Source organism: Mytilus edulis, chromosome 3 (assembly GCF_963676685.1).
Source record: "Mytilus edulis chromosome 3, xbMytEdul2.2, whole genome shotgun sequence".
Lineage (NCBI taxonomy): Eukaryota > Metazoa > Mollusca > Bivalvia > Mytilida > Mytilidae > Mytilus > Mytilus edulis.
Genome location: NC_092346.1, coordinates 8,915,672 through 8,987,760, shown reverse-complemented (window position 1 = coordinate 8,987,760; position 72,089 = coordinate 8,915,672). Strand labels below are relative to the sequence as shown.

The window sequence follows — 72,089 nt, the reverse complement described above, 5'->3', positions numbered from 1 at the left end:
CACCCACTGTATTAATGGTAATACTTCAAACGTCTGTAACTACACACACTTGAATGTACTTCGAACGATTTTTTTTCTAACATTAACAAAACCGTATCATTGATTCCTCTACTGTGAAACCTTTGATATTTCATAAACAATTCCATACTTGATTTTCCAGTAAATATATCTAATGGCTCCTAGACGTACTAATTGAGTTTATGTGAAAAATGTGTTCCCAAGTAGTTAGAACTTGTTGACATTACGTTGAAATAACATTGATTAACGTTGATTAAACATCATAACAATATATTGTGCTTATTATAATGTTTTCAACCTTTATGGGAAGTTTTTTTTCCAGATATACGGTTGGCAAGAACTTATGAAAATACCAGGCTTAAACTTTAGCACCAACATGACGGACGAGCGTTTGGTCTACATAGATATGTCAGTGGCGTTCGAAACAAAACTGAAAAAGAATGACTGTAATAAGTTATGGAATGTGTAAGAAGGGGTTTACTTGGATATATGAGGGCCAGGAAGAACAATTTATTAGAGTTGTCTGTCAAAAGATATATTTGACCTACATGGGTAAAGGAATAACGAAATCTTGAAACGGTCGAATCAAACCCATATCTGGATGAAACACTAAAGCAATACAATAACCAGAATCTATGACAAACGAGAAGATTTCAATTTCCCCAAACTTAGTAGTAATATTCCAACTTCACCTGCATATGCGATATACATTTTTCAACTCAATCGGTATACAAGAGCTTGTAGCTGGTACTTAGACTATATTTACTGTTTTCTAAACTTTGAATTATTGAAATACTTAGGCTTTTCAGGAATGGACAACTTTAGATATATTTGGCAAACTTTTATGAATTTTTAGTTCTAAATACTCTTCAACTTCGTATTCATTTGGCTTTTTAACATTTGTTGATTTGAGCGTCAATGATGAGTCCTGTTTAGACGAAACGCGCGTCTGGCGCAAGTACTAAATTTCAATCCTGGTATCTATGGTGAGTGTATTTGTAAAACTTTACCAGTGACTTCAGAAGAAATATGATCAACCAGGGTTATGTAAAAGAACGTTTCGCTTTTCTAAAATATTTCGGGAAAAACAATCATATTCTGCCTAAACAGTGGTACCTGTCTTATTATCCATTGAAAGAAAAATTCTGTGATAGGTTACAATATAGGAAAAGAGGAATAAAAAAATTGCAACATCATCTGTAACCATAACAATCCATAACGGTCAACCAAATCATGATGGTGTCCGTAAATGTTTTCGTCGACTTTTAAGGTTACCTATTTGTAAAGACACAGAATTACATGAGATACTTAAGACTTTTAATCGCGACATCATTACTAATACAGAATAATAGGAAATTCCAACGGTCTTAAATCTCACTGAATAATATCGATTGAGGCAGTCAAGATGTCATTTACTTCCTATGAATTTAAAATATTTAGGAAACTGCTTTCCATCATACGATTACTGTCAATTTCACCTTAATTTATAATGTTATATAATACATTGAATACTTTTAAATGAAAATGGGGCATTACATAACATGGAAAACTTCAAAACATTTTATTTAAATTCAAACAAAATACAAGCTGGTAAGTATTTTTCTGTAACAGAGAGAACTTTGCACCCCAAATCCTCTTTTCTATTTTCCTCTATGCCACTGTGGTGGTTTTTTTTGTGCGGGTCTTTTAGGAAGATTGTCATAGTTTTATCAGTTTGTCATAGACGTTTTTATTTTAAATTGCATTGTGGTTCTTCTTTTTTGTACAATAAAGGCACACACAAAAATTAATGCTAGGAGACGAATAGTTGTGTCAAAATTAAAAAAAAATCACATCTTTTAAGTAATCTTATCTTATCAAATCAAAATGAGTAGGTACATTCTAAAAGCAATAAGGTGTTAGTACCAAGTAACGATGTTGGTATTACTTCTTGGTTAACTCTGGCTTTATCTTTGAATAGTTACGTCCTGATTTGACACTTCCCTCAAGGGCTTCTTTCCATACCAGCATTATCAGATTAACAATAAACACACCAGTGTTTTTTTCAGAGTCTTATTTTAAATCTCAAGAGGCCTTATCTCATTACTTTATATGTATTGATGATGTATTTATCTTCTTTAAGCCTGTCGTGACTATAGTTTATGTATAATAACTCATTTTCTGCATGGCAATTATATGTCAATCGAGGCGGTTCAGATTTATCTCTTTTGCCGTTTGAACCACAGGTGCCAGACTGTACTTATAATTAGAAGTATAAGTTTTGGGATCTGGCTCAGTATCCTAGATAACACAATTGTAATTGACTCATATAACGGGAGGAGAATAGTGAGAGGCAAACAAAATGTTTCAGCAGCTATTTTATCATTGATTATGTTATTGTTATCTTATATAAAAAAAAAGTCGTAAATAGAACGTAGCGTGTGTATTCTATACATTTTCATAGATAACGAGCTATGTCTTGTTGGTTTTATCCGCTTTTCGTCGTTTTTATTATATTTTCGTATTTTCGTTTCGATATAAAATCTTTGGCGAGTCAGGAGAAGCAAAACAAACATCTACAATCCACACGTGTGAACTGCGGCTCAGACTACCTATTCTGAATTTTGATGATAATCAGAATTTTCAAATCCTTTCTTCTCAGGGTCACATGTATTTGTATAATTATATGAGGTCCGTATGTATCAGTATCTCTCATCCTAGATTCATACTGTTAACGTTATTGGACTACAGTATATCCCGTTATATTCATATTCAGTAAAGTTTCACCATATAAACAAATTGAAGATTGAGAAATACGCGAAACAGATATCTGAGAGTAATTGCATGTATTGTCTTTAACAGACAGAGAGCGTGCTTCACACAAACAGTTGGTTTACAATTCAACGTCTCCATTTAAACCGGACGTTACTGCGTATAAATACATTAAATGCAGCTTTAATTTACCGACTTCCAAATAACACCAGTCTTTCTTCTGAAATTATCCAATGAATCGGTCTATCGAGCATAGAAATTGGTAAATAACCGGAATATGTTACAATAGCACTAATTAAAAGCTTTCTCAGTAACAAATTATCTGTTCCATTAAAATCTTGTGTTAATAATTTGAAAGTGTTATTACCTTGTAATACTACACGGGATTGTTATCAATTTAAATGAGTTTAATGGGTTTTTTTAATGTTTCATTCAGAAAGAATTGATACAGCAAAATATTATTATAACTAAACCATTTCACAAATATAAAGCAATTGTTTCAAAAACAATTGTTAGGCAGTCTTTCCCCTATGATGAATGGATAATTGATTTTTTTTATTGATTGATTTGGAAAAAGGGGGGGGGGGTATTTGTTTATTTGTTTGTTTGTTTGCTTTGGTATGGGGTCTATATTATTATGTTACCGGAGAAGTTTCATGTTTAGTTTGGAAAGGTTTTCTTTTATTTTAGATACAGCGCGTGCGCAAGATTGAGGAGACATCACGTGACGCGGGTTTATATTAAGAAAAACTTAGTCTTTTTATTTCTTTTTAGGTCGGGACTTTGAACAGACAACATCTATAGAGATGGAATGTACACAATGTAATTTCATTTGTCATTGTAGGAAATTGACATTTTGATCACAGTTCATCAGCAGTGCATGTTTTGGATTTAATCGATCCGGTGTAACTTTAAAACACATTTAATGATTAGTTTTTGATAATGTCCATTTTTCAGCACCTGTTTGTAACACAGATTAGTATTTCAATCTCGGAGCGGACATTTTATTGTAGGTTTTTACTGAGATTGACGGACCTAGCAAGCGATTTTTACTGCATTGCCATTTCTTTTTTCTAGGAAAAGTCTTGAGAGATATCTGCAAAAAGTTTTTTTATGAACCTTCAGTACATGTATGCCCTGCTGACTGCAAATTTTCAGGTCGATTGGACTTGTAGTTTCAGAGAATATGTGGATTTTTTTTCAGAAGAGACGTAAGAACAATAATAAAATAAAAATTTTCTTGAATAATTGAGAGTTTGTTCCTTCAATAAACTGTCGTAAATAAACAGTCATACATATTGATTGATTGATTAGTTGGTTGATTGATTGGTTGGTTGGTTGGTTTGTTGGTTGGTTGATTAAACACGTTTGATAGGGTCACTTAGAACAAGGGGAAAAAGACCTCAAGAGACCTTGCATCCCGTATTAAACGCATGACACGGAAACATACATTAAGTGATTGATTGGTTGGTTGGTTGGTTAAACACATTGGTTAAACATGTTGGTTTAACACGTTGGTTAAACACGTTGGCTGGTTAAACACGTTTGATGGGCTCAATTTAAACAAGCGAAAAAAAAACATCTTGGATCCCGTATTTAACACATGAAACGGAAACATGCATTGATTTATTTATTGGTTGGTTGGTTGGTTGGTTGGTTGGTTGGTTAAACATGTCGGTTAAACACGTAGTTTAAACACGTTGGCTGGTTAAACACGTTTGATAGGCTCAATTTTAACAAACGAAAAAAAACCCATCTCGGATCCCGTATTTAACACATGAAACGGAAACATGCATTGATTGATTGATTGGTTGGTTGGTTGGTTAAACACGTTGGTTAAACACGTTGGTTAAACATATTGGTTTAACACCTTGGTTAAACACGTTGGCTGGTTAAACACGTTGGATAGGCTCAATTTAAACAAGCGGAAAAAAACATCTTGGATCCCGTATTTAACACATGAAACGGAAACATGCATTGATTGATTGATTGATTGATTGATTGGTTGGTTGGTTGGGTGGTTGGTTAAACATGTTGGTTAAACACGTTGGTTAAACACGTTGGCTGGTTAAACACGTTAGATAGGCTCAATTTAAACAAGCGAAAAAAACCATCTTGGATCCCGTATTTAACACATGAAACGCAAACATGCATTGATTGGTTGGTTGGTTGGTTGGTAGGTTGGTTAAACACGTTGGTTAAACACGTTGGTTAAACACGTTGGTTAAACACGTTGGCTGGTTAAACACGTTAGATAGGCTCAATTTAAACAAGCGAAAAAAACCATCTTGGATCCCGTATTTAACACATGAAACGCAAACATGCATTGATTGGTTGGTTGGTTGGTTGGTTGGTTGGTTGGTAGGTTGGTTAAACACGTTGGTTAAACATGTTGGTTAAACACGTTGGTTAAACACGTTGGCTGGTTAAACACGTTAGATAGGCTCAATTTAAACAAGCGAAAAAAACCATCTTGGATCCCGTATTTAACACATGAAACGCAAACATGCATTGATTGATTGATTGGTTAGTTGGTTGGTTGGTTGGTTGGTTGGTTGGTTGGTTGGTAAGTTGGTTAAACACGTTGGTTAAACACGTTGGTTAAACATGTTGGTTAAACACGTTGGCTGGTTAAACACGTTAGATAGGCTCAATTTAAACGAGCGAAAAAAAAACATCTTGGATCCCGTATTTAACACATGAAACGGAAACATGCATTGATTGATTGATTGGTTGGTTGGTTGGTTGGTTGGTTGGTTAAACACGTTAGTTAAACATATTTGTTAAACATGTTGGTTAAACACGTTTGATAGGCTCAATTAAAACAAGCGAAAAAAAAGAGACCTTGAATCCCGTATCAAACACATGAAACGGAAACATTGATTGATTGATTGATTGATTGATTGGTTGGTTGGTTGGTTGGTTGATTGATTGGTTGGTTGGTTGGTTGGTGGGTTGGTTGGTTGGTTGAAATTCAAACACACATAAAACTGTTTAAATAGTGCCAAAACCACATAATTTGATGACCTTGACCTTTGACCTTGTGACCTTCGTCAAGGTCATTGCTCCACAAGGTCATTGCAAAAGACCCTATGGGTCAAGGACCTTTGTTTAAGAGTTTTGCCTAAATATGGCTTTTTAAAAACCATCGATGGGAGTTATGTCCCTTACATGATGGTAAAATCAATATAGTCATAATGTAAAAAAGTTGCCCCTTGAAGTACTTAACATTTTTCACTGCTTAAATTTTCTGTATCTATAACCATTCAAGAATTATAGGGAAATCAAAGACATATGAAAATCTAAAATATGACCTTGACCTTTGACCTTGACCTAATTTTCTAAGTTAGGAATCAGGGGACTCAAATAAAAACATTCCAGGGTTATACGGTTAACGGTTTATGAGTTAAAAAAACATACCGACAAATTTATTCCGTAAAGATAGATAACTCCTATAAAATTTCATGGAATCGCTTCGATCCAAATTAGCCAAAATTTTCTGAGGATGTAACGAACAATTTGTAAAAAGAATTTTGTCGCTATCTTTTTTTGTTACGAAGGAGATGCACACACATGATAAACAGTGAATAGGGAGATAACTCTTACAGAGAAAATTGTTCGTCTTAGCAGGGTGAAATTTAAAAGCGCATAAACTATACGATACAATATGAGAAATATCTAAGCGACATATTGCGAAACAAACATTTATCGCAAGAACAAAATTTGGCGGAAAAAAAAAAAAAATAATAATAATAATAATAATAATTAAAAACCAATTGTTCAAAGAACAATTGAAGGTCTTTCAACCAATAAGGATGTATTTTGATATGAAAATATAAAGATTCAGTTGAAAATGTCAGTTCCTATGGCTTTATGATGTTTAAAAATGAATTTCGACCAAAGGTCAAAATCTAGAACGTCCAATTTACCTATGACCTTGACCTCAATTTCAAGGTCAAAAACATAGGATCCCAAATCAAAAGACCCTAGGTCTGTATTATGTATGGTTCATGAGTAATATCACTTTACGCATAATTCTAAATATAAGAGGGGCGAAAACTCCCATTGATTGTTTACGCACCCTTGTAACCAAAATTTATAAGTAACGACATGTCGCAACTAACAATTTAGTAAAAATAATTTGTCGAAATCTTATTAAGTAATTGAAAATAAGTGAAAATAAGCAAAAATCAAAATTTAAAATTTGACCTTGACCTTTGACCTTGACCTAATTTTCATTTTTTTGGACCAAGGATCTTAAATCAAAAGACCCTAGGTCTCTATCACTTATGGTTTACCAGTTAGAAATGCATATCACTTATATCATATATAAAAGGGGGGATAACTCTCATATGGAGTCTCCGGATAGCTTCGGTCAAAATGAAACAGAACATCCTGAGGATATAACGAGCAATTTGGAAAAATAAATTTGTCGGTTTCTTATACGGTTGCGAAGCCTTAGTGGCCACAAGAAAAACAGTGTTCGGGGAGATAACTCTTACAAGGTAAAGGTTTTTGTTACGCGGTGTCAGTTTCAGAAGCGCATTAACTGTTCGATATAATATACCAAATATCTAAGCGACATCTTGTGAAACAAAAAAACAGCGAAGGAAAAAAAAGTTGGCGGAAGAAAAAAAATAAAAATAATAATAATAATTAAAAACCAATTGTTCAAAGAACAATTGAAGGTCTTTCAACCAATAAGGATCTATTTAGATATGAAAATATTAAAATTCAGTTGAAAATGTCAGTTCCTATGGCTTAATGATGTATAAATATGAATTTTAAGCAAAGGTCAAAATCTAGAACGTCCAATTAACCTATGACCTTGACCTCAATTTCAAGGTCATAGACTAAACATCTCAAATAAAAAGACACTAGTTCCTTAATATGTATGGTTCATGAGTAAAATCACTTTACGCATAATTCTTAATATAAGAGGGGCGAAAACTCCCTTTTATTGTTTACGCACCCTCGCAACCAAAATTTAGAAGTTACGACATGTCGCAACTAACAATTTAGTAAAAAAAAATTGTCGATATCTTATAAGGTTAATGAAAAAAGGTGAAAATAAGCCAAAATCAAAATTTAAAATTTGACCTTGACCTTTGACCTTGACCTAATTTTCATTTTTTTGGACCAAGGATCTTAAATCAAAAGACCCTAGGTCTCTATCACTTATAGTTTACCAGTTATAAATGCATATCACTGATATCATATATAAAAGGGGGGATAACTCTCATATGGAGTCTCCGGATAGCTTCCGTTGAAATGAAACAGAACATCCTAAGGATATAACGAGCAATTTGGAAAAATAAATTTGTCGGTTTCTTATACAGTTGCGAAGTAGTAGTGGCCACAAGAAAAACAGTGTTTGGGGAGATAACTCTTACAAGGTAAAGGTTTTTGTTACGCAGTGTCAGTTTCAGAAGCGCATTAACTGTTCGATATCATATACCAAATATCTAAGCGACATCTTGTGAAACAAAAAAACAGCGAAGGAAAAAAAAGTTGGCGGAAGAAAAAAAAAAAAAAAAAAAATAATAATAATAATAATTATAATAATTAAAAACCAATTGTTCAAAGAACAATTGAAGGTCTTTCAACCAATAAGGATCTATTAAGATATGAAAATATTAAAATTCAGTTGAAAATGTCAGTTCCTATGGCTTAATGATGTATAACTATGAATTTTAAGCAAAGGTCAAAATCTAGAACGTCCAATTAACCTATGACCTTGACCTCAATTTCAAGGTCATAGACTAAACATCTCAAATAAAAAGACACTAGTTCCTTAATATGTATGGTTCATGAGTAAAATCACTTTACGCATAATTCTTAATATAAGAGGGGCGAAAACTCCCTTTTTTGGTTTACGCACCCTTGCAACCAAAATTTATAAGTTACGACATGTCGCAACTAACAATTAAGTAAAAAAAAAATGTCGATATCTTATAAGGTTAATGAAAAAAGGTGAAAATAAGCCAAAATCAAAATTTAGAATTTGACCTTGACCTTTGACCTTGACCTAATTTTCATTTTTTTGGACCAAGGATCTTAAATCAAAAGACCCTAGGTCTCTATCACTTATAGTTTACCAGTTAGAAATGCATATCACTGATATCATATATAAAAGGGGGGATTACTCTCATATGGAGTCTCCGGATAGCTTCGGTTGAAATGAAACAGAACATCCTAAGGATATAACGAGCAATTTGGAAAAATAAATTTGTCGGTTTCTTATACGGTTGCGAAGGAGTAGTGGCCACAAGAAAAACAGTGTTCGGGGAGATAACTCTTACAAGGTACAGTTTTTTGTTACGCGGTGTCAGTTTCAGAAGCGTATTAACTGGTCGATATCATTTACCTTATATCTAAGCGATATCTTGTGAAACAAAAAAACAGCGAAGGAAAAAAAAGTTGGCGGAAGAAAAAAAATAAAAATAATAATAATAATTAAAAACCAATTGTTCAAAGAACAATTGAAGGTCTTTCAACTAATAAAGATCTATTTTGATATGAAAATATTAAAATTCAGTTAAAAATGTCAGTTCCTATGGCTTAATGATGTATAAATATGAATTTCAAGCAAAGGTCAAAATCTAGAACGTCCAATTAACCTATGACCTTGACCTCAATTTCAAGGTCATAAACCAAGGATCCCAAATCAAAAAACCCTTGGTCTGTATTATGTATGGTTCATGAGTAATATCACTTTACACATAATTCTAAATATAAGAGGGGCGAAAACTCCCATTTATTGTCTACGCACCCTTGCAACCAAAATTTATAAGTTACTTCATGTCGCAACTAACAATTTAGTAAAAATAAATTGTCGATATCTTATAAGGTTAATGAAAATAAGTGAAAATAAGCCAAAATCAAAATTTAGAATTTGACCTTGACCTTTGACCTTGACCTAATTTTCATTTTTTTGGACCAAGGATCTTATATCAAAAGACCCTAGATCTCTATCACTTATAGTTTACCAGTTAGAAATGCATATCACTGATATCATATATAAAAGGGGGGATAACTCTCATATGGAGTCTCCGGATAGCTTCGGTTGAAATGAAACAGAACATCCTAAGGATATAACGAGCAATTTGGAAAAATAAATTTGTCGGTTTCTTATACGGTTGCGAAGGAGTAGTGGCCACAAGAAAAACAGTGTTCGGGGAGATAACTCTTACAAGTTACAGTTTTTTGTTACGCGGTGTCAGTTTCAGAAGCGTATTAACTGTTAGATATCATTTACCTTATATCTAAGCGATATCTTGTGAAACAAAAAAACAGCGAAGGAAAAAAAAGTTGGCGGAAGAAAAAAAAAAAAAAAAATAATTAAAAACCAATTGTTCAAAGAACAATTGAAGGTCTTTCAACCAATAAGGATCTATTTTGATATGAAAATATTAAGATTCAGTTGAAAATGTCAGTTGCTATGGCTTTATGATATGAAAATATGAATTTCGAGCAAAGGTCAAAATCTAGAACGTCCAATTAACCTATGACCTTGACCCCAATTTCAAGGTCATAAACCAAGGATCCCAAATCAAAAGACCCTAGGTCAGTAGTATGTATGGTTCATGAGTAATATCACTTTTTGCATAATTCTAAATATAAGAGGGGCAAAAACTCCCGTTTATTGTCTACGCACCCTTCCAATCAAAAATTTTAAGTTACGACATGTCGCAACTAACAATTTAGTAAAAAGAATTTGTCGAAATCTTATAAAGTTAACGAGAATAAGTGAAAATAAGCCAAAATCAAAATTTAGAATTTGACCTTGACCTTTGACCTTGACCTAATTTTCATTTTTTTGGACCAAGGATCTTAAATCAAAAGACCCTAGGTCTCTATCACTTATGGTTTACCAGTTAGAAATGCATATCACTGATATCATATATAAAAGGGGGGATAACTCTCATATGGAGTCTCCGGATAGATTCGGTCAAAATGAAACAGAACATCCTGAGGATATAACGAGCAATTTGGAAAAATAAATTTGTCGGTTTCTTATACGGTTGCGAAGCCTTAGTGGCCACAAGAAAATCAGTGTTCGGGAAGATAACTCTTACAAGGTAAAGGTTTTTGTTACGCGGTGTCAGTTTCAGAAGCGCATTAACTGTTCGATATCATATACCAAATATCTAAGCGACATCTTGTGAAACAAAAAAACAGCGAAGGAAAAAAAAGTTGGCGGAAGAAAAAAAATAAAAATAATAATAATAATAATAATAATAATAATCAGAACAAACCCTATAGGTCTTTCACCTGAAAGGTTGAAAGACCTAATAATAATAATAATCAGAACAAACCCTATAGGTCTTTCAACTGAAAGGTTGAAAGACCTAATAATAATTAAAAACCAATTGTTCAAAGAACAATTGAAGGTCTTTCAACCAATAAGGATCTATTTAGATATGAAAATATTAAAATTCAGTTGAAAATGTCAGTTCCTATGGCTTAATGATGTATAACTATGAATTTTAAGCAAAGGTCAAAATCTAGAACGTCCAATTAACCTATGACCTTGACCTCAATTTCAAGGTCATAGACTAAACATCATAAATAAAAAGACACTAGTTCCTTAATATGTATGGTTCATGAGTAAAATCACTTTACGCATAATTCTTAATATAAGAGGGGCGAAAACTCCCTTTTTTGGTTTACGCACCCTTGCAACCAAAATTTATAAGTTACGACATGTCGCAACTAACAATTAAGTAAAAAAAAAATGTCGATATCTTATAAGGTTAATGAAAAAAGGTGAAAATAAGCCAAAATCAAAATTTAGAATTTGACCTTTGACCTTTGACCTTGACCTAATTTTCATTTTTTTGGACCAAGGATCTTAAATCAAAAGACCCTAGGTCTGTATCACTTATAGTTTACCAGTTAGAAATGCATATCACTGATATCATATATAAAAGGGGGGATTACTCTCATATGGAGTCTCCGGATAGCTTCGGTTGAAATGAAACAGAACATCCTAAGGATATAACGAGCAATTTGGAAAAATAAATTTGTCGGTTTCTTATACGGTTGCGAAGGAGTAGTGGCCACAAGAAAAACAGTGTTCGGGGAGATAACTCTTACAAGGTACAGTTTTTTGTTACGCGGTGTCAGTTTCAGAAGCGTATTAACTGGTCGATATCATTTACCTTATATCTAAGCGATATCTTGTGAAACAAAAAAACAGCGAAGGAAAAAAAAGTTGGCGGAAGAAAAAAAAAAAAAAAAATAATAATAATAATAATCAGAACAAACCCTATAGGTCTTTCAACTGAAAGGTTGAAAGACCTAATAATAATAATAATCAGAACAAACCCTATAGGTCTTTCAACTGAAAGGTTGAAAGACCTAATAATAATAATAATAATCAGAACAAACCCTATAGGTCTTTCACCTGAAAGGTTGAAAGACCTAATAATAATAATAATCAGAACAAATACAATAGGTCTTTCAACAGAAAGGTTGAAAGACCTAATAATAATAATAATAATCAGAAGAAATACAATAAGTCTTTCCACAGAAAAGTGGAAAGACTTAATTATTGTTTTGCATTGTTTGACAGAGTGAGTAAACAGACGTCCTTTGATAAATGAATAATTTAAAAGCATTGTCGGAATAGATTAAGATTTATTAACGTAACAAACAAAAATATTAGCTGTATTCGATTTGCAGAGATTCTCACTTCAAAAAACGAAAAAGATATAGAAAGACACTTGAAAAAATTGGACAACACTATGATCAAAATAAAAATTGACGAAACGACTAAAAGGTCCACAAAACTAAAAATTGGGCATCATGAAAAAAAACCGGGGTGAAAACGCGGGTGAACTCATGTGTAAAGGAATGATCTTGTGCATTGTTTAAACCAATTATTTTCCGAAATTGTATTTGTCATTTCATATTCATATCAAAGGCGACATTAGAAGGCAATTTGGACGTCAAATTTAAAACATGTGATCATAACATGTGAGGAAATACATTCACCTCTCTGAACTTACATATAATAAACTGAAGGACGTTAAATAACGAAAGACATTTTAAACCTCGCACATTCAACCATTGTCATTTGAAAGTGCCCATACCAACGTTTTGGTTATTAATATATGACATCTCATCCAAAATATGCTAATACATGTATATGACCATTTCTTTAAAAAAAAAATATGGTCTTTTAAGTTATATTCTATGAACCATAAAATAATTTGATTCTAACTGTTTTCACTCAAAATGGAAACAGTAGACCAGGAAAAAGTATGTGTATTGCGTAGTACATTATTGAAAATTATCATTAAATGTTTATATATTCGTAATGTGTGATAAAAAATAAATATTTGCTCTAACGGTAAAAAGACCATTCAATATAGTGTTTAAAAGAATTCTTCGACTACTTTATAAATTGTTTATATATTCTGTCTGTGTCATTTGGTTTCTTGTGGAGGGTTGCTTCATTGGCAATCATACCACATCTTCTTTGTTATATATATATATATATATTATGCACTAAAACAATTTATTCATAAAAGCCTTCAAATCATGCCTTGTAAATATGAAAACTTGTTACTTATCTATTGTAAGACTTCAAATGTTTTTTTTTTTACTTTGACCTTTGCAAAAAAAAAACGACAACACAACAGAAAAAACACAACGTGGTCTGCTTGAGAAAATGGCACATTTTTTATACAGGGAAACAACTTTCGATGGTGTTTGCATGACAATCGGCATATAGATATAATTTGATTTTAATAATGATCTCTGCGCCTAATATAACCTAAGGAAATTGAAGGGTTGGTGACAATAGGAATGCTGCTTTCAAAAATAGAAATGTTATCACTTTATCATTCAAAAACTAAATTATTTTAAAAACAAAATAGGTGAATTCTGCTGATAATGCAAAATTCTGTTTGAATACAAAAAAATTATAGATAAATGCTTCCAGCTTAGCTGATATTACTGATCCTTCAAATCATTAACAAAAAGAAATAACTACAAACCGTTTGATTGAATTGAGTTTGTGGTATATACATTTTGTATATCAATTTAATGGATCATTTCTAGATGAATACTGCAGATCGTTTCCAAATACTGTCATTAAGTTTCGCTTTGAATAATGAGTGTTTTTGTAAATATCATATTATAGCGGTATATTGTCAGAATTTTTTCATTGTTTACTACTTTATAATTAAAATGGAATTGATTGATATGCAACAAAGATTAACATATTTAATAGTTCGTTTCTATGTATGTTGCATTGTCGTTTGTTTTGGTTGCACTTCCGTTTTTCTGTGTTTCTTTGTTTTCTTCGGTTTTATTTTGAAACCCGAATTTGTTATCTGTCAATCGATTTATGACTTTTTAACAGCAGTATACTACTGTTGCCTTTATTTGAAATCAAGTTTACAAGAAAATTCAAACCGACCTTATCCTGATTACATGAATTTTAACTTACTATATTCACAATATTTCTAATTGGAAATTTCACATGATAAGAACATGCCGGTTTACTCGCAAAAATTAAGAAGTGACGTGAAAATAGGTATATTTTTATAAACTGCAACATGCTAAGGACTATGTGAAAAACTCAGACATAAAAGATCTATAGATTTTGTATATTTATGATTGTTTTTATCAATATGAAGCAAAGATTAACTTTTTAAAAATTCAGTTTCATCAGCTTCCATTGCAGTTATCTCTGTATCAATATTAAGCGTGAAAACACATCGTGTTTTTGTGTGTATGTTTTAATGACATATTTTAACAAACAATTTCTATTACTGTTATTTAGAAAAAAAAAATTAATCAGTATCGTCACCGATATTGTTTCACTGTTGAATTTCTCGTTTTTACATGAAAAGATTGCATTTCTACTGTTCTCGTTCATCTGTTTATGATTATTTGAAATGAATCCAGTTTTAATACAAGGGAATGCAAGACGTGTTAAAACCTTCAAACATGCAATAAAAATATATATGCTTATTATTTTTTTCATACATGCATATGAGGGCTTTGACTTAATTTCTAGAGGAATAAGCTATAGATGTGATTGATTTGTTTTTATGTCACCCGATCGACAATGTCGGGTGACATATTGCTTTTCCTCTGTTTCTTTTTCTCTATTATTATTATTATTATTTTTCTTCCACCTAATTTTGTCCGCTCGCTTTCTCAGAGCCAAAGGAACCAATCTGAATGATGGTGCACTATAACAAGGAACCCTGACTTTCCTGTTGCTTTTTAATATTGGCACTAAAAAAATGGCTGCCATCACCATGGAAACGGAAAAATGGTGAAAAAATATAATTTTGGAGTTAGGTGAATTGTTTGAGAATGCTTAACCTTAAAATCTTTAGATTTTGATACAATGCAGGTGCCCACTATATACTGCTTTGGGATGATTTTGGCAATCATTGGAACTGCTATGTTGCCATGGATACTACACCAAAAATTTCCAAAATATGGAAATGCTTCAAATTTTATAAAACTTCACAGTAACGATGAGCAACATTGGTAGAGGTGGAACTTGGCGTTGGAATTTCGAAAATGTCTCCCGTTACCATGGAAACAATGCAAAACAGGTGAAAATGGTCAAAAAACCTTAAAGTGGCATTTACTTTCTTAAAATGGTAGGTCAAATTGATCGAAACTTTGCTGGTATGGTCCCTCCCATGTACCAATGTGGTATATGCCATTAAATTTTGGGAATGGTCTCTGTTGCCATAGGAACCATCACAAATGTCAAAACTTTCAAAATTTTCAAAATGCTTCAAAATTGATGAAACTTCATAGGATTGTAGACTGTCAAGTCTGCATGAGACTTTTGAAGTTGGAATTTCCAAAATGGCTACCGTTGCCATGGAAACTGGAAAAATGTCAAAAATTCTCAAAATGCTTTGAATTTAATGAAACTTCATATTATTGTTACCTGACAAGTAAAAATGAGACTTTAGACTTTGAAATTTTCAAAATGGTTGCCGTTGCCATGGAAACGGCAGAAATTTGAAATTTTAAAACTGCTTCGAATGTACTGAAAATTTACAGAAAAATGTATTGCCATGCATATTTGTGCATTCACTGTTAAACAATTTTTAAAATGGCTGCCGCTTAGTGGCAATTGGGGGAAGGGTGACATCCGCTATTGCTTGCAATGGCAATTCTAGTTGTTTTTGTTTTTTCTTGCTTGTTACTTTCAAAACAAGTTTGCACTTGAAACCCTCTTTTCTTTCAACACCTACACCACTGTGATGCTATGGTCAATCACAGTTTATTATATTCATTCAAAACAATTAAAAAATAAATTAAATCGTTGAAAGCAACGTTTTGTTTCATTAATCAATATTCTGTACATTTAATCAAATAAATTGTTGAATGTATAATATGTTACTTGGAAATATTTAGTTAATCTTAACAATTTCACAATCGTCCAAATAAATACGTATTAATGAAAATTAAAGGGGACGTCGAGGGAAATACAGTTCTTTAGCTGATGACGACCAAGGTTAGTGTCGTAGATATGTGTCATTTTCGAAGTGAGATGTTAATTATATACGCCAATGAATAAGCAACCAAATGACACAACGAAATAAAAAAAAGTAACCCAACGTTAAATAAAAACAATTTCTGAAAATATCAGTATTAAACTTTTAAAATACACAAACACAGCAATTTAATCACAAAAACTAATATATACAATTATATATAACAGACTGTTTCATAATAACCTTTAAATATTGACTTAACCCTTTCGTTGCCAGTTGTTTTTCATTGTTGCATTTCGTCAGATGTTCAACAATGACGTCATTCGATATATGACGTCACGTCAAAATAACCGTTACATTTGAGACCTATTGAAGATAAATATAACACTGTTTAATCTTCTGTCTTTTATTTGAAACAGATACACCAATGAGGAGAAGCTTGGTTAAATTGAAACATGGACATATGTGTCCATCTGGCACAGTCTATTATCATTTTTACGATAACACACTGTATTAATCGAAAAACTTCAATTGTTCTTTTGCTACAAAACCTTGAATGTAATGTGAACGATTTTTTACAGACAATACCGTATCATTGATTTCTCTACTGTGAAATATTTTATATTTCATGAATTATTTGATTCTTGATTTCCATGTAAATACATTATTTACATCTAATGGCTCCTAGACGTACTAATTGAATTTTAGTGAAAAAAGTATTCCCAAGTAGTTAGAACATGTTGACATTACGTTAAAATAACATTGATTAACATTAATTAAACATCATAACAATAGGTTTTGCTGATTACAATGTTTTCAACCTTTATCGGAAGATTTTTAAGTTATATGGTTGACAGAAACTTATATAAATAACAGGGTTAAACTTAAATAATATTTCTCCAGACTAGCGTTTGATCTACATAAAATTTGTCAGAAGCCTTAAAACCAAAACAGCTGATCAAAGATGACTGTTATAAGTTATGTTGTGTTTACGATAATGTATACTAGGATGTGATTGATACAATGTATTGGAGGTGTTTGTTAAATGAGATACTAGTATTTGACCTACATTAGTATAATAATACAAAAATCTTAAAATGGGCGATATAAGGCCATCGCTGAAAGAGAAAACAAAGAATAGTAATAAATAAAGAGAAATAAATAAAAATAAACACTGAGTCATACAATAATTTTAATTAGTTTTGCTGCTTTGCAATGAAAAGAAGTTTTCATCCTCAGTAAGTAGCTTTATTGTTCATGTAGTTAGGAGTTACATTGAGGTTTACTTTGGGATTACTGTCAGATGAGTTCCAGGAATAGATTATTGTTACTGTATTTGACAAATCATTTCGAAATATTTTGCCTGCAATGCACTTCAACTTAATTTGAATCGAGAGCCACTGGTGATTCTTTTGAAGATGAAATGCATGTCTGTATTTACTTTTTACCGTATTTGACACAACTTTTTGGAATTTTGGATCCTCGATGCTCTTCAACTTTGTACTTGTTTGGCTTTATAAATATTTTGATATGAGCGTCACTGATGAGTCTTATGTAGACGAAACGCGCGTCTGTCGTACTAAATTATAATCCTGGTACCTTTGATAACTAATTACAACAGTATTTTCATAAGCTATATTTTCAGGCACAGATACGAACAGGTGTCACGGGTATTTGTTTAATTATATGAGATCCGTATGTATCCGTATCTCTTCTTCTGGACTCATACTGTTAACGATGTTGGACTACGGTATATCACGTTATATTCACATTCAGTGACATTTTACCAAATAAACAAATTAAGAATGGATTGAAAATAACGTGAAACAGATATCTGTAAGGGTAATTGCATGTGTGTATGGTCTTTAACAGACAGAGAATGTGGCTCAGCACAAACAGTTTGAATAGAATTCAACCTCTCTATATAAACCGGACGTCACTGCGTATATATACATTCAATGCATCTTAACCGATTTATAAACAGCACCGGTCTGTCTTCTGAAATTTTGCAATGAATAGGTCTATCGCGCATAGAAATTGGAGAACCGGAATATGTTACAATGACACTTATTAAAAGCTGTCTCAGTAAGCATTAATACCTTGTGTAAATAATTTCAAAGTAGTATTACGTTGTACTACAAGAGATTGTTATATCAATTTAATTGAATTTGATTTGAAATTTTTTGTTTCATACAGAAATTATTTATACAGCAAAATTTATTCTTAGCAAAATAAACCTACTATTTCACATATGTTTTGTTGCACTCTTTGACAGAGTTAGTAAACATTCCTTTGATAAATGAACAATATTAATGCATTGTCGTAAAAGATAAGGATTTAAATACGTAACAAACAGAAATAATAGCTGTATTCGATTTGCAGAGATTTTCTCATTAAAAAGAATTTAATACATTTTATCTTTACACAATTGAGGTTATATTTTACCTATCGGCACTTCCATATAACAAACTGAAGAACGAAAAATTACGAAGACTATTGCATTTGAAAGTGCCCGTACCACTCAAAACTTTGACCCTTATCATGAGTTGTTTACGTTTTGGTCGTTAGACGACATCTCATTCAAAATTTACAAATATATGACCATTTTTATTTCAAAATTTTTATATTCTATGAACCAAAGAGTAATTTGATTCTACTAATTGTTCCCTCAAAATAGAAACAGGAGACCAGGAAATGGTGTGTGTTGCGTTAACATTATTGAAAATTATCATTAGATGTTAATATATTCGTAATGTGTGATAAAAATAAAAATTTTGCTCTAAAAGTGAAAAAGACCATTCAATATAGTTTTAAAAAAGAAATCTTGGAACATTATTGAAAATTATCATTAGATGTTTATATATTCTGTCTAAAAACCAACGTAATCTGCTTGTGAAATGGCACAGTTTTTCAAAGGAAAACAATTTTCGAAGGCGTTTGCATGACTGACAATCGGCATTTAAATGAGAATTCGATTTGAAAATAATGACCTCTGCATCCTAATATAACTTAAGCGGATTGAAAAGTTGGTGACAAAAGGAATGTTGCTTTCAAAAAGAGAAATGTTATCACTTTATGATTTGAAAACTACATTAAGTTTTATATTACAAAATAGATGAATTCGGCTGATAATGCAAAATTCTGTTGGAATACGAAACAATTAGATAAATGCTTCCAGCTTAGCTGATATTACAGATCCTTCAAATCAGTAAAAAAAAGAAATAACTACAATCCGTTTAATTGAAATAAGTGCACTTCTAGATGAACACTGCAAATCGTTTCCAAATACTGTCATTATATTCAAATAAAAGGTTTCGCTTTGAATGATGAGTGTTTTTAAAAATAATATTATAACGGTATATTGTCAAAATTCTTCTTTCATTGTTCACTACTTTATAATTAAAATGGAATTGATTGTTATGCAGCAAAGACTAACACTTTTAATAGTTCGTTTCTATGTATGTTGCATTGTCGTTTATGTTATGTTGCACTTCCTCGGTTATAGTTTGTAACCCGGATTTGTTATCTGTCAATCGATTTATGACTTTTGAACTGCGGTATACTACTGTTGCCTTAATTTGAAATTAAGTTACCAGGAAAATTCAAACGGACCTTATACCCCAATAACATGACTTTTAATTTGTTATATTCACAATATTTCTAAATGGAAAGTTCAAATGACAAGTGGAAGCCGGTTTACTCGCAAAAATTAAGACGTGACATGAAAAAGGGTATATTTTTGGAAGTGTAACATGCTTTGGACTATGTGAACAACACAGAATTCTTTTGACGTAAAATACCTTTCGATTTTGTATTTTAATTATTTAAAAAAAAAATTAATTTTAATTTCACAAGCTTCTAATGTAATTATCTCTGTAATTATTAAACTTAAAACATCGTGTCTTTGTATGTATGTTTCTGATAACACATTTTAACAGACAATTTCTTTAAAAGGTACGACTATTATTTATAAATTACTTTTGATCCATATCGTCAAACTGTTGAATTTTTCGACTTTTCATGAGAAGATTGCATTTTTACTGTTCTCGTTCATTGCATTTCCTATCATGATTTTCTTGATAGAGGGTTGCTGCTCACAAGGAAGCTATTAAACCAAGAGTTCCAAATGGTGAAGTTGAAATCATCCCTTCGTAAATTTTACGGACGCCATCACGAGTTGGTTGACCGTTATGGAATAACCGTATCACAAATGATATCGGATATGTTCCTTACGTCGTAACTACAATCCCCTTCCCTTTCCTGAATGTGACCTACCGAATTAGACTATTTACCGGATTTGTTATCACATAAGCAACACGACGGGTGCCGCATGTGGAGCAGGATCTGCTTACCCTTCCGGAGCACCTGAGATCACCCCTAGTTTTTTGGTGGGGTTCGTGTTGTTTATTCTTTAGTTTTCTATGTTGTGTCGTGTGTGCTGTTGTTTGTTTGTCTTTTTCATTTTTAGCCATGGCGTTGTCAGTTTGTTTTAGATTTATGAGTTTGACTGTCCCTTTAGTATCTTTCGTCCCTCTTTGATTTAGCCGCTGTAAGCTCGTTCCCAGATTAAGAGTCTAATCATCATATATAAATACAGTTTTAATAAGTGTAACACCACTAATTTTGGCCCGGTCAGAAAGCACATACCAGAAAGTAGATCATATTTAACACAAAACAGTTCCTACGCGTGAAAGCAAAGCAACTTACTAAATTTGTAAGATATTTATGTATTTTTGGTTTCAAGTGAAAGCTGAATGACTGGTGATCTTTGTAGAATACTTTTTGACTGATAATTTTGGAAATTTAAAAAACTGCACCAAATTGTAAAAACAGGGTACATTTTTCCTGTTTTTTTTTCAGATCTGAAGTACCTGTTTTGGTTTATCCCAATCGAAGTTCCGGGAACCAGTTCTTTTCTTATATCTCATTATATGAATGTTGATTTTTTCAGTACAAAACACCATAAAGTGTAGCTTTGACATGCAATAAATTTCACTGTATTTGAACTTAAAGTAAAAGAGCTGTGTCAGCTTGAAATTGCGGAATTTGACATATAGCAATAGGGCCATGAATAAGTGATGTATTTCCAATACATGGGAATGCAGGACGTTTTAACCCCTTCAAACATGCAACCCAAATATGTTTATTTTTTTCAAACATGCAACAAGAACATGTTTATTTTTTCAAACATGCATATGCTTATTCCTTTGAGGGCCTTGACTAACTTCCAGACAAATAAGCTATATAGATGTAATTGATTGGTTTTCGTTATTCTTGCTTGTTACTTTCAAAAAAAAGTTTGCACTTGAAACCCTCTTTTCTTCCTACACCTACGCCAATGTGATGCTATGGTTATTCACAGTTTATCATATTCACAGAAAACAATTAAAAAATAAATTAAAATTGCTGAAAGCAACGTTTTGTTTCATTAGTCAATATTCTGTACATTTAATCAAATAAATTGTTGAATGCATAATATGTTACTTGGAAATATTTAGTTAATCTTAACAATTTCACAATCGTCCAAATAAATATGTATCAATGGAAAATAAAGGGGGAGTCGAGGGAAACACAGTTCTTTAGCTGATGATAATCAATGTCAGTGTCCTAGATATGTGTCATTTTCAAAGAGAGATGTTAATTATATACGCCAATAAATTGGCAACCAAATAACACAACGAAATCAAAATACTTTGAGCAACAAGTAACCCAAAGCTAAATAAAACAATTCCTAAAAATACCAGTATGACAATTAACACACAAACATAGCAATTTTATAACTAAAACTGCTATATACAATTATGTAATCCAAGCCAGTTTCAAAATAACCTTTACCTATTTACTTAATCACGACTATTGTCATGTTCAGGAAAACACCCAATGTATTAATGGTAAAACTTCAATTGGTCTTTTGCTACATAACATTGAATGCAATGCCAACGATTTTTTGCAGACAAGACCGATTCATTGATTCCTCTACTGTGAAATATTTTATATTTCATAAATAATTTTATACTTGATTTCCATGTACATATATCTAATGGCTCCTAGATGTACTAATTGAGTTTTTGTGGAAAAAAAGTATTCCCAAGTAGTTAGAACTTGTTGACATTACGTTAAAATAACATTGATTAACGTTGATTAAACATCATAACAATCGATTGGGCTGATTTTACTGTTATCAACCTTTATGTGAAGATTATTCAGATAAAAAGTTGCCAAGAACTTATAAAAACACCAGGGTTTAACTTAAACGTTCCATTTTCACGAATGTGACCTACCAAATTAGACTAAATACCCCTATTTGTGACATATTTACCTAGTATTGTTTTTGTTTGTTTTGTGCACACATCGTTGTCAATATAACGGAATTATATGCGACTGTCATACAAGTGAAAGGTTTAGCTAGCTTGAAAACCAGGTTCAATTCACCATTTTCTACATAAGAAGATGCCTGTACCAAGTCAGGAATATGACAGTTGTTATCCATTCGTTTGATGTGTTTGAACTTTTGATTTTGCCATTTGATTGGGGACTTTCCTTAATGAATTTTCCTTGAAGTTCAGTACTTCAGGTCTTCAAATCAAAACAGCTGTTATAAGTAGTGTAGTGTTTACGATATTGTATACTGGGATGTGTTTGATACAATGTATTGGAGGTGTTTGTTAAATGAGATACTGGTATTTTACTTACATTACTATGAGAATACAGAAATCTTCTAATGGGCGATAAAAAGAAAGAAAAAACAAAGAATAGTAATGAATAAAGAAAACAAAGAAAAATAAAATAAGTTTAATTAGTTTTGCTGCTTTGCAATAAAAACAAGTTTCCGTCCTCATTTGGTAGCTTTCTTGTTATGTAGTTGGAGTTACCTTGAGGTTTTTGGAATTAATGTCAGATGAGCTCCAGGAATAGAAAATCATTATTGTTTTTGACAAAACATTTCGAAATGCAGTTCTACTTCGTACTTAATTTGAATCGAGAGTCACTGGTGATTATTTTGTAAATGAAACGCATGTCTGTACTTACTTTTTACAACAGTATATTCAAAAATTATATTTTCAGGCACAGATACGAACAGGTGTCACGGGTATGTGCTTCATTATATGAAATCCATATATATCCGTATCTCTTCTACTAGATTCCTACTGTTAACGTTGTTGGACTACAGCATAGGCGGATCCAGGGGGGCCTGGGGGCCAGAGCCCCCTTTCGTGGGAAAAATTTGGTTGATTATATAGGGAATCACTGAAGCATGACTGCGAGGTCAGTCACCGCCCCCCCCCCCCCCCTTATGAAAAGTTCTGGATCCGCCACTGTACAGTATATATACGTTATATTTTTATTCAGTTAAATTTCATCATATAAACACATCAAAGACTGAAAATTACATGAAACAGATATCTAAAACAGTAATTGCATGTATGGTCTTTAACCGACAAAGGGCATGGCTCAACACAAACAGTTTGGATGGAATTCAACGTCTCTATTTCAACTGGACGTCACTGCGTATATATACATTCAATGCAGCTTAACCGACTTCTGAACAGCACCCATTTGTCTTCTGGAATTCTCCAATGAATAGGTCTATCGCGCATAGAAATTGGTAAATAATCGGAATATGTTACAATGACACTAATTAAAAGCTTTCTCAGTAACAAATTACCTGTTCCATTAAACTCTTGTGTAAATAATTTTAAAGTATTATTACCTTGTAATACTGTAAGGGATTGTTATCAATTCAATTGAGTTTAGTGGGAATTTTATTGTTTCATACAGAAGGTAGTGATACAGCAAAATATATTTATAGAGAAGTAAACATACTATTTCACAACTGTTTTGTTGCACTCTTTGACAGAGTGATTAACTAGTCCTTTGATAAATAAACAATATAAATGCGTTGTCAAAAAAGTAAAATCATAAAAATACTGAACTTCGAGGAAAATAAAATCGATAAGTCCCAAATTACATGGCAAAATCAATTGACAAAACACATAAAATAAACTGTCGTATTCCTGACTTGGTACAGGCATTTTCAAATTTAGAAAACGGTGGATTGAACCTTGTTTTATAGCGCTTAACCTCTTACTTTGTACGACAGTCTCATCAAATTCCGTTATATTTACAACGATGCGTGAACTAAAACTAAAAAATGAAATAGTCAAAATATGGGTACATCAGTCATCACCGTGTTACAATTTTACAAAAAAAAACACAAAAAATCTATCAAATAAAAACACATTCATTGCTTCGCGTGTCTGAAAGATAAGGATTTAAAAAAGTTACAAACAGAAATAAGATAACTGAGATAGATTTGTCAGTAGAGTAATTGTTAACAGCGAGCAATACTGTTGTTGAATAAAAAAAAAAACAGAAATAATAACTGTATTCAATTTGCCGAGATTTTCTCCTTAAAAACAGGGAAAAACACCGTGTTACAATTTTACAAAAAAAACACAAAAAATCTACCAAATAAAAACACATTCATTGCTTCGCGTGTCTGAAAGATAAGGATTTAAAAACGTTACAAACAGAAAGAAGATAACTGAGATAGCAATACTGTTGTTGAATAAAAAAAAAAAAACAAACAGAAATAATAACTGTATTCAATTAGCCAAGATTTTCTCCTTAAAAACAGGGAATAGATATAAATAGACACTTCAAAACAAGAAGTAAAAAAAATTGGAAAACACCATAACCAAATGAAAAATCAACGACAAGACATAAACGTCCTCAAAACTAAAAATTGGACATCATGATACAAAAAAACGGGGTGAAAACTCGGGTAAACTTAGATGTTGCGGATGGGTTCTGTTTATTGTTCAAACTAATGCTAACGTTTGAGTTACAGGTGTCATTCAAACTGTTAAACGTTGGTAAGGACAGGACGCGAAGTCCAAAAGCGACAACATAATGTAACTGGGACGTCAAATATATTACATAATATATCCATGAAATGTGACACATATAAGAAAAGAATAAACGTCTCTGGACGAATAACTTATTGATAAACCAAAAATAACGAAATAAGATTCAGACATATTGTCCTCGCACATCCGACTATTTCCTGTGGAAATGCCCGCACTAATTCAAATCTTCGACGCAAATAACGAATTGTTCACGTGTTGGTCGTTAAATGATCTCTCATCCAAAAAATGCCACTATATTATCATGGCTGTTTCATAATGTTGTTTAAAGTTAAGCACATCTTCCAAACTGGGAACTTTCCATTTCTATGTAGCATTTTCAATCATCGCTCCTTAAATTTTACAGACGCCATCACGAGTTGGTTTACTTTTGTGGAATATCTGTTTTATAGATGATATCGGATATGTTCCTTATGTCGTTAATATAATTCCGTTCCCTTTACACGAATGTAACTTACTGAATTATACTATTTTCCGGGTTGCAATATTTTTAGCAGGATCTGCTTACCCTTCCAGAGTACCTGAGATCACTCCAGTATGTGACAGGGTTTGTGTTGCCTAGTCTTTAGTTTTCTATGTGTTGTCTTGTGTACTATTACGTGTCTGTTTGTCTTTTCTTATTTTAGCCATGGCGTTTTCGATCTTTGAGTTTGAATATCCCTCTGGTAACGTTCGCCACTCTTTTATAAATAGTTGATTCAGTCTTTCTGTGTTGTTTGTTGGGGGTGTTTAGTTTTTTTTTTTTTGGGGGGGGGGTGTCTTATTAAGAAATAATTCATTGAAGCCATAGATTTGTTGGAAATTTACACATGGCCTGGACCTTTGTCATGAGCGTTTGCGGTCCAGGCCATGTGTAAATTTACAATAAATCTATTGCTTCCATGAATTATTTCGATTCTAATAGAACAAATTAGTTCATTCAAATACTGAAGCGAGGATGGGTATGCCGTGTGTGTAGCTGTTCTTTTTTACTCCTTGTTAGATAAAGCTCAAATATTCTCATAAATATGTAGCTTGCATTTATTATTTCGTTAATAACCGCTAGAAAAAAATATGTTTAATTCTCAAACCCAATATTTCCGATTTTTAATTTACATGTTTACTCGTAAACTACCGTCAAATCCAAAATTGACATTTCGTAAAACGAAGGAGCTGCCATGTTGACTCGCTGAAATCAAATGCAATAGAATAGAAAACAAAACAAAACCTACCTCAGAATTCCATTTTAATACAATATTATACGAACTTCGATGGTAACAAAAACGTTTATATTTTTGTGACATTAACTAAATATTGTTTTTATACTGCAACTTAAATTAGTATATTGATAGCTTTTTTAATATCGTAACATAAATATATAGCTTATTTTCATCCCGTAATGACCCCCCTAATTGTAGAGAAAGTGTTCCACGATGAAATTGACATTGCACAAAATATAGCTGTGTTACAATTTAGGAAATAAACAAAACTAGTTGCAATATATTAATTCTTTTTATTATACATCCGAATAAGAATAAAAGTTCTTTTGTCTTTTATTTTATTACAATTTCTAATACAATAAAATTGGCAAAGCGTTTGCAAAGTAGGTTCAAATACATGTGAATTTATGTGGGAGGTATATTGTAACATCCATTATTATGTATATCTCTGAGTCTGCGCTAAGTATAAATATATCGTGTTTTTTCACACAGTGTTATTTACAAAGCGAAAGAAGGACGTCATATTAGAATTAGCAATCATACCAACTCTTCTTTTTTATATATAACATGTATAATGCACTTAAACAATATATTCATAAAAGCCTTCAAATAATGCCATGTAGACGAAATGCGCGACTGGCGTATTACAGTATACGTCTGGTACTTTTAGTAACTATTGTAACTATGACAAACTTGTTACTTTTTTGACTTTATGTATATTGACCTATTCAGAAAACTGACAATAAAAAGGGGGAAAACAGGTGTTCTACTCGAGAATATGACATATAGTTTTATAAAAGGAAACAGTTTTCGCTGAATTTTGATGACAATCGGCATCATACATAATTATCTAATTTGAAATGATGATCTCTACGCCTAAATTCCCGTTAGAAAATCGCTGGTTCGTGACGATTATAATGTTTCTTATGTATAAATAGAAATGTCATCACTTTAAGATTTGAAATATAATCCAGTTTTAACTAGAGAGGTGAATTCTGCTGATAATGTAAAATTCTTTTATTTGTAACCAAAAATAGTTCATTTACATTTTGATTACAATAATAGAGACAATAGCAATTAAAACCAAGGAGTAAACAAAGACGCATAAAACCAGAAGACATTAACATCAACAGTTATAAATAAGTATAAATAAAGGTATTGCTTTGAATGATGAGTGTTTAAATAACATTAGAACGGTATATTGTCAGATTTTTTCTTTCATTGTTTACTACTTTATATTATCAATAGAATTGATTGTTAACACTTTTGCAATTAAGTTACCGAGAAGATTTGAACGGACCTTATCGCAAAAACATGACTTTTAACTTGTTTTATATACTAAAAAAAGACAATGGTTCATGTGACAGGAGCAAGCCTGTGTACTTGAAAATCAGGACGTGAAAATAGGTATACCTTTTTTATATTGTAACAAACAAATGTTTGCACCTGTCCTAAGTCAGGAATCTGATGTACAGTAGTTGTCGTTTGTTAATGTAATTTATAAGTGTTTCTCGTTTCTCGTTTTTTCTTTTTTTTATTATTTTATATAAATTAGACCGTTGGTTTTCCCGTTTGAATGGTTTTACACTAGTAATTTTGGGGCCCTTTATAGTTTGTTGTTCGGTGTGAGCCAAGGCTCCGTGTTGAAGACCGTACATTGATGAATTACTTTTATAAATTGTTATTTGGACGGAGAGTTGTCACATTGGCACTCACACCACATCTTCCTATATCTATCTAAAAAACTATGTGGACAACTCAGACATTTTTGGACCTGAAAGAGCCTTTGATTTGGTATGTTTTTGGTTTTACCAATTTGTTTTCATAAATATGCAGCAGAGATTAACATTTTTTTAAATTTTTTTATTTTCACAAGCTTCTCATGCAATTATCTATGTAAATAATAAACTTAAAACTTCGTGTCTTTGAATAAATGTTTCGATTAACACATTTTAACAAACAATTCTGCTCTATGGTCGGGTTTTTGTCTCTGTGACATATTTCCCGTTTTCAGTCTCAATTTTAATTTCTGTAAATGTACGCCTGTTATTCAAAAATAACTTTTGATCAGTATTGTCAACGATTTTGCTTTACTGTTAATGTTTCTCAACTTTGTCATGAGAAGATTGCATTTTCTATTGTTTTCGCTTGTCGGTTTACCCACTGTATGGTCGATCCCACATTAAGAGTCAGATATATATACAGTTTAAGTACATGGGAATGCAAGGTGTGTTAACCCCTTCAAACATGCAACAACTATATTCTTTTTTCAAACATGCATGTGCTTATTTCTTGAAGGGGCCTTGGCTTAATTTCTAGACGAATAAGCTACAGATGTGATTGCCTTTGTTTTTGTTTTGTTTTGTTTTAGTTTTTGTTTTGTTTTGTTTTAGTTTTTTCTTGATAGTTATCTTCAAAAGAAATTTTGCACTTGAAAGCCTCTTTTCTTTCTACATCTACGCCACTGTGATGCTATGGGTATTCACAGTTTATCATATTCACAGACAAAACAATTAAAAAATAAATTAAATTGCTACAAGCAACTTCATAACATTTTGTTAAAGTAATCAATACTCTGTACATTTAATCAAATAATTTGTTGAATATATAATCTGTTACTTGGAAATATGGTGTTTATCTTAATTTCTTCACAGTTGTCCATATTAATACGTACTAATAGAAAAAGAATGGAGCGTAGAGGGAAACACAGTTATTTGGTTAAAAATAGTCACAAAGATTAAGCCTTGGTACACTCTCAGTGGTATTCTTTTTCAACATGTACACTCCCTCTTTCCTTGGATCCTTGGGCATACCATTCGAGTTGGACGTTGATATCTGACCATATCTAAATGCGTTATTTGATCATTTTACTACTAAACGACAGCATATGACGATCAAGGTCAGTGTCAAAGATAAGTGGTATTTCTAAATTGAGATGTTTTGTATATACGTCAATAAAAACCAATTTAATTAGAGGTAATACATCCCTATATCGAAATAAATTTCTGAAAGTAATGCAAATTAATACAAAAACATAGCAATTTAATCATAAAAATAGCTATATACAATTATGTAATCCCAAACTGTTGCATAATAACATTTACCTATTGACTTAATCACGATTATTATCATTTTCACGAATTTCAAAACTCCCATTGTATTAATGGTAAACTTCATTTGGTCTGTTACCACATAACCTTGAAAGTGAATAAAGGCATCAGTAGAATTTACCGCTGTTCGAAATTCATAAATCGATTAAGAAAAAACAAAACAAATCCAGGTTACGAACTAAAATTGAGGAGATCACATCAAATATAAGAGGAGAACTACGACACAACAGAAAGACAACACTAAACGAACGATTTTCTGCAGACAATACCGTATCATTGATCCCTCTGTGGAACATTTAATATTTCATAAATAATTGTATTCTTGATTTCCATGTAAATATATCTAATGGCTCCTAAACGTACTAATTGAATTTCTGTGAAAAAAAGTATTCCCAAGTAGTTGGAACTTGTCGACATTATGTTAAAATAACATTGATTAACATTGATTAACATTGATTAACGCTGATTATAATGCTTTCAACCTTTATGAGAAGATTATTCAGATATATGGTTGACAAGAACTTCTAGAATACCAGGCTTAAACTTTAGCACAAACATGCCAGATGAGCCTTTGGTCTACATAGATTCGTCAGTGGCGTTCGAAAACAAAACTGAAAAAGAATGACTGTTATAAGTTATTGAACGTGTAAGAAGGGGTTTACTGGGATTAATAAGTACCAGGAAGAACATTTTAGTGTAGGTGTCTGTCAAAAGACACAATTGACCTATATTGGAATACGGAAATCTTGAAACGGGCGAAGCAAACACATAGCTGGAAGAAACACTAAAGAAAAACAATAACCGGAATCTACGAGGAACGAGACGATTTTAATTTCGAAATTATCAATTTCCCCCACCTTAGTAGCAATATACCAGCTTCACCTGTACATGTGATATACATTTCCCAACTCAATCGATATTCCACAGCTAACAGCTGGTACTCAGCCTAAATTAACTGATTGATAAACTTTGAATTATTGAAATACTAAGGCTTTTCCAATTCAGGAATAGACAACCTTAGATACATTTGGCAAAACGTTTAGGAATTTTTGGTTCTAAATGCTCTTCAACTTCGTATTCATTTGGCCTTTTAACATTTGTTGATTTGAGCGTCAATGATGAGTCTTTTGAAGACGAAATCCGCGTCTGGCGCAAGAATTTTATTTTAATCCTGGTATTTATGATGAGTTTATTTGTAAAACTTCACCAGTGTCTCAAGCAGAAAGATGATCAACCATGGAACGCGGTTATGTAAAAGAACGTTTCGCTTTTCTGAAAAAAAGTTCAAAAGAAGATACCAAATATTCTAAGGTATTCGGGAAAGGTAATCATATTCTACCTAAACAGTGGTACCTGTCTTATTGTCCATTGAAAAAAAACCGGTGATTGGGCACAATATAGGAAAAGAGGAATACAAAAATTGGAACATGTCTGTTGTCATCTGTGATTAAAACAATCCGTAACGGTCAACCAAATCATGATGATGTCCGTAAAACTTGTCATTGACTTTTAAGGTTACCTACATGTATGTGTAAAGACACACGATTATATGAGATACTGAAGACTTTTAATTGTGACAACAGTACTGTTTTGTAATAACAGGAAATTGCAACGGTCTTAAATCTCACTGAATAATATCCAGTGAGGCAGTCAAAAAGTCATTTACTTCCTATAAATTTAAAATATTAAGGAAACTACTTTCCATCACACGATTACTGTCAATTTCATCTTAATATATAATGTTATATAATACACTGAATACTTTTTAATGACAACGGGGCATTACACAACATGGAAAACTTCAAATAGTATTCTTTAAATTTAAACAAAATACAAGCTAGTATATATTTTTCTGTAACAGAGAAAAGTTTGCACTCAATCCTCTTTTCTGTGTTCCTCTATGCCACTGTGATGAGTTGTTTTTTTTTTTGGGGGGGGCGGGTTTTTAAGAGGGTTGTCCTATATCATAGTTTTATCCGTTTTTCATAGACGATTTGTTTCAAATTGCAATGGAATTCTTATTTTTTGTACAATAAAGACACACAAAAAAAATATTTGTAGAAGTATCTATATAGGAGACTTTACCAATAGTTGTGTCAAAATTAAAACATCACATCTTTCAAGTAATCGAATCTTATCAAATCAAAATGAGTAGGTAAATTATCAATGCAATAAATTGTTATGGTCAGCTAAAAATGTTTATATAACATCCGGATTAACTCTGGTTAAATCTTTAAATAGTTACGTCCTGATTTGACATTTCCTTCGAAGCTTAATAGACCAGCGTTATCAGATTAGCAATAAACATACCAGCGGTTCTTTCAGAGTTTCATTTTAAATCCACAAGATGCCTTATTCCATTACTTTATATGTATTGATGATGTATGTATCTTCTTCAAGCCTGTCGTGACCATAGTTTATGTATAATGACTCATTTTATACATGGCAAATTTTAAGTAGATTGAGGCGGTTCAGATTTATCTCTGTTGTCGTCAGAGCCACAGGTGCAAGGCTGCACTTTTAATTAAAATGATAAGTTTTGGGTTCTGGCTCAATATCCTGTATTTTATAATTGTAATTGACTCATATGACGGTGAGGAATAATGAGAGGCAAAAACAAAATGTATCAGCTATTTCATGATTGATTATGTTATGTTATCATGTATAAAAGAGTTCTAAGTCCTAAATAGAACGTAGCGTATATTCTTTACATTTTCAATTGTGCGTTTCTATGAAGAAAAACTGTAATTCAGTTTTGGTTAAGATCCGCCATAGTTGAAGAACTATGTCGTATTTATGTCATGTTCGTTTTATCTGCTCTTCAACGTTTTATCTTTTTTTTGTTTTATTTTTGGTTCGATATTGCATTACTTCGTTAGTCGTGTCAGAAGAAATAACATCTACAATCTGCACATGTGAACAGCGGCTCACACTAGCCATTCTGAGTTTAGATAATGATCTTTGATTAAGGACTTTCCTTTTAAAATTTTCCTCGGAGTTCTGTAGTTTTATGATTTTATTTTTTAAAACAGTATTTTCAAACGCTTTTTTTCAGGCACATATACGAACTGGTGTCACGGGTATTTGTTTATATATATGAGGTATGTATGTATCTCTTCTTCTGGATTCATGCTGTTTTTTGACTACAGTATATCACATTATATACATATTCATTGAAGTTTCACCCTATAAACAAATTAAAGATTAAAAATTACTTAAAACAGAAATCTAAAAGTAATTGCATGTATGGTCTTTAACAGACAGAGGGCGTGGCTCTAAACATAGTTTGAATAGAAATTAATGTCTTCATTTGAACCGGACGTCACTGCTTATATATAAACCCAATGCAGCTTAAGCGACTTCCAAACAGCACCGGTCTTTCTTCTGAAATAATCCAATGAATCGATCTATCGCGCATGGAAATTGGCAAATAACCGGAATATGTGAATCAAGAAACTAATAAAAAACTTTTTTTAGTTACCAATTATATGTTCCATTAAAATCGTGTGTTAATAATTTGAAAGGATATTGTAATACTTCAAATAATAAAAATGGATTGTTATCAAATTAATTGAACTTAATTGCTATTTCTTTGTTTTATAACGAAAGTAGTGATACAGAATATATATTAATAGCGAAATAAACATACTCTTTCACAATTGTGTTGTTGCACTCTTTGACAGAGTGAGTAAACAGTCCTTTGATAAATGAACAATATAAATGCATTGTCGGAAAAGATGAAGATTTAAATACTAAACAAACAGAAATGATAGCTCTATTCGATTTGCCGAGATTTTCTCCTTTACAAAGTGAGAAAAGATATACATGGGCGCTTTAAAACAAGAAGTCGAAAAAAAATCGGACAATACTATGACCGAAATGAAAATCGACGAAAAAATAAAAGTGAAATCACAAAAATACTGAACTCCGTGGAAAATTCAATGGGAAAGTCCCTAATCACATGACAAAATTAAATGACAAAACACATCACACACCTCCACAAAACTTAAAATTGGGCATCACGAACGAAAAACCGGGATGAAAACTCGGATGAACTTGGATGTTGCGGATTGATCCTTTGCATTGTTCAAACTGATGCTTTTCCGAAGTTTAAGTTATGGGTCATTTCCTTTTAATAAACTTTGGTAATGACACAAAGTCTAAAGACGACAACAAAATGCAATTGGGACGTAAAATTTAAAACATTTGATCATGAAATGTGACACATATGAGGAAAAATATAAACGTCACTGCATTCCATATAACACACATAACAAACTGACAAACGTAAAATAACGAAGATATTTTGCGCACTGTTAAACCTCGCACATCCAACCATTGACATTTGAAAGCGCCCGTACCAGTCAAAACATTGTTAACGCTTTATTCGTAAGATGACATCTCATCTAAATTATGCCAATATATGATCATAACTTTTTTTCAAAATGTTCTTTCAAGTTATGTTCTATGAACCAAAAAGTAATTTGATTCTAACTGTTCCCTCGCAATGGAAATAGGAGACCAGGAAATGGTATGGGTATTGGTAGGACACACCAATTCGTGAAAGTTATTGAAAATTATTGTTTAAATCTTTATATATTCGTAATGTGTGATACATTTCTACTCTAACAGTTAAAAAAGACCATTCAATATAGTTTTAAAAAGAATTCTTCGACTGCTTTATAAATTGTTGATATATTCTGTCTGGATTATTTGGTCTCTTGTGGTGGGTTGTCTCATTGGCAATTATACCACATCTTTTTTTTAGCTCATCGGGGCCCGAAGGACCCCATGCGAGCTTATGCCATCACTTGGTGTCCGTCGTCTGTCGTCGTCTGTCGTAAAACAAATATTTCAATAGTTTTCTCCTCTGAAACTACTGCCTTCAAACTTTAACTTAATGTTCCTTATGATATCTAATTTATGACGAATCAAACAGCCCATTTTTTAGTTGCTTCCACTTAATTGGTAGTTTTAAGGTAATTTTGAAGTTGTTTTGTTATTATCTTGAATATTTGTATAGATATAAACTGCACCTCAAATCCTCTTTTCAGTCTGTTACTCCTACGCCACTAAGACGTTTTTGGGACGGTTCTTTAGGGAGAAGGGTCATAGTTTGGCGTGTTTTCCATGGACTTTTTTTTAATTGCATTAGAAAAACTGTGGATTCATTATCATTCGCTGGATACCAATTTTCATGGATTTCGTGGGTACAGGTTAACCACGAAATAAAATGCTCAACGATTGACAATTTGTCTATAGGCTTGTATGGAGACCTCGGCAAAACCACGACATTAAATATGCTCGAACATAAAGTTTTCCTTTATATACAAAAAATGGTACCCAAGAAAATAAATGAATCCGCAGTACATTTTTGTACATTATAGACACTGACATACACAGGCAATTTTTTCCAACGTGTGTTTCACGTTTGTGCTCATCACATGAGAATAACGTTTTTCCCACGTGTGTATCACACCGGATAAACGTTTATATCACGTGTATTTTACAAACATGATATTCTCACGTGGTAATCACGTTTTAATCTGATCACGTGATATTCACGTTCAAATATAACATTATTATCACATGTAAAAATTTTAACGTGATTTTAACGTGTAAATATTGTGTTAATTTCACATGTAAATTTTTTAACGTGATTTCAACGTGTAAAAATTGTGTTAATTTCACATGTAGATTTTTCAACCTTATTTTAACATGTAAAAGTTGTGTTATTTTCATGTCTATTTTTTCACATGATTATGATATAAATTTATATCAATATCACATGTATTACTTATGTAAGTGCAAGTTGTTTTTTCATTGGCCATGTTTGATGTTCATGTATCAAGTGAATATATAAGGTAATGCATGTGCATCATCAATCATGAATATAAATTTTACCTTCAAATTACTGTCACAAGAAAAGTAGTAATATACATGTGCATGTACCTTATAATTAACTTTCAGTTCAAACAAGACTTAAATGTACAGTTATTATCACTAGCGTTGCACTGATTTAAAGCAAAAGTTTAAAATTCTGAAGTTTTATTAATATATAATAGAAAACAGACTACTGTACTGTAACCATAGTTTTGAAAGTACAGCATAAAAATTCAGCAATTGCAAAAAATGAAATTGTTCGTTATTGTATGTTGTTTACTGTACAATATTATTCCTTCACATGAGTTATTCTGAATTATGCTTTGTTATGCTCTTTGATGATTAAGTCTTTTCCTTCATTTCCTCTTCAATGTTTCATTATCTTTCTTTACTTAAAGTTGACAATGGTCTGGTCTTCAATAAAATTACAAGAGGAACATTCTGTAGCAAGTCTTTTTGACAGAAATAAACTCATTTCATATTCTGATATCTTCTTTTCACAGTCATAATAATTTACTGCTTCAGACACTTATTTCCTCTTTTTATTCCAAATAGATGTTACACTTCGCCAATTTTCCCTACAAACATAAGAAAAGTTATATTGGTCAAGAAAAGAAGTATTGTTTTTGGCCCATTGTGTATAAACTTTTTTAGCCATAACCCCTACCCAACCTTTTGTTGGGGTATGGAACCATGTGGTACAATTTCATAAAGATTCATTTAGTTACTAAAGTTATTGCCTGGAAACAAAAAGTCTTCAGACGATGATGCCATACCATAATATGGTTGCAAAAAAAATCAAGGTTTTATAAATATATCCTGAATAATATAAGAATAAAAACTTTATTTAAGGGATTCGAAAATAAAAGTAATGAAAAACAAATGAGGATGGAAAAAATAATTTTTGGAGGTTCAACATGTTCAATGAATGCAAGATATTTACCATACCCCAAAAAATTAAAAACTGCATACTGATAGACCTTTATATAAAATAAAAATATAATGTGCAATGTATATACATTAAATGACAAGCCTGCCTGATACAAAGTTATCAGTAACACTGAAGAAAGTTTTGGGATGGATGATGAGACAAAAACAATCATACTAGTACTCTTGGATCTCCTTATGTACATAATGAGGTTGCATGGACAAGTTAATATACAAATGTATATACCCTTTAACCCTTTATTTATATCTCTAACCGCCAGTCACTTTTTTTCATTTTTAAAAACAGATTTTTGGCTATCTATGATACATGTACATAATATTTATGAGTAGAGACAGTCAAATTATTTTACATTTGTCATTCTGTGGTATTTTATATATTTATTAAACTTAAAGATGACTATGCATTACAGGTTTTACTCATCGTTGAAGGCCAAATCAATAGTTATTAATGCCTGTATCCTTTGGTCTCTTGAGTAGAGTTGTCTCATTGGTAATCATACCACATCCTCTTTTTTTGACATTTGTTTTGACATTTGTATTGACACTTATGTTGATGTCTTTGTATTAACTAACAGATGCCTCTACTGATTTTGTTGTTTGTTTACGTGCTGATTTATTGAAATATAGACATTTATCTCAATGGTTTGATTGTTACAGCCAAGTTAATCAAGTATATAATACCTGCTTCTTTCACTTCTCCTTATAGAAAAGTACATTTCCTGTGTTAAGTTTTTTCCCCAATGATCTCCTCAATAATTTTCTCTGATCATTTATATCTAGGGACTTGCAGACTTGTTGTATCCCTAAAACATAAATCAAATTATTCAATTGATGGAAAATATCTCATTTTCATAATGGTAATATTGTTTGGTTAATAATATTTAATACACAATAAAACAAGAATGTGTCCAAAGTACATGGATGCCCCACTCGCACTATCATTTTCCATGTTCAATGGACCGTGAAAATGGGTAAAAAATATAATTAGGCATTAAAATTAAAAAGATCATATCATAGGGAACATTTGTACTAAGTTTCAAGTTGATTGGACTTCAACTTCATCAAAAACTACCTTGACCAAAAACTTTAACCTGAAACTCGCACTTTCATTTTCTATGTTCAGTGGACCGTGAAATAGGGGTCAAAAGTTTAATTTGTCTTTAAAATTAGAAAGATCATATCATAAGGAACATATGTACTAAGTTTCAAGTTGATTGGACTTCAGCTTCATCAAAAACTACCTTGACCAAAAACTTTAACCTGAAGCGGGACAGACGGACGAACGGACGCACAGACCAGAAAACATAATGCCCCGCTACTATCGTAGGTGATCGTAGGTGGGGCATAAAAATAACTTTAAATAGTTTTTCACATGTAGCTTAAAAGTTTGTAGTGATGTCATTATTGTTTAGGCTAAACATGAAATAAAAGATGGCTGTTCAAAGCTGATAAAATAAATCCTATTTCTCTCAACTCCACATGCATTTAAATAGAATATGAAGACAATGGTTTGATTGTTACAAATATCCGTTGAGGAGGAGTTCCAAAGAATATACATATAGAAGAAGAAGACAACTAATTGTTTACCACTTACCTGAATTATATAGTTAAATGCCTTATATAACCTTAGACAATCATGCAATATATGCCCCCCCCCCCTTTTTTTTTATCAAAATTTATGGATCCACCACTGAGTATGGAAAATAGTTCGTAAATCTGCTTGACTTGTGTCTTTTCGAGTTTGTGTTAAGTGAGGTGCTATTTCTTAAACTTAGGCCAGTTAGGGTAAAAAAAAATCAGAAAAAAAACGGTAATTTTGTTGAACTTACCTACACTGCAAATTCTTAAAGTCAGATAAGTTTGCGTTATCAGTACCCAGACTGTCAGTTGTAAAGAAACGGGTACCGCATGGACAAGGTGATTGCTTGCTAAAAATAACCGCGGGAAATACCGCGCACCTTGATAAATTTCGGAATCGGTGTGTAACCCAGAAGAGGAATCATTATTACCATTGTTTTGTTTTCAAGCTGGTAGCATAGAATGATTTAGATTTTAAATTTAATCAATATTTTGAAGGTTTGAATATGAAATGCAATCGATAAATGCATTTTAAATGAGAATTGATGTGCTTCGTATCTCAGATCATTATCCCGTACGGTTCACGGAAACGAGCGTCCTATGCCAGACGACATGAATATTGACACCACAGTACTGGAAACGGAGAGTAATACAGCTCTTGGAGATATATAAATCAGGTATATAATTCACAAACACGTTCTAAAGGCATGTGTACAGTAGTAAATAATAATATACCAATCCCAGAACAAAGGCGGTCTTCATGAAAAACTTGACAGCCCGAAAATTTGAAAAACCTGCCAATGTCATAACACCAAAATTTTAAATTTCTTAAATTTAAACAATTAAATCATTTGATATACATGATATACAGATATTTGGTATGTGAGTTGTGTGTCCTTTTTCATTAAAATTTTACTGTCACAACAACATTTATACGTGTCTGGGCGGTATGATTTTTATGAGTGTATCATGAAGGAAGCAAGTTAACTTGTACCACCGAAAACTCTTACCACGTTAACTCGTACCACGTTAACTCGTACCAAAAAAGTTAACTCGTACCAACGTAAACTCGTACCACTGGGAAGTCGTACCATTAAAAATATATTAAAAAATATGAATGTTTTATGTTTTAATAAAAAAAAAGTTGAATTACATGTACTTGAATTTTATACTGGATTTTAAGGAAAGCTTAGACTTAAGAGGTATTGAGTGAAAAGTAAAGTATATATTCATCATTTAACACCATTTAAATGCATTTAAATAAGTTGGTTCGAGTTAGCAGTAGTACGAGTTTGCATTGGTACGAGTTTTTTTTAGTGGTACGAGTTGACGTTGGTACGACTTTACAATGGTACGGGATAACTATAATTCATCATGAAGACCAATAATGATAATGATCACAAAAATACACAGGCAGTGAGGCACTTGTTTTTGTCGATGTGGGGTTTACTATCCACCCCCTTACGAAAAATCGCTTCGTACAGGTGTGGATAGTAAACCCCACATTGACAGAATAAGTGCCTGTGCAATTTTTAAAAGAAAATTACCACGGCACACGCTCTTGTTTCTGTCAATGTGGGGTTTACTCTCCACACCCGTAAGAAATATTACAAGGTACATGTAGCTAAACTGATCTGTCCTTGCTTGTCCTAAACTAAAGCCATTCAGATACTTTGGAAGTCAATGAAGATATAACAGATATCATATTTTATCTCACAACCCATTTAGGCATGTTGACAATAGTACTACAGTAGTATAGTTAATTCTTGCGGTGGGGTTGGGGTCGAGCTGGGAGACCTCCATACTTAATTGATAGGGTGTGCTGCTGTGGTTTTGTTACCCCACCCTTTTTATATAAATTAGTCTAATTAAAAATGTAGACCTTTTCATATTTTACGTAGGGAAAAATGTTACCTTATCCCATATTGACTTTTATTTTTGTTTTGGTGGTGTGAATGTAGTCCAAAGTCGTAGGAAGGCGTCCCAGAAAAAAACTAAAATAGCCTTGCAAGACGTCATAATTATTTGGACTAGTGTGAATGTAAAAAAAGTGGAGTGCCAAAGGAGAGCAAATTAGTTGATAAAAAAACACAGCCTTCGGCTTTCTTTTGAAAGAAAATTACCAAAGACACTACAACTTTGTATAATCTCTGTAAAAAAATATCTTGATACCCCCTTTTAAAAATCCTGGATCCCCCTTTTCCCAAATAAAATATACATGTAATTCAAAAGTTAAAAAGAAAACTAAACAGAGGCGGATTGAGGTGGGGGCCCAGGGGGCCCGGCCCCCCTTTTTGGGAAAAATGTGGTTGCTTATATAGGGAATCACTGAAGCGTGACTGGAGCGGGTCCCCTCTTAGGCAGTCAGTGGGCCCCCACTTATGGAAATGTCTAGATCCGCTAGTGCTAAAGTTAGTATTTATATAGATACATGTACATTGGTAGATTAGTTTATATTGATATATCCATTTAAAATAAAAAAATTATGAAAAGATTGATTGATTGTTGGTTGATTAACGTCCAGTGGACTGTGGTATTATCATAGATTATGAAAAGAAAAGTAGAGCTAGATTATGAGGATTTTTTTTATTTTGGAATATCATGAATAAAGCCAGAGGAATCTGAATATCTGGCAAAAACTCAAATACAGGAGGCCTTTTTCATATATTCAGCTGCAGGTTAAGATATACATGTATAACACGGATCTATCTGAGTGGTATATAAACTTCACTTGCCATGCTTGTCTCATACTGAACATTTAACTCCTTTCCTTTAACAATTTAATATACATGATTATGATGATACATGTCAAGATTATTCACAGAATGACACTTGAGTTATCAGGCAATTAACTTTCACTGTCCCACTATTTATCATACAATTTTGGTTGAAATCAAATTATGTTATGCCCAAATTGCAACATGGCTATAGTTATCATAATATGCCTATGGTAGTCACTGTAATTTTCCTTTAAAGTTTTATCAGACTATGACAATAACTGTATATGTTACTGTAAATGAAATGCTGAATATTTATGCATTTATTTTTTCTATATAACAGTTATTAAGCAGGTCTTGAATGAAGTCTTGATTATGGAGGATCTGTTTGTAAATTCCTGACATGAAAAAGAAAATGACAGAGGGAGAAGTCTGGATCAGTGTTAGAAGGACAATTCAGCAAAGTTCCAACAGATATGTATGCACTTATTCCATTTTATTAAATGTTATGCATTTAACAAAATAGTATGCTCTAAAAAAACACATTCCTTTTGGCTTGCAGCAAATGTGCAGAGAAAGAATATATTTCATTTGTTACATTAATGCTACATATGATATGATTTAAGTAACTTTGCAACAAAATGGTAGCATTAACTATTTGCTACTTGTCAACTGAAGGATGTCATGTAATGCATACAACAATTTATAAACATGATAAATCAAATGTTCTACAAAAATGTACTGCCTTCAACAATATTTCATTCTAAACTTTAAACAAAATTGATATGAATTTGGAGGGCTTGCAATCGTGCACTCCTATTGCAGCTGTTTACTTTATTTTTAACACACTGTACAATAAGCCTGCATATTTAGAATCATTATACACAAAAAAAATACTGATTATGCCAACAACAAAAAATGGACACCGTCACATTTATTGATTCATTGATGTCTTTATTTCCTCATACTAAAAAGTAATTGAGATATTGAGTGCCACTTTAAACACCATGGTGCTATTTCGTGGCATCCTGTTTTTATTAGTGAGGAAAACTAAGACCTTTATAAGGAAAACTGACAATCCTAGTCAATTAAGTCTCTTAATTTAATATCACACAACAAAAGGAATAGTAAAATAAAGAGAGAAGAAAAAAGAAATTTTTATACATACAGACAAAAAAATATTTAAGTCTCTCAGCATAAAATCCCTGTGCAATGATGCCAATCTTTATTGATATAAAATATTCATAATATCAACATTACTAAAGATGAGTAAGTGACATTTGTTTTTCAGTCAGTGGAAGGAGGCATACTACATGTAATATGTGTATTAAATTTCATGTTAATTAACAAGTATTTGAATATAATTATTTTTTTCCAGAAATAAAAAAAATCTGAATTTGAGGCAAATATATATATGCAAGATGAATAGAAGACATGATACTCTAGCAGTGCTTCAGAATCACACTACAGAAATATGAAGATTTTTGATTGTAATCAAGTTAACCTGAAGGTAATTTTATAGTAAATCAAGAAAAAATTTCCTATTCAAGTATACTATAGATAATATATTTTTTTTTATGTTTAGGTCACAATAGGATAAAGTTCTTTTTTCTGTCTTACGTTCCATCTCCTTACATTTTAAAAAAAAAAAAAATTTGGGGGGAGGGGGGGGGTCATTTTCTGGTAAAGTAATGGTTAAAGTCAAAATTTGTTTGATAAAGCACCATTGAAGTTTAGAACATGTTGTATATATAATCTGTTAATAATTAGATATAAGAAAAAGAAAAGAATGCAACTATTTTATCTATGTATATTCTATATATAAAAAAGAAAAGGTGTGGTATGATTGCCATTGAGATAACTCTCCACAAAAGACCAAATGACTCAGAAATTAACACCTTAGTCCTATAGGTCACTGTACGGCCTTCAACAATGAACAAAGCCCATAGAGCATAATTTACTTTATCTTTCTGCCAGGAGAGAACAAACAAGTGTATACATTTTTTTTATTTCATTGTTCAATAATGTTGTTACAACCCATAACCAAATAATGATTATATCTTTCATACTGCAGGTTATTTATAAACTTGCATACACGAAATCTCGTCTAAGATGATTGAATATTTAGAGTTTCAGTAATTCATAAATTGTCTTACTGACAGCTCATTCAAAATTGAAATCTAAAGTTATGACTGTCCAGTAATTGTGGATTTTACAATGTTAACAGCAACAATAGCTTAAATGCTAAATTGACATAAAAAGTTAACAGCAATCTGAAACTGATGCTCAGAACCTTGAGGAATATCTAGAATTTCATTTTGATCTTAAAAACTGTATAATATAATCATTTTCTTGACCTTATTTCATTTTATGAACCATTTATTCATTCATTGACAAAGTTTTAAATGAAAGGCTGAAAGCTTTGAGATTTATAAAAAATAGTTAAGATTTCCAGATGAATGTTTGCCTTTTTTCTCCAGTTTGCTCTGTTTCAATCCTGTTCTAAAGCACATATTGACAATCTGATGTTATTTTTTTTTAAATTTACAGCTTCATAGTAAAACAGATGCTAGGCAACACCTTCACTATTCAAGTCAGACTATAAAAGGAAGCTTTTTTTTTGATAGCTGCACTTGTAAGTAATTATATCTAATGTGTATATTGTACATTTTAAAGAAGAAATAAGAAATCATTTCAGAATCTAAAGGATTATGGGTAATCTTATTGTTTGTACACCAAAATGAAAATAATGTTATGTCATTGTTTGAATTTCCATTGTTTTAGAATATTTTAAACCAACCACAACGTTTTAGTGTACACTTTTGAAAATATAATACAAAATGCACTTATTTAGATTCTGATAAGTTGAATTAAACAGGCTATAATAGAAATGATTAAAATGAGAAGATAAGGTATGATTGCCAATGAGACAACTATCCACCAAAGTTCAAATAAAGTGGATGTAAGCAATTATGGGCTACTGTACATCCATAACATTAACAATGAAAAATATCCATAATGTATAGTTGGCTATATATATAGTTCAGTAAGTGGTTAAAATTTTTTTTATTTAAGAAATAATTCATGGAAGTCATAGATTTGTTAGAAATTTACACATGACCTTGGTTGTGATATTTAAATTTTATCCTGAGCATTAGCTGATAAAACAACTCTCCACAAGAGACCAAATGAAACAGAAAATATAACCTATAGGTCACTGTATAGCCTTCAAGAATGAGCAAAGCCCATACCACAGTCAGCTACATGTATGAACATGATAAATCACAAACTTTAAAGAATTCAATTGAGAAAACTGACAGCCTTATTAATGAACAAAACAATAAAAAAAAAATTAAAAAAAACAATTATGTAACGCAGCAACAAACACCAATCACTGAACTACAGGCTCCTTACTTGGGACAGGCACATACATACAGAATATTAGATGGATACAAATAGAATTACATATATAACAAAAGCACAAGTGGACATGGATTTGTAATTTTACATCCAACAACAAAAAGACATTAAGTAAAGATCTGAGAGTACTTGCAGTTACCGAAAACTGGTTCAATTGAGAATTTTAATGGGCTTTTTCCAGTAACTTTTATTAAAATTTGATGGGTGGTGGTTTTTTAAGAACACTGCTTGAATATTGAAATGAAATATCCAAATTAAAATGTATGCATGGTGGGGTCAAATAAAAAGTGCCTTCCTCCCCCTTATCTACATTTATTTTTGGAACAGCCCTCACATTGTTGTTTTACATTTAAACAAAAGCAACATTCATATTAGAAGTAAAATAAAGCTTTCATTATGTATGCTAATATAAGATAATACTAATAACAATAAATAGAATTCTTTTTTTATCCTTTCAGATGAAGAAGAAATCAAAGAGTGGAGCATTTAGAAGATAGAACATTCAAATATTATTTGTTACTATTTCAGTAACTTATCAAATGTGAACTGTTTAAAATATTCTTAAATATGAATATAATTGAATTTCAAGTTGGAAAGTGTTTTTTTCTTATTTAACATTTGGCAATATATGTCTTTGATAGGAACAATTTTTTTAGTCATAAGCTGATTATCTTTAGATCATGATAAACCTACAAGGGACATAACTCTTAATAGTTATCAAAGGTACCAGGATTATAATTAAGTATGCCAGACGCCTGTTTCGTCTACATAAGACTCATCAGTGACGTTCATATCAAAATTTTTATAAAGCCAAACAAGTTCAAAGTTGAAGAGCATTGAGGAAATTAAAGAATGGACATTGTAAAATAGCTTGTTTGTATTGAAATGTTGTTTGGTATACATTTGGTTATGCATAATTTGTTGTATAATTTCGAATTTGACTTCCTCTCAAACTTTGAAAAAAGATTTGGATTAAAATATATTGTAATGATAGTTAAGTTTTGATGTATGCTTAACATCCAGCTGCAAATATTACATACATATTCAGGATGATAACAGGTACATTAAACATGCATATGAGGTAGCTGATAATCAGTTATAACTTACAAGACAATGTATTGATGTTTAACTCACTGTTACCATACTTTTAAGATAAAGAACCAGAGAAACATCTTCAAATAGAGATGACCAAGAAAAAAAATGATATGTCAATAAGTACAACAAAGACAATATTTCATTTTTTCCAAATGGCTGCTTCACATAAATGTCCTGTTGTATTATCACGTTTATATCACGTGGTATATATTTAACGTGAATATCACGTTGTATTATCACGTTGATATCATGTGGCATTATACACAACGTGAATATCACGTGTGACCAACGTTTTGTTCACGTTTGTGCTCACAACGTGAATATTACGTTTCTGCTCGTTTCACGTTCTACTCACGTTGTGTGGACAACGTGAATATCACGTGATTCTCATGTTAAAATCACGTTGGAAAAAATTGCCTGTGTAAACATGATGAAATGAACTCAGAGAAATTTTTTAATCAAGTATCAAGGACGTTTTACATAATAGTTGTGCCAAAATAACAGAAATCACATATATAAAATAATCAAATCTTAACATATCAAAATAATAAGAATAATTTCTAATGCATTAATTGTAAAGGTCAATTAGTAATGTCAATATAACTTCCTGATTGACTCTGGTTAAATCTTAAAATAGTAACATCCTGATTAGACACTTCTGGGTTCTGGCTCAATCTCCTGGATTTCACAATTATAATTGACTCATAGGAAGGTTGATGAATAGCGAGAGGCATTAACAAATGTATCAGCAACTATTTTATGAATGATATGTTGAGAAAGCATATATGTTAAGAGTTTTAAGTCATTAATAGAACGTATTTTGAATATTCTATACATTTTCAATTGTGCGTGTTTATGAAGAAAAACTATAATAATTCAATTTTGGTTAAGATCCGGCATAAATGATTAGCCATGTCGTATTTATGTCCTGTTTGTTTTATCCGCTTTTCGACGTCTTTATTACGGTTTTCTTTGGTTCGATATTGCATATTTTCGTCAATCTTGTCAGGAGAAAAAATCATCACAATATGCACGTGTGGATTGCGGATCAATCTACTCATTCTGATTTTAAATAATGATCTTTTGGTAGGGATTTTTCTTTTGAACTTTCTTCGTAGTTTAGTATTTTTGTGAATTTTCTTTTTACAACAGTACTTTCAAACCCTATTTTTTTTCAGGCACAAATACAAACAGGTGTCACGGCCATTTATTTATTTATATGAGGTCCGTCTGTATCAGTATCTCTTCTTCTGGAATCGTACTGTTAACGTTGTTAAACTACAGTATATCACGTTATATTCATATTCAGTAAAGTGTCATCATATATACAAATAAAAGATTGAAAATTACGTAAAAACAGATATCTAAAAGAGTAACTGCATGTATGGTAAGACAGAAAGCGTGGCTCAACACAAACAGTTTGAATAGAATTCAACGTCTCTTTTCAAACCGGACGTCACTGCGTATATATATGTTGTGTACAAGTTGTAATGTTGTACAAATTATAATTTGTACAGATTTTTTTGTACAAGTTATCAGTGTTTTATGACCTGCTGAACAAAAATGGATGATGCAAGCACATAGTCTTTTGCTTCGCATATTTCTGTCATATTTTCACAACTTCATGATACAGTCTCATACTGAGCATTGATACAAAAACATTATAAGACCACACAAAGATTTTGTAAGGATATGAATATGGTATATGGAAAATAATAAAATTAGAATTTAAACCATTCATGTATTCTCATTTGCAGTTTGAAGACAAGGAGAATATCACTAAATGTTAGATTGAAGTATATTTTTTTGAATTTAAAACATTACACTGGTACATTTTATAAGATTAACCTGTATCACCTGTTGCAAGAAGGTAGGTGTCAAAAAAATTATAACTTGTACAAAAACCCTGTACAAATTATAATTTGTACAAACTTACATCCTGTACACAAGAATACATTCTATGCAGCTTAACCGACTTCTGAACAGCATCGGTCTGTCTTCTAAAATTATCCAATGAGTAGGTCTATCGCGCATAGAAATTGGTAAATAACCGGAATATGTTACAATGACACTAATTAAAGGCTTTCTCAGTAACGAATTACCTATTTCATTAAACATCTTATGTAAATAACTTCAAAGTGTTATTACCTTGTAACACTATAAGGGATTGTTATCAATTTAATTGAGTTTAATGGGAAATTCTTTGTTTCATACAGAAAGTATCGATACAGCAATATATATTTATAGCGAAATAAACATATTCTTTCACAATTGTGTTGTTGCACTCTTTGACAGAGTGATTAAACAGTCCTTTGATAAATGAACAATATAAATGCCTTGTCGGAAAAGATAAAAATTTAAATACGTAACAAACAGAAATAATAGCTGTATTCGATTTGGCGAGATTCTCTCTTCAAAAAAAGGACAAAACATGTAGAAAGACACTCGAAAAAAAATAGGACAACACCATGGCCTTCATTAACATTGACGAAACGACTAACAAGTCCACAAAACTAGAAATTGGGCATAACGAACGAAAAACCGGGATGAAAACTCGGATGAACTAAGATGTTGCAGATTGGTCATGTCCATTGTTCAATCTAATGCTTTTCCGTTATATGTGTCATTTCCTATTAATAAACGTTGATAAGGACACGAAGTATAAAGGTGACAACCGAATGCAATTGGGAGGTCAAATTTAAAACATTTGATCATGAAATGTCACACATATGAGGAAAAATATAAACGTCACTGCATTCCATATAACACATATAAACTGACAAACGTAAAATAACGAAGAAATTTTGCGCGCTGTTAAACCTCGCACATCAAACCATTGGCATTTGAAAGCGCCCGTACCAGTCAAAACGTTGACGCTAATCATGAGTTGTTTACGCTTTGGTCGTTAGATGACATCTCATCTAAAACATGCCAATATATGATCTTAACTTTTTTTTCAAAATGTTCTTTCAAGTTATATTCTATGAAACAAAAAGCAATTTGATTCTAACTGTTCCTTCGCAATTGAAATAGGAGACCAGGAAATGGTATGTGTATTGCGTAGAACACACCAATTCGTGAAAAGTATTGAAAATTATCAATTAAATGTTAAAATATTCGTAATGTGTGATACATTTTTACTCTAACAGTTAAACAAGACCATTCAATATAGTTTTTAAAAGAATTCTTCGAGTGCTTTATAAATTGTTTATATATTCTGTCTGGGTTTTTTGGTCTCTTGTAGGGGGTTGTCTCATTGGCAATCATACCACATCTTTTTTGTAGCCCATCGGGGCCCGAAGGACCCCCTGTGAGTTTATGCCATCACTTCGCGTCCGTCGTCTGTCGTCGTCTGTCGTAAAATATATTTCAATAATCTTCTCCTCTGAAACTACTGCCTTCAAACTTTAACTTAATGTTCCTTATGATATCTAATTTATGAAGGGTATCCGAAGTTCTGATCCATCGACATACATGGTCGCCATGACTAAAAGAGAACATAGGGGTCAAATGCAGTGTTGGGCTTATATCTCAAAAACTAAAGCTTTTAGAGCAAATCTAAAGATGGTCAAAATTGTTCAATTGCTTAAGATCTATCAGCTCTGATTTTTTTTAGACGAATCAAACAGCCAATTTTTTGGTTGCTGCCACTTAATTCGTAGTTTTAAGGTAATTTTGCAGTTTTTTTGTTATTATCTTGAATATTTTTATAGATGTAAACTGTTAACAGCTATAATGTTTAGCAAAGTAAGATCTACAAAAAAAATTATATGATGAAAATTCTCGATTGACTTCTCAGAGAGTTATTGCCCTTTGAAGACAATTTTACACAATTGAAGTGAGATTTCCTAAGCTTGATTTGGCAATACTTTTAGGAATTTTGGTCCTCAATGCTCTTCAACTTCGTACAATATTTGGCCTTTTTAACTTTTTTGGATTCGAGCGTCACTGATGAGTCTTTTGTAGACGAAACGCGCGTCTGGCGTATATACAAAATTTAGTCCTGGTATCTATGATGAGTTTATTTGCTGACATTTCAAAATCTTCTCCTCTGAAACTATTATGCCTAAGCATCTCTTAAAGTCAACCATTGTCCAAAGTGTACAAAACATACACTCTTTCAAACCCCCCAACCTCCCTCAAAAAGTGTACATCTCCATTTTTAGATTTCAAGACAGGAGTCAATCGTTCTTAATAAAAAAAGATCCTGTCTATTATAGTTTAGATTAATATAGAAGTTTGAATTGAAATAACCTAAACCCTGTTGAAACGAAAATAATCTGGAAATAGATATAAAGCGTACGGTAAAAATGTTGATTAAGTGTACGTTTTGTACATTTTGGAAAATGGTTGACAATTATGGATGACCCCTAATATTTCTTAACTTAAAATGAATGTTTCTTTAGGAATCTGGTTTATGAATTGTTTCCGAATTTTTTATCCATCAACAAAAATGGCTGCAATGCCTGAAAAAAGAACATAGGGGTCAAATGCAGTTTTGGCTTATATCTCAGAAACTAAAGCATGTAAAGCATTTAGAGCAAATCTGACATGGGGTAAATAAAGTTCAATTGGTTAAGATCTATCAGCCCTGAAATTTTCAGACAAACCGACCAACCCATTGTTGGGTTGCTGCAACTAAATTGGTTATTTTTAGGATATTCTGCAGTTTTCAGGTATTACCTTGCATATTATTGAAGATAAAGATAAACAGTAAACAGCAAAAATGTTCAGCAAAGTAAGATCTATCAAATTGACCCCTTAAGGAGTTATTGCCCTTTAAGGATAATATTACACAAGTAGTTTATGTTGTTCAACTTAAAAAATCTTTGCAAATGAATCTAGTATAAATTTTGTATTGTATTGCCTTGTACATCAAGAAACATAGACACTATGGCTTAAATGGAACATAGAAAATATGAGAGATACCATGAACATTTAAATTGCCTTTTTGAGCCACTCATTAGTATATATTGAAAAGCAAAAATAATCATTGATGAAAGATTTAAGCAACAAAATAACAGGTGTGCGATTCAGGCTCTGGAGAGCCTCTTGTTTGATATATGATGCACTAAACAATTTATTTATAAAAGCCTTCTTGTTATTTGGATGTACAATTACCCGGCCACGCCCACTTGTGTTTTGTCTATCTGACGAGTTAAGCCTTTTTGAACTGATTTTTATAGTTCGTTCTTATATTGTACTTTTATACCACTGTCCAAGGTCAGGGGAGATTGAGATCCAGCTAACATGTTTAACCTTGCCATCTTATGTATGTATGTGCCTGTCCCATGTCAGGAGCCTGTAAATCAGGGGTTGTCGTTTGTGAATGTGTTACATTTATGTTTTTCGTTATTTTTTTTTATATAAATAAGGCCGTTAGTTTTCTCGTTTGAATTGTTTTACCTTGTCATTTCGGGGCCTTTTATAGCTGACTATGTGGTATGGGCTTTGCTCATTGTTGAAGGCCGTACGGTGACCTATAGCTGTGTCATTTTGGTCTCTTGTGGAAGGTTGTCTCATTGGCAATAATACCACAACTTCTTTTCTATATTCAAATCATGCCTTTTATATATATGAAAAACTTGTTACTTATCTATTGTTTGACTTCAATCAATTATATGTTTGTACTTTGACCTATACAGAAAAACACAATAGAAAAAACCAACTTGGTTTGCTTGAGAAAATGGCACATTTTTTCAATGATGTTTGCATGGCAATCGGCATATAAATAATAATTTGATTTGAAGTAATGATCTCTGCAACTAATATAACTAACGGGAATAGAAGGGTTGGTGACAATAAGAATGTTGCTTTAAAAAATAGAAATGTTACCACTTTATGATTTTAAAAATAAATTACTTTTAACAAAATAGGGGAATTCTGATGGTAATGCAAACTTTTGGTGGTAGAAAAAACAAATAAGATGAATGCTTTCAGCTGATATTGCAGATAATTCAAATTATTAACAAAATGGATCAACTAATATCCGTTTAATTGAATTGAGTTTGTTATATATACGTTTTGTATAACACTTTGATGGATCATTTCTAGATGAACACTTCAAATCGTTTCCATATACTGTTATTATATTCAAATAATTGTTTTCGCTTTTAATGATGAGTTTTTAAATACTATTACAACGGTAAATTGAAAGAACTATTCTTTCATTGTTCACTACTTTAAAATTCCAATGGAATCGATTGATTTGTAGCAAAGATTAACACTTTTAAAATTAAGTTACCAAGAAAATTCTAACGGACATGACATGACTTTTAACTTGTTATATTCACAAAACAGACAATATTTCTCATTGTGTACACCTGATAAGAGCAAGCCGGTGTACTCGAAAATTAAGACGTGAGAAACGGTATAGTTTTGGATATTGTAACATGATAAGGACTATGCTGACAACGCAGAATTCTTTTGACGTAAAAGACCTTTAGATTTTGTATGTTAATGATTTCAATTTTTTTATCAATATGAAGCAAAGATTATATTTTTAAATTTCAGTCTCACCAGCTTCTACTGCAGTTATATTTGTATTAGTAATAAGCATAAAAAACATCGTGACTTGGTATTTATGTTTCTAACAACACAGTTTAACAAACAATTTCGTTTACTGTTATTTAGAAGAAAAAAAAATTTAATCAGTATGGTCACCGATTTGGTTATACTGTTGAATTTCTCGACTTTTCATGAGAAGATTGCATTTTCTATGTTTCACAAATGATATCGGATATGTTCCTTACGTCGTAACTACAATCCCCTTCCCTCTCATGAATATGACCTACCGAATTAGACTATTTACCGGATTTGTAATCACATAAGCAACACGACGGGTGCCAAGATACCAAAGGGACAGTCAAACTCATATATCTAAAACAAACTGACAACGCCATGGCTAAAAATGAAAAAGACAAACAGAAAAACAATAGTACACATGACACAACATAAAAAAAACTAAAGCATAAACAACACGAACCCCACCAAAACTAGGGGTGATCTCAGGTGCTCCGGAAGGGTAAGCAGATCCTGCTCCACATGTGGCACCCGTCGTGTTGCTTATGTGATTACAAATCCGGTAAATAGTCTAATTCGGTAGGTCACATTCATGAAAGGGAAGGGGATTGTAGTTACGACGTAAAGAACACATCCGATATCATTTGTGAAACGGTTATTCCATAACGGTCAACCAACTCGTGACGGCGTCCGTAAAATTTACGAAGGGATGATTTCAACTTCACCATTTGGAACTCTTGGTTTAATAGCTTCCTTGTGAGCAGTAATCCTCTATCAAGAAAATCATGATAGGAAATGCAAGCACGGGAATATCGTATCAATTGGGAGATATATACCCCGTATGCAGGTGCTGCTGGAATGTTGCTACTTATAAATGGAAAGTTCACAATTGGAAAGCTGAAATCATCTCTTTTGTCGTAAAGTTTTGTTTTCAACCGACCCTCATTGTCAATTTCTAGATGTAAGTCAAGATATGAAGCCGACTTAACTGTATCTGTAGTATCCTTTATCTCCAATTCGATGGGATAGATGCGTTCCACATAGTCACCAAATTTTGAATTGTTTAGTGAAAGAACGTCATCTATATAGCGGAAAGTAGAGTTAAAGGATATTGCTAACTTCTTATCTTTCTTCCTAAGAAGTTCCTGCATGAAGTCAGCCTCATAATAATAAAGAAACAAGTCGGCAATTAGAGGGGCACAGTTTGTTCCCATTGGGATGCCGACAGTCTGTTGAAAAAAACGTCCTCCGAACGTTACAAATATGTTGTCAAGAAATCAAGCATCTTGATAATATCGGTTTCAGAGAATTTATTGTTTGAATCAGAGTGATTCTTTACAAAGTATGATTTATCCCTCCCTAAGACAAGATACTTGTATCTACGTTGGCCATTCTTTTTTATGAAGCAAAGTAATACCAACTCTTTCAATTTGTCTTTTAGTTTGGAATGTGGAATACTTGTGTAAAGAGTAGAAAAGTCAAATGTTTTAATACTGTTACAAGATGAAAGAGAGTTAGATTGTATGTACTCTAAAAGATCTTTGGAATTTTTAAGTATCCACATCTGATTCACGCCACCACTAGAATAGGCAGTTTCACAATAACTTTCAAGCCCGTCTTTGATTGCTGATAAAATAGATGTTAATAATTTAGAAAGAGGTTTCGTGGAGCACTTGGAAGACCCAGCAATATACCGTTGTTTGTAAGGACACTTATGTTGTTTAGGTATCCAATACAGTGATGGAAGATCCAGTTCTTCATCTTTGGTTGAAATACCAAAGGAACAAACAACAGACCTATGATTATTCAGGATTTCCTCTTTGGTAAGTGTCGTGAGGGTATATATTGAGTTTCCAAGTGAATTGTCTATACTTAATTCGTTTATCAAGCAATTAATGTAGTGACTTTTACAGACAAAAACGATGTTATTACGGGCTTTGTCTGCGGGGACAACAACATATTTATCATGGAGGTCGGGTAGGTGTTTAGCAACATTTGGGTCTTTAAAGATTGACGTAGCATGGGCATTGATAGACCCATTCAGTTTCTTGATTCTGATTTGTATTAACGACCTCACTACCCTAATTCATTCGGATAGAGTATCTACATCTTCCTTTTCACGTTTAGCCCATTGCCTGGCATAATCCTCGACTGAGTCCATTAACAATGACGTCATTCGATAGATGACGTCACGCCAAAATGACTGTTACATTTGAAACCTATTGAAGAAAAATACAATACTATTTAATCTTTTTTTTTTTTTTAAAGATACACCAATGAGGAGAAGCATGCTTAAATTGAAACATGGACACATGCGTCCCTCCGGCACAGTCTATTATCATTTTCACGATATCACACACTGAATTAATGGTAAAACTTCCATTGGTCTGTTACTACATAACCTTGAAAGTAAATAAAGACAACAATAGTATACTCAGCTGTTCCAAATTCATAGATCGATTGAGAAAAAAAAAACAAATTCGGGTTACAAACTAAAATTGAGGGAATCACATCAAATATAGGAGAAGAACAACGACAAAACAGAAACACAATACTAAATGCGAACGATTATCTGCAAACAATACCGTATCATTGATTCCTCGACTGTGAAACATTTAATATTTCATAAATAATTGTATTCTTGATTTCCATGTAAATATATCTAATGGCTACTAGACGTACTAATTGAATTTCTGTGAAAAAAAGTATTCCCAAGTAGTTAGAACTTGTCGACATTACGTTGAAATAACATTGATTAACGTTGATTAAACATCAAAACAATAGATTGTGCTGATTATAATGTGTTCAACCTTTATGAAAATATTATTCATATATATGTTTACAAGAAGTTATAAAATACCAGGCTTTCACTTTAGCACCATCATACCAGACGAGCGTTTGGTCTACTTAGATTCGTCAGTGGCGTTCGAAACAAAAACTGAAAAAGAATGACTGTTATAAGTAATGTAACGTGTAAGAAGGGGTTTACTGGGATATATTACGGTCAGGAAGAACAATTTATTGGAGGTTTTTGTCTAAATAGATATTTAACCTATATGGGTATAAGAATACCGGCATCTTGAAACGGGCGAAGCAAACACATTACTGGCAGAAACACTAAAGAAAAACAATAACAAGAATCCATGCCGAACGCGATTTATTATTAATTTCCCCCACCTTAGTAGCAATGTTCCAACTTCACCTGCAGCATATGTAATATACATTTCCCTACTCAATCGGTATACAAGAGCTTGCAGCTGGTACGCAGACTAAATTAACTGTTTTATAAACTTTAAATTATTAAAATACTAAGGTTTTTCTAATCCAGGAAAAGACAACCTTAGATATATTTGGTAGATTTTTTAGGAATTTTTGGTTCTCAATGCTCTTCAACTTCGTACTCATATGGCCTTTTAACATTGGTTGATTTGAGTGTCAATAATGAGTCTTTTGTATATGACGCGCGCCTGGCCCAAGTACTAAATTTCAATCCTGGTATCTATGATGAGTTTATTTGTAAAACTTCATCAGTGTCTTGAGTAGAAAGATGATCAACAAGGGTAATGTAGAAGAACGTTTCGTTTTTCTAAAAGAAGTCCATAAGAAGATACCAAATATTCTAAGGTATTCGGGAAGGGCAATCATATTCTGCCTAAACAGTGGAAACTGTCTTATTGTTCATTGAAAGAAAAGTTCTCTGATAGGTCACAATATAGGAAAAGAGGAATGAAAAAAATGGAACATGTCTGTTGTCATCATAACGGTAAACCAAATCATGGTGGTGTCCTTAAAATTGTTCGTCGACTTTTAAGGTTACCTACGTGTAAAGACACAGAATAACATGAGATACTTAAGACTCTTAATCGTGACAACATTACTGTTTTGTAATAACAGGAAGTTACAACGGTCTTAAATCTCTCTGAATAATATCCAGTGAGGCAGTCAAAAAGTCATTTACTTCTTATGAATTTAAAATATTAAGTTAACTACTTTTCATCACACGATTACTGTCGATTTCACATTAATGTATAATGTTATATACTACACTGAGTACTTTTTATGACAACGGGGCAGTACATAACATGGAAAATTTCAAAACATTTTCTTTAAATTTAAACAAAATGCAAGCTCCTGCTCCATATGTGGCACCCGTCGTGTCGTTTATGAGATTACACATCCGGTAAATAGTCTAATTCGGTAGGTCACATTTATGAAAGGAAAGAGGATTTTAGTTACGACGTAAAGAACCTATCCGATATCATTTGTGAAACGGTTACTCCATAACAGTCAACCAACCTGTGATGGCGTCCGTAAAATTTACGAAGAGATGATTTCAACTTCACCAATTGGAACTCTTGATTTAAAAGCTTTCTTGTTAGCAACAAGAAAATCTTGATAGGAAATGCAAGCACGGGAATATCATATCAATTGGGAGATATATACAACGTATGCAGGTGCTGCTGTAATGTTGCTACTTAGAAATGGAAAGTTCACAGTTGGAAAGCTGAAATCATCTCTTTTGTCGCAAAGTTTTGTTTTCAATCGACCTTCATTGTCAATTTCTAGATATAAGTCAAGATATGAGGCCGACTTAAAGGTAGATCTGTTGTAACCTTTATCTTTTGTTCAATGGGATAGATGCGTTCAACATAGTCACCAAATTTTGAATTATTTAGTGAAAGAACATTATCTATATAGCGGAAAGTTGTGTCCAAACTAAATAAAAAATCACATCTTTTGAGTAATCGAAACTCAAATCAAAATGAGAAGGTAAATTATTAATGCAATAAGGTGTTAGTATCAGTCAAAGATGTTACCTAACAGAAAACCCTGGCCGTTTTTGGCACCACTTTTTTGAGCTTTTGGTCCCCGGTGCTGTTCGACTTTGTACTTGTTTCGGCTTTCAAACTTTTGTATCTGGGCATCACTGGTGAGTCTTGTGTGGACAAAATGCACTTCTGGCGTATTGAAATTTTAAACTTGTTGCCTTTTGTTGGCTGTTATTCGTGTGTTTCTTTGTCAATTATGTTCTCCTATTTGTTTATATTGTAGTCCTGTAGTGTTGTGTTGTCATTTTAGTGTTATATTTCACATGGCCATTAAAGAGGGAGGTTTGGCATGCCACAAAACCAGGTTCAACCCACCATTTTTTCCTTTTAAAATATCCTGTACCAATTCAGGAATATGGCCATTGTTATATTATAGTTCGTTTCTGTGTGTGTTACATTTTAACGTTGTGTTTCCATTGTGCCGTTTGTTTTCTCTTATTTATGAGTGTGAATTCACATTACTATAAGACGTGTCACCGTACTTATCTATCCCAAATTCATGTAATTTGTTTTGATGTTATATTTGTTATTCTCATAGGATTTTGTCTAATGCTCAGTCCGTGTCTGTGTGTGTTACATTTTAATGTTGTGTCGTTGTTTTCCTCTAATATTTAATGTGTTTCCCTCAGTTTCAGTTTGTTACCCCGATTTTGTTTTTTGTCCATGGATTTATGATTTTTGAACAGCGGTATACTAATGTTGCCTTTATTTGATATTACTTCCTGGTTAAGTCTGGTTAAATCTTCAAATAATTACGTCCTGATTTGACATTTCCCTCAAGGATATCTAGACCACTGTTTTCAGATTAACAATAAATATACTAGCGGTTCCTTCAGAGTCCTATTTTAAATATCAAGAAGCTTTATTTTAGTACTTTATATATATATTTCTGGTGTATTTATATTCTTTAAGCCTGATGTGCCCATAGTTTATGTATAATAACTCATTTAATACATGGCAAATTCATGTGGGTTGAGGCGGTTCAGACTTATCTCTTTTGTCGTTAGAACCACAGGTGCCAGAATGCATTTCAATTAAAAGGATAACTTTTGGGAGCTTGCTCGGTATCTTGGATTTCACAATTGTAATTGACTCATATGACGGTTGATGAATAGCGAGAGGCAAAAAAAATGTATTATCAGCTATTTTATGATTGATTATGTTATGTTATCATATATCAAAGAGTGAAACAGATGTATATAGGAGTAATTACATGTACGGTGTTATATAGACAGAGACCGTGGCTTTACACAAACAGTTTGAATATAATTCAACATTTCCGTTTCTACCGGCCGTCACTGCGTATATATACATTCAACACAGCGAAACCGATTTCCAAACAGCACCTTTCTTCTGAAATTATCCAATATATAGGTCTATCGCGCATGGATATTAATAAATAACCTGACTATGTGAATTATGAAACTAATCAAAAGCTTTTTCCGTTACCAATTACCTGTTCCATTAAAATCTTGTGTAAATGATTGTAAAATTATAAAAGTGTAATTACCTTGTAATACTGCGATGGTTTGTTATCAATTTAATTGAATTTAATGGGAAATTCTTTGTTTTATACAAAAAGTATTGATACAGCAAAATACATTCATGCACGAAATAGACATACTATTTCACAATTGTGCTATTGCACTCTTTGACAAAGCAAGTAAAATGGGAAATTCTTTGTTTTATACAGAAAGTATTGATACAGCAAAATATATTCATGCACGAAATAGACATACTATTTCACAATTGTGCTATTGCACTCTTTGACAAAGCAAGTAAAATTGAGAATGGAAATGGGGAAGTGTCAAAGAGAAAACAACCCGACCATAGAACAGACAACAGAAGTAAACAGTTCTATATTACGTTAGCTGTATTTGACAACAACTTTTAGGAATTTTTGGTCCTCATTGCTCTTCAACGACGTACTTTATTTGGCTTTTTTAACATTTTTTGATTCACTGATGAGTGTTTGTAGACGAAACGCGCGTCTGGCGTATTAACGAAATTTCAATCCTGGTATATATGATGAGTTTATTTCTTTGATAATAAATAAACAATTTGAATGCATTGTCGGAAAAGATTAAGATTTATTAACTTAACAAATAGAAATAGTAGCTCTTTTCGATTTGCAGTGATTTTGTACTTCAAAAAAAGGAAAAGATACAGATGGACACTTTAAAACTAAAAGTCGAAGAATACCATGACCAGAATGAAAATCGATGAAAAGACACACACGTCCTACTCAAAACTTTGACGGAAATCATGAGTTGTTACGGTTTGGTCGTTAGATGACATTTCATTCAAAATATGCCAATATATAACCATTGCTTTTTCATAATGTGCTTGAAATTTATTTTCAATGAAAAAAATGTAATTTGATTCAAACTGATCCCTCAAAATAGAAACAGGAAACCAGGCAATTGTATTTGTATTGCGTAGAACACATCAATTCGTGAACATTATTGTATATTACCATTAGTTTTTTTTACATATCCGTAATGTGTGATTTCAATTATTTTTTCCTAAACAGTCAAAATGACCATTCAATAAATTTCTTAAATTGATTCTTCGACTGCTATATGGGCGGTTTTCAATAAAAGCGTATAATTTTCAGACCTAAAAAAATGAAAAATCAACTTGTCTAAAATTTTATTTCAAGAGTTATTTTGAATACCTCTATTATAGACCTGTTTGTAAACAAAAAGTGCAATCTTAGATATTCTTTAAAATGATATTATTTTCATAATTTGTGTACTGTTTCGTAAGGGACTTTTGTCCCCGACGAAACTGCTTCTAAACACACATATTTGTGCAATTTTAAATGTTTCCTATAGAATTTTTCTTACCAACAATTTAATTGCCGTTATAAAGGATCACTTCTTTTGTAAGACCCTAATGTTCATATCTCTTGAAAACAAAAATTACGTTAATTTTATAAAACTGTTTATTAGCAAATTTTAATTACTTCGTTTCGTAGTGGACATTTTGTCAGGGACACACCTTCTGAAATTAAAAGTCCTATATTAAAAGCTGTTTATAAAAATATGTTGGCTCTAAACATACTTTTGAATTATAAAAGAACTTATATTAAGTAAAAAAACCCATTTATTTCTACATTATTTTACGATATTTTAGAGTATGAATGTTGAAAAGGCGGTCTAGGGACATGCCATTTTGGTTGTTTTTTACCATTCAGGAATCCAAATCTTATCAATCCCTCTAAAATAAACTGTTTCTTTGCTTGAAAATGTTAAATCTAATTCAATGTCCTGACTACACAAAAATTACTTGCAAAGATCAAACACTTTTTTTTTAAAGTGGCAGGGACAAGAAAGTACGTTTTTATTGAAAAACGCCCATATATATTATTTGTATTTTCTGTCTGTTTCATTTGGTCTCTTAGCTTGTTGGGGGTTGTCCCATTAACAATCATATCACATCTTCTTTTTTATATATTACACTAAAATAATTAATTCATAAAAGTCTTCAAATCAGGCCCTGTAATTATGACAAAATTTTTACCTATCTTTTCTTTGACATGAATTGCGCAAATTGCTTTTTGTAAGAAAACCAAACACACTATAGAAAGACAACGTAGTCTGCCTGAGAAAGTGGCAAACTATTTTATAAAGGGAAACAATTTTCGATGGTGTTTGCATGACAATCGGCATATAAATAATAAATTGATTTGAAATAATGATCTCTGCGCCTAATATAGCTTACGGGAATTGACGGGTTGGTGACGATAGGAATGTTTCTTTCAAAAATAGAAATATTATCACTTTATGATTTAAAAAGTAAATTGTTGTTAACACAATATGTGAATTCTGCTGATAAAGCAAAACTCTGTTGGTAAGCTAAAAACATAAATGCCTCCAGCTTTGCTGATATTGCGGATCTTTCAAATCATTAACAAAAAGGATTAACTAATATCCGTTTAAGTTATATACTTTTTGTATAACACTTTGATGGATCATTTCTAGATGAACACTGCAAATCGTTACCAAATACTGTCATTATATTCAAATAAAAGGTTTCGCCTTGAATGATGCTTCTTTAACAAGTGTTTAAATAACAATATATTGTCAGAAATATTCTTTCATTGTTCATTATAGTATAATTCAAATGGAATCGATTAACACTTTTGAAATTAAGGAACCAAGAAAATTCAAACGGAATTATCTCGATAACACGACTTTCAAATTGTTTTATTCCCAAAAAAGACAATATTTCTTATGGGTGGTTCACGTGTCAAGAACAACCCGGTTTACTCGAAAATTAAGACGTGAAAATATGTATATTTTTGGATATTGTAACATGCTAATGACTATTTGGACAACGCAGAATTCTTTTGACATAACAGACCTTTGGCTTTGTATGCAGCAAAGAGTACCAATTTGTTTGAAATTTCAAATTCAAAAGCTTCTAATGCAATTAGCTCTGTAAATAATTTACTTAATTAAGTTTTTGTATGTATGTTTTTAATAACCAATTTCTTAAAAATGTACGACTGTTATGTAGAAATTTCTTTTGATCAGTATCGTCACCGATTTTGTTTTACTGTTGAATTTCTCGACTTTTCATGAGAAGATTACATTTCTACTTTTATCGGTCGTCGTTTTAGTCGCAGCCTGCTCGTTTCCACATTAAGAGTCTAATTATTAGATTTAAAACAGTTTGTGATACATTAGAATGCAAGACGTGTTAACCTCTTCAAACATGCAATAAAAATATGCTTACTTTTTTCAAACATACATATGCTTATTTCTTTGAGGGCCTTAACTAACTTCTAGACGAATAAACTATAGACGTAAGTGAATTGTTTATGTCTTTGCTTTTTCTCTTTGAAAAAATATATGTTTGAACTTATAACCATTTTTTCTTTCAACACCTACGCCACTATGATGCTATGGTTATTCACAGTTAATTATATTCACGAAAAACAATTAAAAAAAATTAAATTGCGGAAAGCAACGTTTTGTTTCATAAATCAATATTCTGTACATTTAATCAAATAAATTGTTGAATGTATAATATGTCACTTGGAAATATTTAGTTTATCTTCAAATTTCAAAATCGTCCAAACAGATACGTATTAATGGAAAATAATGGGGGCGTCGAGGGAAATACAGCAAGAAGAGGAATACAATTCGTTCCGATTGAAATGCCGGTAGTCTGTTAAAAAACACGTCCTCCGAACGTAACAAATATGTTGTCAGTCAAGAAATCAAGCATCTTGATAAGGTCAGTTTCAGAGAATTTTTTGATTGAATCAGAGTGATCCTTTACAAAGTAGGATTTATCCCTTCCTAAGACAAGATACTTGTATCTTCGTTGGCTATTCTTTTTTATGAAACAAAGCAATACCAACTATTTCAATTTGTCTTGTTTGGAATGTGGAATACTTGTATAAAGTGTAGAAAGTTTTAATACTATTACAAGACGAAATATAATTAGATTGTATGTACTCCAAAAGATCTTTGGAATCTTTAAGTATCCACATATGATTCACGCCACCTCTAGAAAAAGCAGTTTCACAATAACTTTGAAGCCCGTCTTTGATTGCTGCTAGATGCTAATAATTTAGAAAGAGGTTTCGTTGAGCACTTGGAAGACCCAGCAATATACCGTTGTTTGTTAGGACACTTATACAGTCAATGAATTGGCAACCAAAAAACACAAAGAAATCAAAATACTTTGAACAACAAGTAACCCAAAGCTTAATACAAACAATTTCTGAAAATACCAGTATGAAACTTAATACACAAACATAGCAATTTAATTACAAAAACTAATACATACAATTATGTAATAACAGACTGTTTCACAATAACCTTTACCAATTGACTTAGCCCTCTTGCTGCCAGTTGTTTTTCAATGTTGCATTTCGCAAGAAAATACTACAACTCACCGTCTGTGACGTCAGATGTTAAACAATGACGTCACGCCAAAATGATCGTTACATTTGAGACCTATTGAAGAAAATATGACACTGTTTAATCTTCTGCTTTTTATTTGAAAAAAGATACACCAATGAGGAGAATTTTGCTTAAATCGAAACAAGGACATACGTTTTCCTCAGGCACAGTCTATTATAATGTTCACTATAAAACACACTGTATTAATACATGTAATAGTAAAACTTCAATTGGTCTGTTACTACATAACCTTGAAAGTTATGCGAACGATTTTCCACAGACAGACAACTTCTGTGAAACAGTATTTCCAAGAAGTTAGAACTTGGCGACATTACGTTGAAACAACATTGATTAACGTTGATTAAACATCATAACAATAGATTGGAATGATTATAATGTTTTCAACCTTTATGAGAAGATTATTCAGATATATGGTTGACAGGAACTCATATAAATACCAGGGTTAAACTTAAAAACCATTTCCCAAGACTAGCGTTTGGTCTACATAATATTCGTCAGAGGCCTTCAAATCAAAACAGCTGAACAAAGATGACTGTTATAAGTTATGTATTGTTAACGATGATATATACTGGGATGTGTTTAATGAGATACTAGTATTTGACCTACATTAGAATGAGAATACAAAAATCTTAAAATGAGCGATATAAACACATCAATGAAAGAAAACACAAAGAATAGTAATAAATAAAGACAACATTAAAAATAATCACTGAGTCATACAATACTTTTAATTGGTTTTGCTGCTTTGTAACGAAAAGAAGTTTCTGTCCTCATTTAGTAGCTTTCTTTTTTATGTAGTTGGAGTAAAATTGAGGTTTACTTTGGGATTAATGTCAGATGAGTTCAAGAATAGATTATCGTTACTGTGTTTGACAAAACGTTTCGAAATATTTTGCCTACAACGCTTTTCAACTTCGTACTTAATTTGAATCGAGAGCCACTGGTGGTTCATTTGTAGAAAAAACGCATGTCTGTATTTACTTTTTAGAACAGTATTTTAAAAATCTATATTTTCAGGCACAGATACGAACAGGTGTCACGGGTATTTGTTTAATTATTTGAGGTCCGTATGTAACCGTATCTCTTATTCTGGACTCATACTGTTAACGTTGTTGGACAACAGAATATCACGTTATATTCATATTCAGTAAAGTTGCACCGTATAAACAAATTAAAGATTGAAAATTATGTTAAACAGATACATTGAGATATCTAAAAGAATAATTGCACGTATGGTCTTTAACAGACAGAGAGTGTGGCTCAACACATTGTTCCCCCACAATGGAAACAGGAGACCAGGAAATGTGTATTGCGTAGAACTCACCAATTCGTGAAAAATATTGAAAACTATCAATTAAATTTTTATATATTCGTAATATGTGATAAAAATTGCATATTACAAAAATTGCTCTAACGATAAAAAAAAAAGACAACTCAATATAGGTTTTAAAAGAATTCTTTGACTGCTTTATGAATTGTTTCTCTAAACAATAGGGGAAAAAAATCAGATTGACCACATCATCATAAATGGCAAATGAAGACGATAATTACTTGATACACGAGCATTTAGAGGAGCAGATGTGAACAGCGACCATCATTTAGTTATAGCTAAACTCCAACTAAAGCTGAAAAAGGTAACAAATAATAACAAACCTTGGAGAAATCTCCTCAATCGTCTGACAGAACCTGAAATCAAACAAAAGTTCGTCCTTGAACTCAGAAACAGATTTCGAGTACTACCGTCTGAAAGAACCTGAAATCAAACAAAAGTTCGTCCTTGAACTCAGAAACAGATTTCGAGTACTACCGTCTGAAAGAACCTGAAATCAAACAAAAGTTCGTCCTTGAACTCAGAAACAGATTTCGAGTACTAGAGGTAATTGATCAAACTGAAGACAATTCCATAGAAAAGAAATTGGAAAACATCAAATAGGTGTATCAAAACACAAGTGAAAAGATCACTGGTTTCCGTAAGAGCAGCAATAAACCATGGTTAACATCAGAGACATGGAAAGCAATCGATGAACGAGCAAAACTCAAAAAGAATTCCTCAGCACTAGGTTATCAAGGTTGAAAGAACAAACACAGAAAGAATATGCAGAGAAAGATAAAGAGGTAAAGAAAAGAGCTAGAAAAGATAAAAGGAACCATTTGGAAAAACGAGCTGAAGAAGCAGAAAAGGCTGTCGCAAGAGGTGATTTAAGTTCAATCTACAAGATAACAAAAGAACTATGTGGACAATCTAAACAACCACCTCCAGTAAAAGACAAAAATGGAAAAATCATTACAACTGAAAGGAAACAGGCTGCATGTTGGGTAGAACACTTCAAGGCTGTTTTGAATAGACCAGAACCAAAAAATGAATTTCAGGGAGCACCACAATTTGAAGATTTAGATATTAGCAATGACCCACCATCTAAAGAAGAAATAACAAAAGCAATTAAATCCATGAAATCAGGAAAGGCAGCATGCAAAGATGGGATTCAAGCTGAACTACTAAAAGCTGACATCAACACACCAACAGTCATACTTCATGATCTCTTTAAAGACATATGGGAAGAAAATAAAATACCTGATGACTGGGCAAAAGGTCTTATTGTTAAATTAACAAAGAAAGGTGATCTTGGGAATTGTGACAACTGGAGAGGGATAACATTACTCTCAATCACAAGTAAAGAGTTTTGTAGAATACTGTTAAACAGAATAGACTCCAAACTGGATGACAGGTTAAGACAGGAACAAGCTGGGTTTAGAAAGGGGAAAGGATGCATTCATCAGATCTTTGCTCTTAGAAACATCATTGAGCAGTGTATAGAATGGACGACACCTCTATACATCAATTTTATTGACTTCAAGAAAGCATTCGACAGTTTACACAGAGAGACACTTTGGACAATCCTTTTTTTCATATGGAGTACCACATAAGATTGTAACACTGATAAGATGCTTTTATACCAACTTTGAATGTGCTGTGATTTTCAATAACAAGGTAACTGACTGGTTTGAAGTAAAATCTGGAGTACGACAGGAAAATAGTAAACAGTAAATATGAAAACTTGTGACTTATCTATTGTTTGACTTCAATTGTTTTTTTTTTTGTGTACTTTGACCTTTGCAGATAAACGAGAACACAATAGAAAAAAAACACATTTTTTTTTAAAGGGAAACAATTTTGTTCTATGGTGTTTGCATGACAATGGGCATATGAATAATAATTTGATTTGAAATAATGATCTCGGTACCTAATATAACTTAAGGGAATTTAAGGGTTTGTGACAATAGTTATGTTGCTTTCAAAAAAAGAAATGTTATCACTTGATGATTTAAAAACTAAATTAATTTTAACACAATAGGTGAATTCTATTTTTTGAAAAGTGCAAAAAAATTTTGGTTGACAAATAAAATAAGACAAATGCTTCCAGCTTCGCTGGTATTTCAGATATTGCAAATAATTAACAAAAAGAATTATCTAATATCCGTTTAATTTAATTTCGTTTGCGTTATATACGTTTTGTATAGCACTTTGATGGATCATTTCTAGATGGACACTGCAAATCGTTTCCAAATACTGTCATTATATTCAAATAACAGGTTTCGCTTTGAATGATGAGTGTTTAAATAACATTAAAACGTTTATTGTAAGAATTATTCTTTCATTGTTAGCTTTTTTATAATTCCAATGGAATCGATTGATATACAGCAAAGATTATAACTTTTGAAATTAAGTTTCCAAGAAAATTCAAACGGACCTTACTCCGATAACATGATTTTTAACTTGTTATATTGATAAAAAGACAATATTTCTAATGGGTGGTTCACTTGACAAAAGCAAACCGGCGTACTCGAAATATGGACATTTTTTTATATTGTAACAAGTTAAGGAATATATGGACAACGCAGAATTATTTTGACATAAAATACCTTTAGATTGTTTATGTTAATGATTTAAATAAGTTTCATAAATATGCACTTAATACTTTTTTTTAATTTATATGTCACAAGCTTCTAATGCAATTATCTCTGTAAACAATAAACTTAAAACATCGCGTCTTTGTATGTATGTTTCTTATATAACTCATTTTAACAAACAATTTCTTTAAAATATACGACTTTATATAGAAATTACTTTTGGTCATTATCAGCACCGATATTGTTTTTCTGTTGATTTTCTCAATTTTTCATATATTAAGAAGATTGCATTTCTACTGTTCTGGTTCATCTGTTAAGGTGCTGTATGCGCGTACATACAACAAAAATATGCTCTTTTTTTACAAACACGCATATGTTTTTTTTCTTTTGTGGGCTTTTATTTAATTTCTAGACGAATAAGCTAGAGATGTGATTCTTTTTGTTTGCACTTTAAACCCTCTTTTCTTTCTACACCTACGCAACTGTGATGCTAAGGATATTTACAGTTTATCATATTCACAGAAAACAATTAAAAAATAGATTAAATTGCTGCAAGTAATGTTAATAACATTTTGTTTCAGTAATCAATATTCTATACATTTAATCAAATAAATTGTAGAATGTATAATATGTTACTTGGAAATATTTAGTTAATCTTAACAATTTAACAATCGTCCAAATAAATACGTATTAATGGAAAATAAAGGGGGCGTCGAGGGAAATATTGTTCTTTAGCTGATAACGACCAAGATCAGTGTAGTAGAAATGTGTCATTTTCAAAGTGAGATGCTTACTATGTACGCCAATTAATTAGCAACCAAATGACACAACGAAATCAAAATACTTTTAACTACAAGTAACCATAAGCTAAATAAAACAATTTCTGAAAATACCAGTATGAAACTTAACACACAAAAATAGCAATTTGATAACAAAAACTGCTCTATACAATTATGTAATACAAGCCGGTTTCAAAATAACCTTTACCTATTGACTTAATCACGACTATTATCATTTTCAAGTAAACACCCAAGTTATTAACGGTAAAACTTCAATTGGTCTTTTGCTACATAACCTTGAATGTAATGCGAACGATTTTCTGCAGACAATACCGAATCATTGATTCCTCTACTGTGAAACATTTGATATTTCATAAATAATTTTATACTTGATTTCCCAGTAAATATATCTAATGGCTCCTAGACGTACTAATTGAGTTTCTGTGAAAAAAAGTATTCACAAGTAGTTAGAACTTGTTGACATTTCGTTAAAATAACATTGATTAACATTGATTAAACATTATAGCAATTGATTGTGCTGATGTTAATGTTTTCAACCTTTCTTGGAAGATTAATCAGATATATGGTAGCCAAGACTTTGGTATCATCACGGCAGACCCACGTTTTGTCTACATAGATTCGTCAATGGTGTTCGAAATAAAAAAAAAATGATAAAAATGACTGTTATAAGTTATGTAATGTGTACGAAGCGGTTTACTGAGATGTATTTGTTCCGAGAAAAACAATGTGTTCGAAAAGTCTGTCAAAAGAAGTATTTGACTTTCATATGTATTAGAATATATAAATCTGAAACGGACGAAATAAAACCATTACTGAAAGAAAAACTAAAGATTATTAATAAAGAAAGAAAGGAAATTTTAGAAATAAAAATCACGTGACAGTGATCGAGTTTAAGTTATGGAATTAATTTAGCTGCTTTGTGTTTTGCATGAAAACAAGTTTCCGTCCCCTTTTGGTATTTTATTGTCCATGCTATTGCATTTGAGAATTGTGCTATAATAGTTCCAGGAAAAGATTATTATAGCTGTATATGACAAAAATTTTGAAATATGTTGTCCAAAATGCTCTTCAATTTCGTACTTTATTTTATTGGAGCGTCACAGATGAGTCTTCTTTAGGCGAAACGCGAGTCTGGCGTACAAAGTCTGACATGGTATCTTCGATGAGTTATATTTTTTATTGCGAACTGACAAATGTCACGCGCTTATTAGTGTGCTAGTATTCCCATCATGATCACTAACAAGTACATACTGGTATATATATTTTACAAAGATCCATGATTACAACCAAGCAGGTTGCTTTGTAGACCAGTTTTTTACCCTTCGGTTAGGAAAATATTTCATGTAGGAGTTAAAATAAACTCATCATAGATACCAGAACTAAATTTAGTATATAAACGTAAATAAAAAAAAAGATTAAAAAAGTAACATTTTTTTTAAATAACTTACCAATTTGAAAGTAAAAATTTATTTTTCAACTTGTGTTTTTCTGTTGCGTTGAGTTCAGGGTAATTGCGTTTAAGAAATAATAGTTTTATCTGATGAAACCCGACTACTGTTTCTCTTACTAGTAAACCTTGTCGTGAATTGGAAAGCTTTTTTCTGTAATCAATATCCATAACCCAGTTTTACTGATGATTATACAATAAGGTCATTCTTCCTTTTTATAACATAGGCACAACAAATACTGCTTTTAAAAACACCTGAATTGAATCTTGAATAAATTATTCATTGAATACATAGCTTTAGCCATATGAAGATGAATGTTTCGTTTTTAATTAATTGTTTCATTCGTCAGTTTGTTCCAGTTATGTTGAAAATAAACTGTCAGTAGCTTCGAGTTTTCTCCGGTCTGTTCTTAGTGCCCTTTTTGAATTTGGATGTACAAGAACCTGGCCACATGTTTTTGTTAGATGTATTTCTATATGTATCTAGCTATCTGATGAGTTAGACCTTTTTAAACTGATTTTTATTGTTCGTTCCTACGTTGTACTGTTACACCGCTAACATTTTTTATACATCTTCCTATATATATAATTAACTCGCCACACTCTGGATGTTTATGCCTATCCAACTTCAGCCTCGGAGAAGGTAATTCAGTGGTTGTAATTTTTTGTAATTTGTTGCAGTTTTTCGTCCATTTTTTGTACAATAATTAGACCGTTTGTTTTCTCGTTTGTTTTGTGTTATTTGCTCTTTTTGGAACAGTTTGCTTGCATACAACACCTTTTTTAAATTGACAACTCAATGGCTATAAGAGGGACGAAAGATACCAAAAGGACAGTCAAACTCATAAATCTAAAACAAACTGACAACGACGTGGCTAAAAATGAAAAAAACAAACAGAAAAACAATAGTAAACATGACACAACATAGAAAACTAAAGAATAAATAACACGAACCCGTCCAAAAACTAGAAGAGACAAAAGGGAAGACCAACAGACAAATGAAATAGTACTCAAAGCATAACATGGAAACATAAAGACATAGCAACACGAATCCCACCAAAACTTGGGGTGATCGCATGTGCACCGGAAAGGTATGAAGATCCACATGCTCAACACGTGGCACCCCTTGTACAACTTATATGCATATTGGTCACCTATGACCAAATTAAATTCTTAAAATATATTTTGACAACATCTTTACAAGGCATATACAATATACACTGCATATTTTTAAAATTTACTCTTCACAGAACTTTGAAAAAGAAGCAAATGATATCGGAGAGAACATACAAAATCATTCTGTCAGATTTCAAAAAAAAAATCTAAATGACAAGGCAAATCTTCAAAACACTGTTTTAAAACTGTGTTCCGACACAGAATTACATCATATACTGAAGACTTTTAATCGTGACAACATTACTATTTTGTAAGAATAGGAAATTGCAATGGTCTTAAATCTCGCTAAATAATATCCAGTGAGGCAGTCAAAAAGTCATTTACTTCCTATGAATTTAAAATATTAAGAAAACTACTTGCTATCACACGATTACTGTCTTTTTCACCTTGATTTAAAGCATGTATAATGTTATATAATACAATGTATACTCATTAGCGTCAACAAAGCATTACATAACATGGAAAGATTCAACACATTTTCTTTGAATTTTAAAAAATAAAATAGTAGGTTTTTTTCTTTAATAGAGAAAACTATAGAGATGACATAAAAATAAAAAAAATCTGAACAATTTTAAAATCAGATGACCTAATTACATCAAATCTGCTTTCTACATGCAGACATTATATTATAAAGAAATGCCATTTGGTCAATCCATCTATTCGGATTGATTCAAAATATAAAACTGATCGGCACATAACTATCTTTAGTTAGCAAAGAAATTCAAAACTGAAGGTCCGAAGTCAAAAGGCAAACCCAAACAATTTCTGAAAGTCATTTTATTATGTAGAAAACGGTGGATTGAACCTGGTTTTATAGCTAACTTGATTAAACAAACTTTACTAAAATTGTCTGTTTATAAATTTTGAAATTATTATGAAACTAAGGTTTCAACTCCCTCAGGCAAAGTTGGCTTTAGATGAATTTGGCTATTTATTTTAGGTATTTTTAACATATAGCTCTTCAACGATTTTCGGTACATATACATCTTCGGATTTCAAATATTTGGCTTTGAGCGTTCCTGATGAAGGTAAATCCAGAAAAGCGCTTCGGACGCAATAAATTATTAAACGTGTTGTTTTATATTTTTACATCACTGGGTCGATACCTCTGCTGGTGGACTATCAGTCCCCGAGGGTATCATCAGCTCGGTAGTCAGTGCTTCGGTACTGACATGATTAAACAAACTTTACTAACATTGTCCGTTTATAAATTTTGAAATTATTATAAAACTAAGGTTTCAACTCCCTCAGGCAAAGTTGGCTTTAGAGGAATTTGGCTATTTATTTTAGGTATTTTTAACATATAGCTCTTCAACGATTTTCGGTACATATACATCTTCGGATTTCAAATATTTGGCTTTGAGCGTTCCTGATGAAGGTAAATCCAGAAAAGCGCTTCGGACGCAATAAATTATTAAACGTGTTGTTTTATATTTTTACATCACTGGGTCGATACCTCTGCTGGTGGACTATCAGTCCCCGAGGGTATCATCAGCTCGGTAGTCAGTGCTTCGGTACTGACATGATTAAACAAACTTTACTAACATTGTCCGTTTATAAATTTTGAAATTATTATAAAACTAAGGTTTCAACTCCCTCAGGCAAAGTTGGCTTTAGAGGAATTTGGCTATTTATTTTAGGTATTTTTAACATATAGCTCTTCAACGATTTTCGGTACATATACATCTTCGGATTTCAAATATTTGGCTTTGAGCGTTCCTGATGAAGGTAAATCCAGAAAAGCGCTTCGGACGCAATAAATTATTAAACGTGTTGTTTTATATTTTTACATCACTGGGTCGATACCTCTGCTGGTGGACTATCAGTCCCCGAGGGTATCATCAGCTCGGTAGTCAGTGCTTCGGTACTGACATGATTAAACAAACTTTACTAACATTGTCCGTTTATAAATTTTGAAATTATTATAAAACTAAGGTTTCAACTCCCTCAGGCAAAGTTGGCTTTAGAGGAATTTGGCTATTTATTTTAGGTATTTTTAACATATAGCTCTTCAACGATTTTCGGTACATATACATCTTCGGATTTCAAATATTTGGCTTTGAGCGTTCCTGATGAAGGTAAATCCAGAAAAGCGCTTCGGACGCAATAAATTATTAAACGTGTTGTTTTATATTTTTAAACTTAAACTTAAAATAGTTGTTAAAAACTACATTTTCAAATTAAGCAAACAGACATAGTTTGTAAAAATGTTAAAATGATGGATAAAACAGTCAACATTGGTCGCTATAAAAACAAACAAATATGTTAATAAAGAAAAACAAAAAGCATATAGATAAAGCAGATTAAGAAAAAAGACAATAATACAAAAAA

General features: G+C 32.0%; 2 long non-coding RNA genes across 2 annotated transcripts; one reads left to right on the top strand and one right to left on the bottom strand.

Moving 5' to 3' along the window:
- Positions 1-35,523: 35,523 nt before the first annotated feature.
- LOC139515728 (uncharacterized) lies at positions 35,524-38,280 on the bottom strand. The gene is made up of 3 exons (XR_011662830.1): positions 38,153-38,280; positions 37,005-37,126; positions 35,524-35,953 (listed from the first exon to the last, which is right to left on the bottom strand). It is a non-coding gene; the product is annotated as an uncharacterized lncRNA (long non-coding RNA).
- Positions 38,281-38,388: 108 nt separating this feature from the next.
- Positions 38,389-44,634, top strand: LOC139515727 (uncharacterized). The gene is made up of 5 exons (XR_011662829.1): positions 38,389-38,578; positions 40,962-41,096; positions 41,997-42,128; positions 43,169-43,253; positions 44,497-44,634. It is a non-coding gene; the product is annotated as an uncharacterized lncRNA (long non-coding RNA).
- Positions 44,635-72,089: the final 27,455 nt, after the last annotated feature.